At 42.1% G+C, this 72,089-nt stretch overlaps 1 long non-coding RNA gene across 1 annotated transcript; it reads right to left on the bottom strand.

Moving 5' to 3' along the window:
- Positions 1 to 26,580: 26,580 nt before the first annotated feature.
- LOC102546462 (uncharacterized) lies at positions 26,581 to 48,492 on the bottom strand. Its single transcript, XR_015638979.1, has 5 exons — positions 48,117 to 48,492; positions 46,487 to 46,579; positions 27,442 to 27,551; positions 27,223 to 27,326; positions 26,581 to 27,060 (listed from the first exon to the last, which is right to left on the bottom strand). It is a non-coding gene; the product is annotated as an uncharacterized LOC102546462 (long non-coding RNA).
- Positions 48,493 to 72,089: the final 23,597 nt, after the last annotated feature.

Here is a 72,089-nt window from a genome sequence, read left to right as displayed (position 1 = left end):
AAATTCAACACCCCTTCATGATAAAAGTCCTGGAAAGAATAGGAATTCAAGGCCCATACCTAAACATAGTAAAAGCCATATACAGCAAACCAGTTGCTAACATTAAACTAAATGGAGAGAAACTTGAAGCAATCCCACCAAATCAGGGACTAGACAAGGCTGCCCACTCTCTCCCTACTTATTCAATATAGTTCTTGAAGTTCTAGCCAGAGCAATCAGACAACAAAAGGAGATCAAGGGGATACAGATCGGAAAAGAAGAGGTCAAAATATCACTATTTGCAGATGACATGATAGTATATTTAAGTGATCCCAAAAGTTCCACCAGTGAACTACTAAAGCTGATAAACAACTTCAGCAAAGTGGCTGGGTATAAAATTAACTCAAATAAATCAGTTGCCTTCCTCTATACAAAAGAGAAACAAGCCGAGAGAGAAATTAGGGAAACGACACCCTTCATAATAGACCCAAATAATATAAAGTACCTCGGTGTGACTTTAACCAAGCAAGTAAAAGATCTGTACAATAAGAACTTCAAGACACTGAGGAAAGAAATTGAAGAAGACCTCAGAAGATGGAAAGATCTCCCATGCTCATGGATTGGCAGGATTAATATAGTAAAAATGGCCATTTTACCAAAAGCAATCTACAGATTCAATGCAATCCCCATCAAAATACCAATCCATTTCTTCAAAGAGTTAGACAGAACAATTTGCAAATTCATCTGGAATAACAAACAACCCAGGATAGCTAAAGCTATCCTCAACAATAAAAGGACTTCAGGGGGAATCACTATCCCTGAACTCAAGCAGTATTACAGAGCAATAGTGATAAAAACTGCATGGTATTGGTACAGAGACAGACAGATAGACCAATGGAATAGAATTGAAGACCCAGAAATGAACCCACACACCTATGGTCACTTGATTTTTGACAAAGGAGCCAAAACCATCCAATGGAAAAAAGATAGCATTTTCAGCAAATGGTGCTGGTTCAACTGGAGGTCAGCATGTAGAAGAATGCAGATCGATCCATCCTTATCACCCTGTACAAAGCTTAAGTCCAAGTGGATCAAGGACCTCCACATCAAACCAGACACACTCAAACTAATAGAAGAAAAACTAGGGAAGCATCTGGAACACATGGGCACTGGAAAAAATTTCCTGAACAAAACACCAATGGCTTATGCTCTAAGATCAAGAATCGACAAATGGGATCTCATAAAACTGCAAAGCTTCTGTAAGGCAAAGGACACTGTGGTTAGGACAAAACGGCAACCAACAGATTGGGAAAAGACCTTTACCAATCCTACAACAGATAGAGGCCTTATATCCAAAATATACAAAGAACTCAAGAAGTTAGACCGCAGGGAAACAAATAACCCTATTAAAAAATGGGGTTCAATCCAATGGAAAAAAGATAGCATTTTCAGCAAATGGTGCTGGTTCAACTGGAGGGCAACATGTAGAAGAATGCAGATCGATCCATGCTTATCACCCTGTACAAAGCTTAAGTCCAAGTGGATCAAGGACCTCCACATCAAACCAGACACACTCAAACTAATAGAAGAAAAACTAGGGAAGCATCTGGAACACATTGGCACTGGAAAAAATTTCCTGAACAAAACACCAATGGCTTATGCTCTAAGATCAAGAATCGACAAATGGGATCTCATAAAACTGCAAAGCTTCTGTAAGGCAAAGGACACTGTGGTCAGGACAAAACGGCAAACAACAGATTGGGAAAAGATCTTTACCAATCCTACAACAGATAGAGGCCTTATATCCAAAATATACAAAGAACTCAAGAAGTTAGACCGCAGGGAAACAAATAACCCTATTAAAAAATGGGGTTCAGAGCTAAACAAAGAATTCACAGCTGAGGAATGCCGAATGGCTGAGAAACACCTAAAGAAATGTTCAACATCTTTAGTCATAAGGGAAATGCAAATCAAAACAACCCTGAGATTTCACCTCACACCAGTGCGATTGGCTAAGATCAAAAACTCAGGTGACAGCAGATGCTGGCGAGGATGTGGAGAAAGAGGAACACTCCTCCATTGTTGGTGGGATTGCAGACTGGTAAAACCATTCTGGAAATCAGTCTGGAGGTTCCTCAGAAAATTGGACATTGAACTGCCTGAGGATCCAGCTATACCTCTCTTGGGCATATACCCAAAAGATGCCTCAACATATAAAAGAGACACGTGCTCCACTATGTTCATCGCAGCCTTATTTATAATAGCCAGAAAATGGAAAGAACCCAGATGCCCTTCAACAGAGGAATGGATACAGAAAATGTGGTACATCTACACAATGGAATATTACTCAGCTATCAAAAACAACGGCTTTATGAAATTCATAGGCAAATGGTTGGAACTGGAAAATATCATCCTGAGTGAGCTAACCCAATCACAGAAAGACATACATGGTATGCACTCATTGATAAGTGGCTATTAGCCCAAATGCTTGAATTACCCTAGATCCCTAGAACAAACGAAACTCAAGACGGATGATCAAAATGTGAATGCTTCACTCCTTCTTTAAATGAGGAAAAAGATTACCCTTGGCAGGGAAGGGAGAGGCAAAGATTAAAACAGAGACTGAAGGAACACCCATTCAGAGCCTGCCCCATAGGTGGCCCATACATATACAGCCACCCAATTGGACAAGATGGATGAAGCAAAGAAGTGCAGACCGACAGGAGCCGGATGTAGATCGCTCCTGAGAGACACAGCCAGAATACAGCAAATATAGAGGCGAATGCCAGCAGCAAACCACTGAACTGAGAATAGGTCCCCTATTGAAGGAATCAGAGAAAGAACTGGAAGAGCTTGAAGGGGCTCGAGACCCCAAAAGTACAACAATGCCAAGCAACCAGAGCTTCCAGGGACTAAGCCACTACCTAAAGACTATACATGGACTGACCCTGGACTCTGACCCCATAGGTAGCAATGAATATCCTAGTAAGAGCACCAGTGGAAGGGGAAGCCCTGGGTCCTGCTAAGACTGAACCCCCAGTGAACTAGTCTATGGGGGGAGGGCGGCAATGGGGGGAGGGTTGGGAGGGGAACACCCATAAGGAAGGGGAGGGGGGAGGGGGATGTTTGCCCGGAAACTGGGAAAGGGAATAACACTTGAAATATATATAAGAAATACTCAAGTTAATAAAAAAAAAAAAGAAGTAGTATAAGGCCTGCTAAATAATGTAGGTGGGCTCAGTGGTCTTTCTGGCCATTGTCTACTCTCCCAGTAAGAACGTTTTCCTCCCCAGTGGTCCCATTGGCCATCACCAGCTCTCACCTTTGACAGTGATCTGCTTTAGTTTATAAGAAACTTGACCTGTTGTTATGTCCTGTGTGACTGTTAGCATCTTCTGGACAGTGATACTAAGGACCAGCAGCCAAGTGGAGTCAGGAGACAGTCCAGGGACAGAAGGATAATGAAGTGTTGTATATCGTTATGTAAGGTATGATTCATTCATTCAAAGAATGAAGTACTAAGACATCCAAATAGAGTATGAACCTTGAAATCATCAGGTCAAGTGAAAGAAGCTAGTCACAACAGAACACACGGTATATGTCATGCGTAGGCAATGTCCAGAATAAGTCAAGTCATAGAGAGAAAGTAGTTATGTGTAGGCAATGTCCAGAATAAGTCAAGTCATAGAGAGAAAGTAGTTATGTGACTGCTTCCAGCTAGAAGAATAAGGAGTAAAAGACGCTGGCCCAAGGGTATGAGATTAGTTTTGAAGTAGTGGAATGCTTCAGAACTGAGTTCCTACTAGTCATGTATGTCTATAAGCATCTATACATGCATTGCACTGTACCTTTAAAGGGTGTATTGTATGGTTGGTGTCCCAACCCCCGAACCCTGCTGTAGGATTCTCACATCTCATGGAGAATCTGATGGCAGGCATCCAGAAGACCAGGAACTTAGGCAATGTGACTTGGGCTGGGTAACAGGCATGGAAGGGACTGAATTGAAGTCAGAGTGTCCCCAGAATAAAGGAGCAGTCTTGTCCAGCTCCCAAAACCCTGCACAGAAGATAATAGAGGATTAGGTAATATTTTCCATATATAAAGCAGCCCCAGGGAATTCAAAATAACTGACCAACTGACTTTTAAGAAAAGTTGGACGTCAACATATCACTTTTCCCCTAATAATTTGTATTGTTTCAATTAATTCAAAGGGTAGGAAGAAGGAAAGGAAAATAGTTTCCCTTGTGGCTACAATTCAGAAGGTACATAAAAGCCCTTTATTCCTAGGGTAGCAAAAAGAAACTGTCACACAGCACTCAAGTCATACTTTTTCCGTAGAGCTAGCAAAGAGCAATGGACTCCCTGAAGCCCTAAAGAACTTACTTCACCTCCCCGCTTCCAGATTCAATTTTAGCTGAGGAGACATGAGTGAGAGGATGGCAGCCAGACAGGAAATAGTCTGACAACCTTATTCTTACAAATCCAATCCCAGGACTCTGAGTCAATCTAAAAATAGCTGCCAGGAAACCAAATTTTCTTCCCTCAAATACTGACAAAATCAAGAAGGTAGCGGCAATGAAGTTTAGATGGTGCTCAGCACCACCTTTCAAATTAAATTAAATTCAAGTTTAAATCACACCAATGTCATTCCAGAGGCAGTAGAATGGTCAAAATTAAGAAAGAAAATGCCAGCACCAAACACAGGCAAGGATGTAAAACACCTATCACTTCTGTGCATGGTTGCTGAAGGTAAGATCCCAGGAGCATTACCCACCAGGCAACACACAGCCACCACGCCCCCCTGAGAAACAGAGAGGGCAACGGAAACCTATAGTGAGAATTTTGGTTTCTTTGAAATACACAGATATTGCATAAGAATATGTGTTCATTTTGATACCAGGTGTGGGATATGGGGCTGTTTCAGATTGTCCACAGGAGCTGACTAAGCTTTGCCTTATATTCCAACAGAGACATGATTTTTGCCAGCAGCAGATAGTTTCTGTAATTGTGTGGTGTTTGGGATTCTGAAGACTTTTCAGAAGGTGTAAAAATGCTAGGGCCCTGAGAAGCGCTGTCGTTACTGTTGGATTGTTGTTGTAGGCTGTTGGTTGGTTGCTCTTGTTTGGGGTTTCTTAAATAGTTGTATGCAAAAAAAGGAACAAGAAGAATCAGATACCCTGATAGTCAAGATCAAGCTTGACTAAAGAAATTTGACTCTTCTAGTCAGCAGGAAGAGAACTAGTGATAATTTTGCCCCTTTCCTTTCTATCCTTTTTTACTCTACCATCTACTGTTAGAGGGTTGAAAGGGTGGAAAGGGGGTGGAGAAGGGTGGAAGAAGAACTCACAAAGTAGACAAAAGTCCAGTTACAGAAACCAAAAAGAAAACACCCACCCAATAAAGACAAGACCAGATATCAGAACCTAGATTTACAATCACCCCAAATCCAGATGCTTACATGCTGGTATAAAAACACAATCACCACTGGTCAGGACATATGTTCCCACTAGAGCCCAACAATCCTACAGCAGCAGGCCCAGAGTACTGCTGAAGTATAGCTGAAGCCCAAGGCAAAGGTGGCAGGAAGCTCGTGGGAGTAACCAACCAATATCTTGATTGGCCCACTCTACGGGATGGGACCCATACCCTATACTGCTTACCAGCAATGGAGGAGTGTTCCTCTTTCTCCACATCCTCGCTAGCATCTGCTGTCACCTGAGTTTTTGATCTTAGCCATTCTGCTTGGTGTGAGGTGGAATCTCAGGGTTGTTTTGATTTGCATTCACCTGATGACTAAGGACTTTGAACATTTCTTGAAGTGTTTCTCAGCCATTTGAGATTCTTCTGTTGTGAATTCTCTGTTTAGCTCTGTACCCCACTTTTTAATTGGGTTATTTGGTTTTTCTGGAGGTTAACTTCTTGAGTTCTTTATATGTTTTGAATAGTAGCCATCTATCAGATATAGAGTTAGGGAAGACTTATTTTCCCAATCTGTAAGTTGCCAATTTGTCCCATTGATGGTGACTTTTGTCCTATAGAAACTTTTCTATAAGACATACTCTTCATCAGAGTATGAATGGGTGGCTCTCTGCATCTATGTTTCCTGTGTCTTTTCTTGGGCTCTTTTCCTTCTGTTCGATTGTTTTGTCCTATTCTAGTTTGTCTTTGCTTTATCTTACTATATTTTATTTTATTTTATTTTAATATTATCCCTTAGATGCTTCTCTGTTTTCTAATGGGAGACAGAAAAGGGGTAGATCTGGAAGGGACAGGAGGTGGGAAGGAACTGAGAGGAGCAGAGGTAGGGGAAGTGTAATGAGAATATATCGTAGGAGAAAAGCTATTTTCAGTAAGAGGGGAAATCTGGTAACTGTATTTCTATTTGCTGTTTTCCAATGCAGTGTCTGCTCCCATGTGCATGCAACACACATTCTGAGGAGAACTCTGGCCTGGCTTTCTATTCCTGTTACAAAAAATTGCTAAAATTTTAGTGGCTTAAGACTACAAAGTATGACTCTGCTTGTCAATGGTCCCACCTCCATCCAGATACTGGAAGCACAAATTAGGTTATTAAAAAAAGGGGGGGGGATGCAGTGAACGTGATTGTTGGGGGGAGGGCGGCAATGGGGGCAGGATGGGGAGGGAACACCCATAAAGAAGGGGAGGGGGAGGGATTAGGGGGATGTTTGCCCAGAAACCAGGAAAGGGAATAACATTCGAAATGTAAATAAGAAATACTCAAGTTAATAAAAAAAAAAGAATAATATTGTGTTCCACTAATGACCCTTTATTGTTTCATCAATGGTGATGGTCTATTACCTAGACAGGAGTTTCAATGTAACTATGTTTAAATGCTTCAATAAATATTTGCATAAAAAAGGGGGGATGAAGTTGGGAATGTGTTAGGAGGTGATGGGAAATGTTGAGTCAGGAGGAGGTGAATACAATACAAATACACTTTATGCACATATAAGATTCTCAAAGGGTTTTTAAAATTTTTAAAGTAAAGTAATATCTTGTTTTATTTTACCTAGAGAGTGTCTCACTATATGGCCCTGATTGTCCTAGATCTCACTATGTAAATCAGGCTGGCCTTGAACTCACAGAAATCTACCTGCCCCTGTCTCCCAAGCACTGGGATTAAAGGTGTGAGTCATTTACTCTTTTGTTGGGTCAGAAATCAGGCAGAGTCCTTACAGGGATAAAATATAACTAAGATGTCCACTGGGCTGTATCCTTTCTAAAAGCGCCCCTGGAGGATCTGCTTTCTTTCTCTGAGCTTTTACAAAAAATACTTGTGTGAGGGTTAGCAAGACACACATGTGCAGGCAGAAGACATGGCTCAGTAATCAGTTCTCACCTCCTACCTCAGTGATGCAGAGTCTCTCTTACTTTTTCTCATGCGCACTCTAGTTTGCTATCCCAACAACTTCCCAGGATTCCCTTATCTCTGCCTCCTGTAGAAGCATCCTTTGCTCTCCATAAATTGCATTGGCTGCCTGAAGGGCACATGATTCAGAGAGCAGGATGTCCTACAAACACTGGGGTACCCTGGATTGCTTAGTCCTGCCTTTCCTCCCAAACGATGCTGGCCTCAATTGAGCTACCTTTCCAGCCAGGTGCCGCCGCTGAAGCTCTGTGAGTGACAATCCGTTCCCCTGGCAATTTCTCTCCTGGCCAAGTGCTTCTGTAAACTTCAGCTCACTCCCATAGGACCTCTCCATATGCCTGCCTGGTGACACAAGTTCCCCCAGCATTTGCCTCCAGATTATAACTGGCAGTTGTGAAGTTTGGGTTTGAGTCCATTTGGATAGATGTTAGTGAAAGGCACCAGTAATCCATGAATTTAACAAACACTGGACTGATTCTAACCCTCAAAGGACCCCCTGGATGTGACAACTGCATTCTGCTAGTGACTACATTCACTTCCCCGAGGGATCTTTGCTCCTAAAGTGACAGGGCATGGAGGGGTCACATTGTGGACTTTGCTTCCAGTGGTTAACATCTGGGCAATGCAAATCATATCCCCCACCCCCAACAGTCTCTTCAGTAAGTGATAATGTCTGCCACCCAACAAGCAACAGGATCAGTTTGTTTTCTATGAACTGGAACTGGAGTAAAACTAGTTTAAAATTATCCACCAAAACGACTTCACCGAATTTGCTTTCTGCACATTATTGCATTTTAATTCCACCTTAATTCTGTTCTTCCAAACTTCATGATCTAGGAGATTGTTATAGAAATAAAACTATGAAACCAGGAGCTGGTACAGGCAGAGATTGGGGTTTACCAGTTAGCTCTCGTTTGTAGTGCTTTCTCCTACTCACTGACCTTAAACCTAGAGGAGGGAAAAGTTACTTCTTCAAATATTTCTCCCACTTTCTACGGCAATGGAATGCACTCATCTTACAGAGCCTGAGTCCAAAGGGTAGATTTCATTTCTGTGCTGGCGACCAAAGGAGGAAGGTATGCAGGCTATCAGGGCACTGTGCCATGTAAGGATGACACAAGTCTCTCTGTTTTCTGAAGACTTTTTAAATAAGAAAAACATGGGCCAGCGAGATGGTAAATGCAGTTGCCATCAATTGTGATGACCTGAATGTGGTCACTCCACCCCATCTCTGACCCCTGGAGCCACATGGTAGAAGGAAAGAACAGATTTCTTAATTTTTTTCACATGGGCACCCCCAAAACACACACACACACACACAGAGAGAGAGAGACAGAGAGACAGAGAGAGAGAGACAGAAAGAGAGAGGCAGAGAGGGAGAGAGAGAGACAGAGACAGAGAGAGAGGCAGAAAGAGAGAGACAGAGAGGGAGAGAGAGAAAGAGAGAGAGAGAGAGTAGACAATAAATAATGTGTTAAAAGTTGGCAAAGATATATAAAATAAATTGTTTTTAAGTCCGTTTCATGTACGCATGCCTATGCATGGTGTTTGTGGGTGTGGGTGTTTGGCAGATAGGTAGAGAAAAAGATAAAGACAGAGAGAGAGAGAGAGAGAGAGAGAGAGAGAGAGAGAGAGAGAGAGAGGGAGAGAGGGAGAGAGGGAGAGAGGGAGAGAGAGAGAGAGAGAGAGAGAGAGAGGGAGAGAGGGAGAGAGGGAGAGAGAGAGAGAGAGAGAGAGAGAGAGAGAGAGAGAGAACATGTTATCCTGCTAAACTGTGTTAATGAAGCAACATGTGCTCTTTTCCTTGATATTGGTCTGGCTGGTGGGCTTAGGTCTAGAGAAGCACTGCTACAGATACTGATGCCTTCCTCTGTGCTGCCTGTCAGACTGGTGGGTTGGAATGGGTTGTGAATATCTGTCAGGCCTGCTTGTGAGAAGCCTGCCACTCAGGAGCTTGCTAGGCAGAAAGCTCAGCATCACCCAGTGGAAAGGCTGCTGGTGGGGAACCAAGCAACAGAGAACTTCAAGGAGTGGACAGCTGTGGCTCGCATGGGGAGAACTTGACGGCACATTAACTGATGAACAGTCGATGCAGTTTTTTGTGGTGTCATCGTAATGACTTTCTGTGCCAATGAAAAAATAAGCAAGAAGCAACAACGAACTTGTGTGGTCCGATTTTTCTTTGTTCTAAAATCATCTCACACATAAAGCACATTAGTGTGATTTGTTGGGTTTATTCATTTCTGTATCTCCAGAGATGTACTAACATTGCCCAAAAGAAGGAGATTGGCGCTCTCTCGCTCTCTCTCTCTCTCTCTCTCTCTCTCTCTCTCTCTCTCTCTCTCTCCCTCCCTCCCTCCATCCCTCCCCTCTCCCTTTCTCTCTCTCTCTCTCTCTCTCTCTCTCTCTCTCTCTCTCTCTCCCTCTCCCCCTCTCTCTCTCCCTCCCTCCCTCTCTCCCTCCCTTCCTCCCTTCCTCCCTCTACCGCACAGCAGGTAAGTTCTACATTTACTGATGTAAGTTGTTTTACTTTGGGTGGCACCACATACCATGCAGAAATAAGCGTTCAAGTTGTGTTGGTCTGGAGCTTAGATAAAGCAGTGTGCCTTTGAAAGGAACTTTCAGAGAAGACCTATGTGGGGTTTTGTTTGTTTGGTTTTTTGTTTGTTTGTTTGTTTTTTCATTTAGCACTGTCTTTTAAAGGGAACCATTTGTTGGCTTAGTTCTGACTTACTGTCTTAGAAAATGGAAAGAGTTGTATACTCTCCCTTCCTTTTAAAAAATTACTGGAATCAGTGGAGGAGGCATCTCTGGCACAAGCTAGAAACCTTGAACAATGGAAACTCCCAGAAATCCATGAGGCTGACCCTAGCTATGACTCCTAGCAACGGGGGATATGGAGCCTGGGTTGGCCACCTCCTGTAACCAGAAAGACTTCCAATGGAGAGAGTGGGACACCAACCCAGCCACAAAGCCTGAGACCCACAATTTGCCCTGCCTACAAGATGTGCAGGGATAAAGATGGATTGGAATTTGAGGGAAGGACCAACCAATGGCTGGGCCAGCTTGAGACGCATCCCACGAGGAAAAGACAAAGCCCACTTGCTGACATTATTAATGATATTTTGCTATGCCTGCAGATATCAGACTAGTATGACTGTCATCTGCAAGGCTTCACCTATCAGCTGATGGAAACGGATACAGAGACCCACAGCCCAACATTAGGAGGCTTGGGGAATCCTGTGAAAGAGGGGGAAGAAGGATTGAAGGAGCCAGAGAGGTCAAGGAGACCACAAGAAGACCTATAAAATCAACTAACCTGGGTCCATAGAGGTTCACAGAGACCGAACTGCCAATCAAGGGACATGCATGGGATGTACCTAGGCCCTCAGCATGTAAGTAACAGTTGGGCAACTTGGTCTTTATGTGGAACTCCTAATAGCAGGAGCAGGCGTTGTATTTGACTCTGTTGCCTGCCTTTGAATCCCTTTCTTAACTGAGCTGCCTTGCCTAGCCACAATAGGAGATCGGCCTTGTCCTACTGTAACTTGATATGCCAAGGTGGGTTGACAACCATGGGTGGACTCCCCTTTTCTGAGGAGAAAGGAAGGACTGGAGGATGGAGGTTAGGAGGGGGGAAGATGCAATCAAGATGTAAAGTAAAGAAAATAATAATTTGAAATAAGGAAAATGCAAAATGTGGGTGCATTTTCTAGGTCCTCTGGTTTTATTAATACTCTGATAAATAACCAATATTCCTTCTTTAGCAATTTATCAACTGTTTGTAGCTGTTCATATCATTATATGATCATATATAATATATACACATATCTAAATTGTATGTGTGTATATGGCGTATGTATATATGTGTGGCTGTATGTATGTATGTGTATGTATACGTGTGTATATGTGTGTGTATGAGTGTATGTATGTGTGTGTTGTGTGTATGAGTGTGTTTTGTGTGTGTGTGTGTGTGTGTGTGTGTGTGTGTGTGTGTGTGTGTGTTTGCATGTATGGATACAATTAGAAGAGGAGATAATCCTAGAGAAAACTCAGCTCTTGGTGCTCAGTTTAATTGATTTCTGGATCAAGCTGTGTCTGAAGCAAGGAGGTGACAGGAGATAACCAAAAGGGACTTGAAGCTGACTTCTCAATCCCCCTCTTTGCCACTTAGTTTTTGATCGTCCTGTTCTCATGTGCTGGAATCAATGACCTCCCAGAGCATAGAGGAATTGCATAGTATCTTAGACGGCATCCTCAACTACCCACAAGTCAACACACTGCAGTAAAACTAACAATTTCCTGCAAAGGGTAAAACTGGGATTAATGAAAAATTTAATTAATTTATTGGTGTTGCTTTGCTTTTTGTCTGGGTGAAAATAACCCAGGAGAACACACATGAATTTACTGTTAGTAAATTCAAACCAGCATTGTTATGGCTTGGGATATCTGAGATGAAGCTCTCTGGCAAAGCCTCAAATGACACAGGCAGCTTGTCATGAGAGAAGGATGCTCAGTGGACCAGATCCTGGGAAAGGAGGCTTCCTGGGATGCCACTGGGGCTTTATGCTCCTTCCTCCTGTAAGAAATATAGCAACTATCGATACATTGGTCTTTAGAAATTGGTGATGTAGAAATACTATCTATTGTTATCAATCAAATCAAAGGGGCTGACTAAGAGTCTGTAATATATAACTCTGAAGGCAATGGAATCCGTTCTTACAAGGATGAATTTGCTCTTCAGCTTTCTGGAGAACCTTCGGGTAAAGCTCAAACTTCAGACTTATTATGCCTTCTTCACTCGAGCAAACAGTTGCATGCTCACGGGTCCTCTTTGTGGGCTTATGTCATTCTGAGGAGCTTTTCCTGCCCCTTGTGTAACCAGTACAGATATACATACATCACACACACATATTAATTTAGATATGTGTGTAGATTATATATAATCATATAATGATTCACATTTCCACATTGAAAACATCTCCCAATGTTTCTGGCATCCAGGAAACCTTTGCGGCTTGCTCCTCTCTAAATCTCTGTGTGTGGTGGTCAGATAGCTCGGCAAGGAAAGGCACTTGCCACCAAGCCTGATGACTTGAGTTTGAGCCCCAGAACCCACATGGTGGAAGGGGAGAACCACCACTTGCACATTGTCCTCTGACCTCCACACTCCATTCCTATGGACATGTGCACATGTGCGTACACACACACACACACACACACACACACACACACACACACACACTAGATTCACGTGGAGAAAAACTATCTAAATCTTTTTATGTTCAGCTGGTTCAGTCCGAGCTTGTTTGAAGCCACATTAGAACAATTGATACATTCAATTTGATTGTTGTTTGCACATAACTATGCTTTTTATTTAAGCTATACATTGTGCCCATTCCAGGTGGTTAGAGAGGGTAGGGAAGGTTTTAGATGTCACCATAAAGTTGAGAAGCACAACTTCTGCACACAGTGTATGACATTAATGGAAGCTGCTGGGTAAGTTGTACCCCAACTCAGATTTAAGTTGGCTGAGAAGACGGGAGACATTATTGCTGGAGGAACAGAAGGCCTTAGGCCCCCTTCCCAATCTGTATTCCATTGAAAGTGCTTGTTCAAATGCAAAAGAGAATCATTGTGGCTCAAAGCCCTGATAAAATCATGTGACAGATATTTGACCACTTCCTGCTTTGACTCTCAGTCCAGCTCCTTAAGGACATATGTCAAGCAGACCTCAAGACACACTTAAAGAGGAATTTTATCTATAAACAAAGTCTTCAAAAATACAATGCAGTAAAATTCTGTACTAAAGGATTTTACTCTTTTTGTGCTTTGTTGTTCCCACAGCACAGAGAACATTTTGTTCAATTCTTTGATCAAAGACAGACGGGAGGCATGAAACCAAGTTGGGTTTGGGAAATTAACTACAGTATCATTTTGTCAAATTCTGTAACACTTTACATGTGATATTCCATAGACCTTGCCTGCTATCATAGAACCAAGAGGCATCATAGGAGAGAGTCAAATAGTCAGCCTGCATGGGCAGAGGAGACCCTTGTGTTATAAGCATTCAGGGTTATAGAGGGAAAGGCAGGGTCTACATTCTCATGCACACAGAAGCATAACCTGACCCAGGTATAACCCAACTGTGAATAAAGAGGTGCTTATAACAGGGTTTAATTGTATTCATCTGGAATTTCACCCCTCCTTGCAGTTGTGGGATTTAATTAATCCTCACCCAGAGGCCAGTCTCTTCAAGGCAAATGCCATAGAAGGGCAAAGAATTACCTCAGTGTGGCTTACAGCTAGATTCGGCCAGTTTCTATTTTATTACTATGCTCTATTGTTTAGAGAACCTTGCTGAATGATTGGATTGTATTTGTGCCTTGGGGCCTTTGAGAGCAATTGGAGAATACATTATAGAATAAACCACAAGATTATTAACATGACTTCAAACAGTAGGAATCTAATTTTCAAAGGAACCTGTAATGTCTGTATTTACTCGCATTCCATCGCTTAATTATTCATGCTCTATATTTTGGGAATAAAATGTATAAGGATGTATCTAATTATCTCACTCCATCCTCCCTCCATCAAGCCTTTCTTTACTTTTCATTGGTCAACAACTCTGTCCTCTGACAAGAGCTTTCGAGAGGGACAAGTGACATAAATGACAACACCAGAATGCCTCTCTAGTGTGCTTCTCCTCCAACACTTAGCCATTTCACCCTTAAAAAGAAAACTCTTTCAATCAAGTAGAGCGTGTCAGACCTCACCATAGTAGGGAAAGGCTTAACCCAAGGGTTCTTTCTGTTGTTCTATGTTTCACTTGGTTCCTATCTATCTCTGCCCCTTTCATCTCTGAGGTGCTGGACATTGGGCTGTGCTACAGTTTGACTCTTAAAAAGACTCATGTGTTAACGACTTCACTGCCAGATAACAGGCTTCTGAGTTGTGACTGGATCAGAAAGGTTTCAACTTCTTCAATGGTTTGATGTACTGATGGGCTGTACGGGAATGGGCCAGTTAGGAAGTAGGTCCTGACTGAAGCTGGTCCCACAGCACTGCCTAGGACCCATATTCTGACACTATCTGCTCACTGGGCTACCTTGAGGCCAGAAGGTTTCTCAACCTAGTTTTTCTCTTACCATTTTGATTTAACGTAAGCAAATAGTGAACAGGGCCCACCTTCCTCTGAAACTCCCAACCTCAATAAAAACCAGACAAAACCAAACAACCAATAAACCAAACAAACAAGTGACCAAAAATCCAGGTTCTGACAATGGTAACTGCACTGAACAAGACCAGTGAACAAAGGGGCCTAGGTGATGCCCTAATTTGGCTTCTGTTGCTAAGCAACTCAGAGAGGGAAGAGTTTATTTGGCTTCCAGTTAATACAGTCCATCATTACATGATGTCAGGACATGAACTAAAGGAGAGAGCATGCAGGGATGCTCCTCAGTGGCTTGGTCCAGGGCTCACGACCAACTCTCTTCCCTACCTGAGTAGAACACTGCACGCAGGTGGCTCCTGCATCAATTTGCAGAAGATGACCTCTCAGACTTGCCCATAGGGTAGTCTGATGGAGGAAAGTCCTCACTTGAGAATCCCTTTTCCTGTGTATGTCAAGTTGAAAACCAAGATTAACCTTCACAGGGTGGTGAGAGCTCCGCTGGACATTTGTTTGTGTTCTTGACCACTACAGGAGGGGACAGGGCCGGGGGTGGTGGTGGTGGGGCAAACACGAAGTGATTTGTCTCAAAGGTTGCCCGTAAATCAGCATACTGGCACATTCATAATCACACTGCTCAGGAAGTGGAGGTAGTATGGTCAGAACGTCACCATCCTTCTCGCCTACATAGTTTAAGACTGCTCTAGGATGTAGGCAACTGTCTCAAAAAGAAGGGAGGGAAAAAAGGGAAGAAGGGAGGGAGGAAGTGGTTGGAGAGAAAGGAGGAAAGGAAAATTAAGCAATAAAGCCTATCTCTTTTCATTAATTAATTTATTTACTTTATATCCCAATTGAAGCTTCCCCTCCCTCCTCTTCTCCCAGGCCCTCTCTCTCACCTCATCTTCCTCTATCCCTGATCCCTTTCTCCTCAGAGAAGAGGAGGCCTCCTGGTGCTGGTGGGAGTGGAATGTTGTACAACCACTTTGGAAATCAATTTGGAAGTTTCTCAGAAAATTGGGAAGTTTCACCTCAAGACCCAGCTATACCACCCCCGCACACATACCCAAATTATGCTCTACCATACCACAGGGACACTTGCTCAACCATGTCCATAGCAGCTTTATTCATAATAGCCTGAAACTAGAAACAACCCAGATGTCTCTCAACTGAAGAATGGACTTTACCGTTTTTCTTTAAAAATGTTATTCATTTATAAAATGGGATACTACCCAGCAATTCAAAACAATGACATCATGAAATTTGCAGGCGAATGGATCATCCAGAGTGAGGTAACTCAGACCCAGAAGGACAAACTTGGCACACACTCACTGATAAGTCGATATCAGCCATAAAGCCTACCTTTTATCATGTTCACATATTAAATATATATTATCTTCTTTCTTTTCTAATTAAACTGGTTTCTTCCATTCCAATATCCTCACTTTATATAACCTGTTATAGGTACATACTGTAGTCAAAATATTTATCAAAATTGTTTCGTTTACAGTTATATGTGTTGACTATAGAAAGATGTTTTGTCATAAAAACACCAACTAACTTGCTTAAGGTGCTGAAGCATGATGAGTTCTGGATGCACAAACTAGCAGAGTTCAGGATCTAGCACAGCAATGAGCTACAGGCATTAGCCTCACACTACTCAACGTACTACAGGAGGGCAGAGGGTGTGTCCTGTACCAGGAGTGTTAACCTTGACCTTCCCTTGGTGTTGTGTTTCTTCCAGAAATTATGTCATGCAAATAATAACAGATAATATTTCTGTGACAAGGACTGAGCCAGGTGCCTGTCATTATTTATATGATTTATACAATTAGAAGATACTAATTCTATATCATTTTCCTATTATAGCTGACTTTTCTTCTCTGTATGGCAAAAGAAAAACAGTCAGAGGTAGCATAATAGTCCAAGGTCACATAACTGGTAATGACACCCATATGGGTTGAATTTTGTCCTATCAGAAAAGGAAATATCCAAATATCTGTTTTTGTGAATGTGACGGTCTTTAGGAAAAGGTCCTTTCGTATTGATGACATCATACTCATGAGAGAAATTACCCACCTAGTGAAGAGAGCCTCGTGGAAATAGTGTAATGCCTCTAAATACCTAAAGCCATCCGAGGTCACAAGGAGGTAGGAATGTAGGGAAAGGCTCTGCCAATGCCATTGTTTAGAATCTGTAACCTCTAGGATATGAGAGAACACACCTGTGTTGTTTCAAGCCACCAGGTTTTGGGTAATTTGTTATAGAAGCTGCAGAAAACAAAGTCAGGCCTCTCCACTTTAGAACCTCATAACCTTACCCACCTAGGCCAGAATTTCCTACACTGGATGCTTAGTGTCCCCTGCCCAGACTATTGAAGCCATTCTCTAATGGTCTCTAGGGTTGGACTCCTTCTCGTATCCATCATGACTAGTCAGACGCTGCCATTTTATATGTTAGATATTTTAAATGTCCCTCTGACCTGTTTCATTAAACACAGTGAAAGTTTTACACTGACACAGATGCTGTGGGACCATCAGGAATCCTGTTTGATTAGCCCCCACCCCATCCCCAAGCTCTTCCTATACTCAATTGCTTTCTCAGAATCACCACAGAAAGCCTGTATAGCTATCTTCTTCCCTTAAAGCCCTTCTCATCCTGAAACAAGCTGATGTCCAGTACCCTGAATGTTCTTTTCTACCTTCCTTATTTATGTGCACTTCCATGAGTTTGCTCCAGGCTTAAAATTCTTTGCTGTGTAGCAAAGCTGGTGATGTAATTGTGTTGCACAGATTCAACCACTGGCTCTGTTCTGAATGAGCATGAGGGCGATCTCTCACCCAGAGATGCCCCTTTCTTCCCGAACAGAGACTCTCCTCTGATGATGTGTCACACACCAGTGGCTACATTCTCAGCCTCCCCTCAGTCATGCCTGGACTCCAAACAAATCCAGAGGCCCCACTGGAGCCACTAAAAGGAGGAGTATTTTGTTGTCTGCTGAGATTTTACCACTGAGTCTAAACAGCATTGGGAGAACAAGGTGAGATAGATACTGGGGTCTTGTCACAGGCAGGCCTTAGCAATCTATGTTATCAGGCTTTGGAGGAACTGAACACTCAACTAGGTTAGGTCTTAGGGGGTCCACTACCCTTACAAGTTCCTTATAAAAAACCACTTCTGTGTTTCTCTAAAAGCCCTCCAGTATGGCTTAGGTGTGCTCAGCTTGTTTGCATCCCTTTCTTTGGGATAGAATCCTGTCTATGCTGTCCACAGTAGCCTAGATTGACTGGGCAAGTCTCTTCACTGCTCAGTGCTCTCAGACTTAGGAAGGCTGCATACATTCCCATAGTCATCCACCTGACTCTGTGTGACAGTGATTATCTTCTTTGTGCATGATGTCCCAATCCCTTGGCCTCCTTCCCTGTCCTTCTTTGGAGGGAAGAGACAATATTGATACTACCATCATCTATCCTGGTCCATTGTCCTGTCTCTCACAGCATTCGCTGATAATCATAAACAAAACAATCACTATACTAGAACTCCAGAATATAGGATAAAAGAATGCATTGGTGTGATGGAGAGGCAGCCTGCCTGCCTCACTATGTGAAGAACTAAGCTCTCACACTGTTTCCATCTTGCTGATGGAGCGATACCCGCAGACCTTTGGATTTATTTGAATGTCACAAGTCTAGGCTTGGCAGAGATGGGGCTGAGGAAGAATGAAGCCACTGGAGCAAGACAGAGCATCAGAGGAAAGTTTGTTCTGGAAGAAACGGGCTTCTCTGGGTGAGTGCCTTCTTACTGGGTTCAAAAGTGGGTCACGGGTTGGCTCTGTGGGGCACAATTACCTCATCATCTTTGCTGATTACTCATGGAGGAATTTAAAGTCTGGAACAAAGTCATGGAACCTTGTTCTGTTCCTTCCTGGGGTTGAAGCTTAAGTCCCAGCTCTGACATTTGGCTTTTAGTCTTTTGTGACCTTTATGTGTTATCTCTGAGCATACTGAATCTGAGCGAGTGTTTTTACAACCATCATCCTATATTTTTTCTATCTTGGCAGGTAATGTTCCCAACTGGTCTGCACCAAAACTAAACCTTATTGAGACACAGAAGGATCCTTTCTTTGTTTACTCTGGTGGGGTTCCACTTTTCACATCCATTCGTGTCCCTGTCCATTTCACTTTCCCCCAGGCCCAGTAGAATTGCCCCCTGATAGCATATTTGCTTGTAGCCTCAAGCCCACTCCAATCCCTTTTCCTCAGGCCCCGAGTGTAACCATCCCTCTTGGTTCCAAGCTTTAGCTCCCACCATCTTGTCTGGCCTGAAAGCAAACCCCCACCTAGAACTTTCTACCTCAGAGTTGCCTCAACTCTTTCTTGAAAAGTGATAAAAAATAAAATGCAAAAAGTTGTTTTTAAATAACCCACACACATGATCCAATAATTGAGTTCACACATTTCATTTCCAGAACACTGGTTGTTGGGTGGCAGGGAAATGGTTCGTTCCTGGTATCTTGCAGGACTAGATTGAACACAGGTTATTCCTCATGTAGTCTAGAAGCTGCTGCCATGGGAGGACAGGGGGAGCATCTTCTGTCTTCCATCTCCACAGTCCGTGTGTAGAGGCCCCGCTATGTATAGGTCAGTGCTTCACCATCCTCCTGGGCTTGCCTTGATTACCCTGAAACCAGTGTGACTCAGATGGTTCAGTCTGTGACTTTCTCTGAACCATGCCCTTTGGGCTGCTACAGTCTGTCTTTACTAGAAACTACCATTGTTCCACCTACTGTGCTGATATTTACTTCAGGATTTAGATTGGACATAGGTTTTTGCTCTGTGATTGATATATTTTTGGGTGACTGTGGCTTCCTCTCCAAGATTGAGATTAATAGCCAAAACACATGGATATATATGTCTCTATTCACAGCTGGGTAGAGAAAGGTGGCAGAAATCGGGCAATTAGCTTTTCCTTCTCAGGACCTCTAGCCTTCCCACCCAATTCCAATAGCCATGCCCAAGTTTGAACTTATTCATCCAGTGGAGTCGTATTGATTTGTCTGCTTGACATAGAACAGAGGGCTTGCTTAGCAACTTTACCCAAATTGGTAGGTTTTGGTTTGGTCTTGTGTGATCAAGATCAGGAAGATGGCACCTAGACCCTAAGCACTCAGGAAAGAAGAGAAACAAATGGGTAGAACTGCAGTTGAAAAAACATAAGAACATGTTGCTATGGCAACTGCAGACACTGCCAGTGCCAAAGCATAACATAGAAGTCTCATGTGATTAGACTCAGCTTGCTGATACTCAGCTGGGAGATACAGTGATGATGGCCAGCTGGATCACGGGTCATTCAAAGTAGATTCTCAGATTCTTCTTACAGATTTTTCATTCAGTGGGACTGTGGGTCCCACTATATATAAATTTCAGTGATCTACACATTCAATCCTTTTCCAGGATTGAACCATAATTGTGACTATTAAGGCCTGGACAACAAGGGTCTAAAGAAAAATACAGAATCACTCCATGACATGGAGAATAAGGGAAGCAACAAAACCTATGCAGGGATTTAGTATAGACACTAGATGAGGGGACATAAATTCCTCAGACAGTATCAATTAGTGGGTGGGAGCTCCCTGCAGACTAATTTCAGCCCAATGTGGCTTCATACTTAGTTTTGTTTAAATTAAATCACCGCCTTGGGATAAGCACTTGGAATTTTAAATTGCTCTTGAAACTCTTACACTTCAGTAATGGACATATGGAGATGAGACCTTTAGCTTCATTCCAGACCTTCACTGAGCTCAAGCTGTTGCCTGCTGGAGGTGGCTGGGCTCGCTTTCTGTTGGTTCCAGAAGCTGATGACCTCACGATTTTTCTTCCTCTATTTGTCCTGGCCCCAGGGCCTCTACTCCAGTTCCTGTGCTCTTGGGTGTCCCTGGCATTTAAGTTGCTCTGGGTTTTCACATCTGCCCGTGTCCCTGCCTCAGTCCTTCCTCAAGGATTCTGTGTGCTGATCCATCTTTTCAGGACCTATACGCCTCAACTCACGGACTCGAAGAGATGGCATGGAATCCCTTTTCCTGCCTGGCCCTGCTCCTCACTCCTCTAACTATGCCAGGCCTCCGTTGCCAAGGAGCACTGTTCCCAACAACATCCTCAGCCTGTCCAGGGAGCCACTCAGTTCTGCACTAATTCCAAGGGACCTCAGGTTCTGACTTTCCATCATCTCCCTCCCACTCGGCTTACCCTCCCCTCACTACCAGGATATCACGTGGATGGCCTTTGACTTCTGTCCCCCTCACCAGGCATTTTACCATATAAACCGTAATCCCCTCCTCCTGGCTAGCTTCTGGTTAAAAGGGCAAAGCTAATGTAGCAGAGCACGTCCTTTTTTTTTTTTTTTTTTGACAACTGTAGCTTCATGAACTTACTTTACTAACAAATTCCTAACTGACTGGAAGAGGGAACTCACAAGCTTCCCTCTAATTCCTCTGACAGTCCCTGTCTCCCTTGCAGGCCACCTCCCTTCAAGAGGAAAGGAGTTCCTATGCTGAGAAAAGCAAAAATATAATAGTTTTTAAAATACTGCCTGGTTACCTTAATGAGATGCAAGGGAGGGTTTTTGTCAACCTGCCATCTTCCTCTATCCTGAGCTGACACAGATTCACAGAAGAGCTCAATACCAGAGCTTCGCTATGGCCTATTTTATCCTTCCTTCCTTCCTTCCTTCCTTCCTTCCTTCCTTCCTTCCTTCCTTCTTCCTTCCCTCCCTCCATCCATGCCTTCCTCCCTCCATTCTTCTATTAAGATAGAGTCTCATTTTGAAGCTTTAGATACCCGGAACTGGATCTGTAGACCTGGCTTGTCTTGAACTCACAGAGGTGTACCTGCCTCTGCCTCTGAGGTGCTTGAATTAAAGGGAAGTCCCCAACGTAGGCTCCTGTTTCACACAAAACTCTCCCATATATCCTGTCTCAGGCCAACAGAGGATAATCTGGTAGATTAACTGCTTGAGGAATCTTTTTCACAAATGATAAAAACACCATTCAAATGAACTTTGGTATGAGAGGCATTTTCGACCTTAACTGTTGTGGCCTGCCCTCTCCCACAATCCCCCAGGACTCTCTGTGTGTCTCTGCTCTACTTTACTTTGTGCTAGAGTCACTCAGGGTCAGTCAGGCATTCCAATCATGGTTGCCCCAGAAGCTCCAGCTTTGCCATACTCTCACAGTTGCTGGTGAGAGATGTTTTTACTCACGGAAGTTACCCAGAATGACCACACTTTCCCAACAACTCTCCTCCCTAACTCTAAACCTGTTGCCATACCTGGGAAAGACACAGAGGAAGGTGCTGCCCCAGGATGCCTGGGCATCAGCAAAAATGCCCATGCAGGAGCACCTCCCGTGAGGAGAACCTGAGTTCTATAGTCAGTCAGAAGGGATGAAGTCCAAGCAAGCAGTCTCAAAATAAAAAGGCCATCACAGCAGTCAACAACGTCCTGGTATATTGTTTTTATCAGGGAGCTTAGCCCCCTCAGCTTAGCCCCCAAAGTGCATGATCATTTATAGGCAGCTTCTGCCCAGGGAGACAGACAGTGGCAATGGTTTATGGTTCATGAACCTTGTTTCCCTGAGTGTACAGGTAGAAATGCTTTGTGGATTAAAATAGAAGGTATTTGAGCCCACTTTATTAAAGAGGTTTCATGCTGCCTTTGTATACCTTGTCCTTCTGCAGTGAAGGGCAGTGTTCCCCTTCTGTGATGACTGCAGATCTCCTCAGTTTAACTTGCTGGTATTGCAACCTCTAGGGTATACCAGCCTTTAGAACACAGTTCAGTCCTTTATAAATTACCCAGCCACAGGTATCCTGTTACAGCTGCACCAAATACGCCAAGATGCTCAGTAGCATTTGTTGGCATCCACTGGGTTTCTTGTTTAATGTTAATTTGGCCACTCACAGATGCTTGGTGTGATGCTGAAGCCATCACTTGTTTGCGGACCAGGCAAATCGGTGAATCTAGCTTTGAAAAGCACCGCAGGGTGTCACTTACTCGCCCAGATGGCTTTGTGTTTGTGCATTCCACCCAGGCTGAACATCTGATTGATTATATTGTCATAATTCTCTCATGTAGTCTAATGTTTTAGAGACATTATACCTCAAAACCAGCCCACAGTGAGAGAGATGCATTTGAAGGCAGACATCAAAGGTAACATCCACAAGTCTTTGTTAGTGAGAACATTACCATTGGAGTTGGCCACCAGTGTCTCAGTCAGGGTGTCTATTCCTGCACAAACATCATGACCAAGAAGCAAGCTGGGGAGGAAAGGGTTTATTCAGCTTACACTTCTACACTGCTGTTCCTCACCAAAGGAAGTCAGGACTGGAACTCAAGCAGGTCAGGAAGCAGGAGCTGATGCAGAGGCCATGGAGGGATGTTACTTACTGGCTTGTATCCCCTGGCTTGCTTAGCTTGCTTTCTTATAGAATCCAAGACCACCAGCCCAAGGACGGCACCACCTACAATGGGCTGGGTCCTCCCCATTGATCACTAATTGAGAAAATGTCTTACAGCTGGATCTCAAGGAGGCATTTCCTCAAGGGAGGCTCCTTTCTCTGTGATAACTCCAGCTTGTGTCAAGTTGACACAGAAAAACCAGCCTAATATAGCCAGTTTCAGTTTTTATTAATAATCATATTAAGATTTAAGATTATAGGGATATTTGTTTCAATCTTCTGCAAAATGCCAAACTCCAATGTGCATTTGCTGCCTCTTTTAAACTCAGCCCATCTCCTTAGATTTCAAAGCTGGTACTGAATTGAGGAATAATCATGTTTAATCATTGGGTGCCTGAAGATGTCTCATGGCAAACTGCACTGGCTATATAATGCATAACAACCACTCTACAATTAGACAACTAAAACTTAACAAATTATTTTACTTATTAATCTGCAATTTCGTCAGGTTCACCAAGATCAGCTCATCCACTCAACCCAAGCATCCATGGCAATAATTTGAGCTTCTGGATCCGCGCTAATGATAGCATCTTTACTTGCCTGGCAAATTGGCAGAGTAAGTGGGGAATTGAGGAGGTGTGATCTCAGGGATTGGTATCCTTTCCATGTGCTTCCTTATAGCATGGGCTCTGCATCCCAACAGGGGAAACCAAAGTCTAATATCTTAAAGATGCTCACCATGGTATTTCTCTGATTTGATTAGTCAAGGAGCCATAAAGTCTAGACCTAGGAGAGAACACAGACCTGCCATGCCTTAAGAATCTCAAACAATTCTGTGGCCATGTTTTAAAATGCCAGGGTTTTCTTTTGTTAAGCAAATAGAACATACAGCATAATTTCTCTCATAAGTGGAATCTAGATTTAAATATGTAAGGATGTGAGTGCATGTGAGAGAGTGTGTGTGTTTGTATCTCTCTTTCTCTCTCTCTCTCCCCACCCCGTCTGGGGTGGGGTCACTGAACTAGAAAGGAGACCATAAATGCAGATCTTAAAGGGGACAGGGATGGAGTGGGGAAAGTAATGGAATACTTGTGACTTGAAAACAGAAGGGAGACTGTTGGGTAGAAAGAAAGGCAGTTAGCAAGGGGGTGCAGGAGGATGGGGAAGGCAGGGAGGAAAGAAAAAAGAATAAAATATGCAGGAAAACTCCATAATGAAACCCATTACTTTGTATGCTAATTGAACTTAATTTAAAAATTCCAGTGATTCAATCTTAAATCCTGCCCCTATAAATGGAAATTTACTAGGACATTGAATTAAAATAACATCAATGTTGTAAGACCATAAAAGTAGTTTTTTTATCACCACCACCACCACCACCACCATCATCATCATCATCATCATCATCATCATCATCATCAGATATCTCCTTCAAATTCAAGGACTCTGGATGAAATTATTCTTAAGATATGTCAATTCTTCTGGGGACTACATCAGCATACCTTCATAGACCCGGTGACTATGACCCCTGGTCAGCTGGTCTACAGTCTGGGTCATAGCCTCACTACCTATCACCACAGCCAAAGGAGTATGGACTGAATTTGTTGAAGACTTCTCAGCCAAATGCTGCCAACTTCCCCCCTCTTCAGTGTGTGCGAATTGTTCCATAACTGGAAATACTTCTATCCTTGCCAAACAATTTCTCCAATGTAATTCTCATGTGAAGTCTTTATGGTGTACCTCTTTGCTTGAGTTATTTGGGGGTGTGTCTGGCTAAGCACAATAGGAATACCTAAGTGTCCTCCAGAGAATACAGTAGAGCTATTCACTGCCTTCCCAGGAAACAGTATCCTTTATGTAAGTTTGGATCGCACTCCGAGGCAAAGTTTTAGAAATCATGTAATTTGTGTCTCTTCTGCTAGGGAAGTATGCCAATGTTGGGAGTCCTACACAGATCTAAGAACAAAGCAGTGGTCTGGGAGAACAGGGCTGTGCTTTGTAACAACCGGAAAAGTTTAACTTCCCAGCCATGTGATGCTGTACAGCGGATTTTGGAAAGCCTTCTTGCTGTCCAGTATGATCTAGGATAGAACGGAAGAGAAAGTGCCATTTGGGTTAAATCTCTTTGCTGTTCCTCTGCTCTAGGATTACATCTGTGGGAGCCTTGTGAATTGACAGGAAGAAGTGATACCCAGCATGACTGATTAGCATTTGACATCCTCCCTGTAATTCTGCAATCCTGGTTGGGGTGTGGAGGGGGATAAAGAATGCACGGATATTGTCACTGGCCTTGGCGTACCCTCAAGATTTCAAGATGTCTATGACCAAGGAGGGGTAAAATCCCATGACCTACATTTTCCCCAGCGTGCTGTCCATTTTTCAAAGATTGGTGTTTGCACTAGACTTTAAGTAAGGAAATCATTCTGATCACAAGGAGGCACACTAAATAGGTACGACATGACACCCCCAAAGTTTGATTTTTAAACTCTTTTTGGGGGGTTGCCAATCCCCCAAGACATTCTATTCTCTGAGCATAAATCATGCCAATATCAATAGAGAAAATATTTTGCTTCCTTGTACAATGGTGGCAGAGTGTCAGAACCCATGACAAGGTAGAACCAGCCAGCCCTGTTAAAGTTCTCTTTCAGAAAATACCCACAAGCAGCCTTTCAGGGGGACTGGGAATAAGTCCAAGTTGAAGCTATTATTAATTAGTTGTCAATTAACAGTTCTGGAAGATTCCTAATTATGAGTTGTTGGCACTTAGAGTCATATAAAATTTATTTATAAAAGAACAAAAATTACTACTTCTGAAATGTATTGTTCTAAATCTTCACACCTGAATTTGCACTGGGATAAATCTCACATGAGTTTAAATGGTTTCTTTGAACTTTATACAATTTTGTCCTGATGCATTTCCATTTTAATTATTCTCTTAAATATCAATCTCAAAAATGTAGCACATAGGAAGAACTAGCAGTTCTTTATCTTTCTCCCTCCCTCCGTCCCTCCCTCCTTCTCTTATAAGAAACCATGAAAGGGATTTGCTTACCACCACTGCTGTTCTGATAAACAGGTTTTCTTCCTCCCTGGGTTTCAGCCATTGCCTCTGAGGTTCAGAAGTGCCATCCTCAGCTCAAATGACCTTTCTTCTCAAAAAGCTTAATATTTCTTTTGCCACCATAACTCAAACTTTTAAATTGTCTTTATTTTAACTATTGTTCCAAGTATCTGTCATTTGCTTCAAAACATTAGATTTATTTCCTGATTTCTTTTAGAAGCTAATTTCTAACTTTGTTTTCTTATTTCATTTTGCTTTGATTATTTTGCTTCTTCCAGTTAGTCCCTTTCCATCCCCTTTCATTGATTCATCCTGATGATGTTTAGTTTACGTTCATTGACCTCCTAAGTCGGGTCATATAAACCTTCCCCTTGACTTCTCTGCCTCTCTGTTGCTCTGTCTCTGTTTTTCTGTCTCGTTCTTGCTCCTTTCCTCCCTTCCTCCTTCTCCCTTGCAAGCAAAGCAAGGACATATAGTTACCTATAGACATACATTAAAATTTTATGCATTTTTTTAATATTTTATATTTGAGTTAATCAACAGAATCAGACAATGGGTGCAAGCAGATGTGCCAGAGACCTGTGAACAATTTCCTGACTTGTGATGTCTATGGAGGGTAGAGGGGCCCTCAAAGTCAAGAGCACTATGAAGATGCCAGATGAACCCCTGCAAGGGATGAAAGAAAGGTTCTGTCTCTATTAGAGAAATCAAGAGTCAATAAAATCAGCTGTTGAGGAAATAAAGACACTGAATGAGAGTGGAGGTCAAGGGTGATGTGTGATCACATGGTTCTGGTCATAGAACTCAAAGGTTGCCAATTTGTTAACAGTGCTTTGGAAATGGAAAACTGAATCAGCTAAAGAAGGCATACCTGAGTGCCTCAGAAAACAGTCTCCATGAATTGAGCAAGAGAGAGTTTGAAATGGGAAAGGCCACACATGGCTGCATCCTCTTCAGGGTCACCTCGTTGCACCTATGTTGGTGCAGAATTGGTCATCTGAAACCAGACCTGCAGGATGACGTAAGGAGTTAAGGATGAGGTTCAAAGCCCCTGAATCAGATCCTCAAGGCTCGTTAGTCTCTACAGATGAAGGAACTGGAGAGCCCACTGTTTCAAAGGCTCATGCTTAATAGGACTGATTTTGCTGGGCCCCCTGCTCTGGGCAACTACCATAAGAATTCTTCCTCTTGTCCTTCGTTTTCTTCCTCTTGTCCTTCGTTTTCTTCCTCTTGTCCTTCGTTTTCCAGTAGTTTAGAGTGATGGAGACCATAACCCTTAAATAAAACACTGTATGTATTAACACACTGTGGGCAGAGATGAATAAGGTGTACACTGTCTCTATGAACTGCAACTGGTTTTCTAGGATGCCCCAGTGTCTTTAATTCTCACCCTCTGGCTTCTTCAAAATCACGCCATGGCAGTGTAAGGAGTTGGGGATGATAATCTTGTCCAAGTAAACAGATATTTATTCAGGGTGCACGTAGCCTCCATGTTAAGCCCTGTCGGGGAGAGATGGAGGTTAACAGGGGAGTAAGGGAAAAAGGGGACCCATGTTTCTCAAGCCCGACATTCAAGCACCTCGTGACACTCAAAGACCAACATTGCAAGAGTACAAATTTCAATTTAAAGATGAGAGAGGAGTTTTGTCATGAAATAATTACAATGGATTTCAAATTTTAAAACCTGACAACGAACTTTCAAGAATCCCAAATTTCAAGACAGGACAGAAATAACAGACATACTCTCTTTTGATCATTACATTTTAACTGTGCATAACTGACTGTGTGTCTCTGAGAGTCTTTTCATATAACAATGACTTACATGCACATGCGCACTGTATCTTGATAATATTTCCACCCTCCCCCATAATTCTCTCTTATCTCCCAACTCTTGCCCAACTCTTCCCCAATAAGTTTCTCTCCTATTTTTAAATGTGGTTTTTAAACATCTTTTGGTTGATTTTCCTTGTATGTCCCACCAAACAAAAGTAAGGTGCCTGTGTAACTGTGGGCGGGGAGTTATTTACTTGAGCAAGGGCAATGTACTAGAGGCTACACCACTGAGAAATATGACACTCTTTCCATGAGGGTTGTGGGAGCAGAGGAGTGGGGGTTCACAAGCCATATGAGTTCGTCCAGTGAATGGCCACACCAGGACTGCTTGTCAGTCAGTAGGCAGATCAACTTTACTTAGGGTGATTGAAGGCTTATTAAGTTTTGGGGAACTGAGAGCAGGGACACACGGGTGGGCAAATGTCATTGGCTGGAGGCTTAGGATACCTAACATACTTCATTAGCATTTCAGGAATCTCAGGTGCTGGGCTGAACAAGTTTTGTCAGGAGAAAGAAACCTGATACTAAAAAATAATTAAGGGTATGTGACATTTCTCAGGTGGAGGCAAGTGTAGTTGTTTAGAATACCCCAGACAATGTCAGAAAAGGGAGTCTACCATTTTGCACCGAGCTCAGAGGCTATCCATTGGACTTCAACCTTAATTAGCAGTTTTCCCACAGGTGTACATGACACCAACATCAAAAATCCTGCCGTTCTCAAATTCTCTTCCATTTTCCAAAGGTACCCATGCTCCAGTCCTTGTCCCTTCTTCATTGTCCTCTCTTTCCTTTTGGTGCTATGGAGTAGTGACTGTGTAGTTAACTGTGCCTCAAAGCCCCAATTTTAAAATGAATGTATAGTTTTCTGTGACATGGCTCAAACATGACATCCTACTGTCTTCGTACTAGATGTTTGATCTATTTAAAAAGTGACTGTTTAATCATCTAAACATTTGTGAATAGTATTTTAAGACAAATTTTGACAATGTCAGAAATGGAATCATTTGTACCAACATGAGCATGTTCGGACAGTGATCCCTGTTGTCACCCCAGTTTTTCCTGGTAACTCCATTTTATACAGCAATGGTGAACTGAGAAGAGCATAAGCCTCAGCCTTTGGTTGAAACACAGAAGAACATGGAAAATGTGAAGCAATCACCCGATATATTGCTGAGAAGCAGATTTAGTTATTTTTGTCTCTAGTTTGAATTTCCTGAGCAATGCAGAGCTGGCCTCCGTATTTTCCACTGGTTGTGAAAATGTACAAAGATAAACTGAGTTGCTTCAGACTTAGGTTAGTTTTCTCAGCCTGTGGTTACGGCCCTGAGTGGTCAGCCTGGGGCAAGTACCATTGCCTGGCAGTCAGCAGGTGTGTTGTGCTGGGATCTACAAACACTGAGTGCTAACAAGAAAATGTCTCAACGCACCACGTAAACATAATACAACCACAGTGGATGCATAAAGTACAGAAAGCCTGGCATATTAAACCTAACCTCAGGCACAGGGGCTGTCAGAGCTAACCCAAGCCCAGCATCCTAAGGGGGTTTCTGAACCTAGCTCCTTTCTGGTCATTCCTTGGTCCCCAAGTTCCAAGATCTTGCCATATAGCCCTGGGGGATGGAGTGGTATAAACCACAGAAACAGGTGTTCAGGAACATGACCAAAACCTGGGCCTCAGAAAGCAAGTTAAGATCCAAAAAACTAAGCACATCACTGAGGGAAGCCTAGCTTTATACTTGAACAAAAGCTCCTTTAAAAAGTGTCTTGGTTTTCAAAACGCTACCTTTTCCCAAATTACAGTCACACAGGGGCACCAGACAAGAAAGCTCTTTTATACAATTATGCTGTCTCCAGAAGAGCCAAGATGGGAGAGCTGTGGGTGGGAGCCGTGCCTGGTCACAGTCCTCAGCGACTGCACTTTGGCTGTTAGTCAGAGAAGGGCACCAACACTGCCAGTAATCCGTAGACTCTGACACAACCTTGTTAATCAGTCGTGTCTCACCTGCTCTATTAATGATCAGCAAATGACTGGAAGCCTGGCTAGGGGGCCTGGGCACCAGGGCAAGTCCAAATAACAGCTGATACTGTTCACTGAAAAGAGAGCTTTGGAGCCAGACTTGGTTTCTGATGTTTGTCTGGCATAATAGTGTGAGTAAGAGCTTCGCTTAATGTTTTTCGATTGTGTAAAAAGAGGACTTCATTGCATAGAGTCTGGTATGTAGGAGTTTAACACACTCACTCTTCCATCTCCAAGGCCCAGCACACACGTGACAATATGTGTGTCCAATGTACGTAATGAGTTTTTGAAAGTGAGCTTAATAGATTGGATAACTTTTTAGATAAGGTCTACAATGTAGAATAACTATGTTGCTCATGTAAATCAGTGTTGGTTGTTGTTTTCTATTTAATTTACAGGTCAGTGTTTTCTAATCAATGGGTTGATGTGGGTTTCCTTATCTCAATCAGTACTGCCCATGTGTCAAGGCAGTAGAGGATGCCTAGATGCAGTCCCAAGGGATGGTCCCAACTAAAAGTTTACCCCTTGGATCAGGATGAACTGTTGGGAGATGTTTTCTCTTGCCCTGCTGTTTTGTAAAAAAATATTGGAGACCAGTCAACTTGCCCAGACAAAGCTTTATTTTGGCTCATAGATTTCAAGGTTTCAGTGTATGTGGTTAGGTAGAATCATTGCTTTGGGGTGATGACAAGGGAACACACTGTGTGTGCAGCACGCAGTGGGAGAGGACATGAACTTCATGACCAGTACGAAACAGTACAGGAAGGGCCAGCTCCTCCAATCTCCTCTTTGTTCATTCACTTCAAGTGACCCAGGTCTCCCACAAGGTCTACTTCTTAAAGGCTTCACTGCTCCCCAGTATCCCAAAGCTGGGAACTAAGCCATCAACACAACACTTCCTATAACCCTGCAGATGCAAACCAAGCAAGCTTTTCTTCTTGGGCATCCCTGCTACCATATAGCCAATTGCAGATCCATTACACTCAGACAACATGTTCTTTATCCTGTTGGTGTGGTGGGTCCCTTCCTACTCACAAAAGTAGAAATGAAACCTGAAATTATATCCATCAGATGTAGGGATAGCAAGTCTGCTCACGAGTCAGTCACCAATCCTGTGTGGACCACACAGAAAGGTGTCAAACTGGGAAGCCAGTTAAAAAGGAGCTGAGTAGCTCATATATGAAAATCAGGGTGTTAGATTGTGGGGCTTTGAGGTAATTCCCTGAGCTGGGAGTTCACACCTTCTCTACAACATCTTAGACCTCAGATGAAGATGTGGGAGGAACACTTGGAGCCAGCACAGGGCAGACACTGCAGGTTGGTGGCACCAGAATTCAGCATCAGAGCCCCTAACCAAATTTTGTGAAGAATTATCAACCTGTAGATCCAAAAGCAATATACATGCTACACACATATATATGCAGGCCTTTTCGATGAGCCCAAGTACTGTAAGCATGCTTCAGCCACATTAATGGCAACATCACTACTTCTCCTTGTCGATACCCAAAAAGCTAGACAAGCCCACGAGCAGTAAAAATCCTCATGAGGATCTTCGTGTGATCCAGCAGCCTCAGAGAAGGAAGCCCTCAAGTCTTCTTTCCATTCGAATCTCCTCTTTTCTCCTTCCTTCCTACTTTTCTCCTCTCTATATTAGAACCTTGGGACTATCATAATCCTTTACCTAAAATCCGATGTTATGAAGACCTGTGGTCTCCTTTGATGTTTGCCCACTGATTGATCCACAAAGGTGAGCCTGTCTGTTCATATGATAGATAGGGCTGGAGATACTCTTACCGCATCTGCCCTCATCAGCTCTCATATGAGAGCTTTGGTTGTAAAGCAGACCCCAAGGGGATTGGTGTGATCTATGGTGTGTGGGGGTGAGGAGGCAGAGCAGGATAAGAAAGCAGTGCCTGAAAAGAACTCAGAAGAGACTGGAAGGACTAAGCCTGCTGGAGAGGAAACAAAGGAAGGAAGTGAGGACATACAGCTCACTGACAGAAACCACAGGACAGTGTGGGAAACAGGCATTTATGAGGCCATAGATAACCTGGGGCCAAAGCTTTCTGATCCCTCTGACCCTCCACCCAACACTCCAAGGTGCTGGTCTCCTATGCTGTGAACAGACAGGCTACCCTTTGTATCTTAGAAGCAGCTGTCCCTTTATCTAGTGCACCCTAGTAATGTCGTGTGCTATGGCCTCCTCTCTGACCCCCTTCAAGCTTCCGCTTTGTTACTTTCTCGCTGAAGTCTACCTGAGCTTCCTTCCAAGACCAAGGCGCCTCTCTACTTCACACCTCCATGACCCTCCCTTTCCTACTCTTTTCCATTTTTATCTCGTACCTTTATTGATAGCACCCATATCAACACTAGGCGATTTATTAATTTGTATCCAGTTAGTTAACAACTGCTGCTATTGCCTTGCCTGCTACAGTATTCCGTATGCTGGCTGACGTCTGCCTCCGTGTTTCAATAGTGTATGCCCTTTATGAGGCCAAATGTATTTGTCTTATGAACCAACCTGCACTGCCTAAAACAGCCATTAGTGAAGAGAAAACGATGGCTTTGCCAAAGGAAAGAAGAAGCAATGCTGGTCAGTCCTGAGAAGGCAAGGAAAGTAGGAAAGTCAGACCTAAGGAAGATGGCCAGCCTGCTGCTTCCAGGAGACTCTGAAGGCAGTTACAGAGGGGAGAAAGGGCAGTGGTGGGGAAAGATCTTAGAGGAAGCAAAGCAAAGAATAGCATAGACTGTCTTGCCTACATCAGAGAACAAACCCCGGTCTTCACATCATCTTTAAAAGTCCAGACCTGGAAGTAAGGGCCCCATGTGTTTACCAGGGTGCTATAAGAAGACAATGTTTGGGCAACCCTGAGGGGCTACATAGAGCTGCAACTTAGAGAGCAGGATGTGACCTGCAGTGAATTCGCATTCATCCAACGACAGACACGCTGCTCCAAAAGAAGAGACACAGTGTTTGGTACACTTTGTTTTAAGGGGATTTTTTTCCCAAAATCCAAATCTGTAAGTTGTAAGAGTCAAGGGTGACAGGTGCAAGATGGAGATAAGGGGAAGAGCGGAAGTGGGAAACTGAGTTAAAGCAAAGGCACAGGAAGAAGACAGCAGGAGGAAGATAGGTCCTGGCTGTGGAGAGGCCACAGGCTCGGCCTGACCCAGAGAAAACACCACAGTCCCAGGGCTTGGGGGGTTGGGGTGGGGGAGGAAAGGGCAAAGGGAGGAGACTATGTGGAAGCTTAGAAACCAACAACAAGCCCAATTATAGAAGGATCTGCAGGAAGGACGCTTGCGGGAGGAGGGAACAGCTGGAACCTGAGACAAGCCAGAAAGCAAGAAGTCAGAGAGGAGAGGGAAGAGGTCACCCCAAGGTCAGTTGAAAGGGGGATTAAATTCATTTCTAAAACACAGTCCAAGAAAAGAAAAACATGCCAGCCACAGGAGTTCATGGAGGAACCCGAGAAACAACAGAAAATGAAAGTCAATAATTGTAAATCATTTGGGAGAGCAACACTGAAGCAGTCGAGTGTGTGTGGAATTCTTTTGATGATGGGTCATTAATTCATTGTGTTGTGCTGTGCCCTGCCATACGTAATGAGATGACTCGTGGTGGCAAAGTGTGGGGAAGTGGAACCAGTCGCAGCGAGAGGCCTTTGTATTAGAGCCACAGATACTCATGCAAAGATTAAGTTTGTGTGTGTGTGTGTGTGTGTGTGTGTGTGTGTGTGTAGGGGAGAGACAAGGACAAAGACAGAGACCATTGCAAACTCTTTATGACAGGAGAGTAGAAACCGGAGACTACAGCATTAAAAAGCATATGAAAGAGTCTAGTTTTCAGGCTAAAAGCCCTTCCTCACATGGGCCTCATCTGATGAACTGAGCTTACACAGTGTGATAGGGAAGTTCCTGATAAACAAAAGACCAGGAGATGGTGCTGTAAAAAAAATATCTTATAAAGGCTCCCACACGTGTGGCCAAGTGATGTTGGGACTTGGCCTCTGCTCTTGGTTTTCTAGTACCCTCTTATCCTTGGGGATGCTTCTGCTTAGTAAATGGCTTCTCCACTTTACTCTAGACATGGCTACCCTTCCTCTGAGGCCACCCCTTCCTTTTCCACCATGTAGCACTCTAAATTAGACTGGTTACTAAGTTCTGACAAAAAATAATTAAGTATAATTTTTCTTTTTCCTTCTTTCTATCTTCCTGTTTGTTTGTTTGTTTGTTTTTGGATGGGGGGTGTTACTGTCTGAAAGCATATGAATTCTGGGTCTTCCTTCTACCCTTTCTCTGAAACTCCCCTCTACCTCTACATGTAACTGCTTGCTGAAAGCCATAGCAGAGTCATCTGCTTCCTTGGATTCTTCTTTAGAAGCCATGACTTTTTCCCTTCTTCTTTCCAGCAGTTGCTGAGATTTAGAACTTGCTAGCTCTGTTGTTTCTCTCTCAAACTCTAATAAAATCTCCTAGGTGTTTCCCTCAGAGTCCCACCTCCCACTGCTCCCACTCCCACCCCTCAATCCCCCTCCCCCTGCCAAGACAGGGTCTCATTGTGTGGTCCTGGCAGAGCTGGAACTCACTGTATAGAACTCATAAAGGTCTACCCATCTCTGCCTGCCAAATGCTGAGAGGAAAGGCACGCACCACCTAGCTGCCCCAAAGCCTTCTGTTAATGAGACAAGTAATCAAAGAAGCTGGATGCCCTTGGAACTGTCCACCCTCACATTTCCAGGCTCAAACTTGGTCTACTTCTTAAAAGTTTATTTTTAATTACTCCAGATCAGTGCTCTGTGGCACAGTGGTTGTCCTTAATGGCTAAAAACAGACCACAGGAAAAGTTGAGTCCCATAGTACACATGGGAGGACCCAGATAGGGCAGACCATGACATATACTGCTGTCTTGTTTCAGATCTCAGGAACAAGGGTCCTTTGGGGGCAGTCTGTTTAGACATAGGCTTCCATTGTCTCCCTTTTATAGGTGGTTTCACTATGTTTACCTTGAGTTACACTGCTGCATGCCTGCCTAGTGTAAGAAGGCTATGAGCTGCCTTACAGAGAACCCTGCCAGAGAAAAGCTTCCTTCAGCATGTACGGAGCTCTTAGCCACGAGTTTGTATTAGTGAATCAGGAATATATTAAGATAGTCTACCTAGCAACACACCATATTAATAACTGGCAAAATTTTGACCTCAGGGTCACAGGAGCTAATCCTATATTTCCCAAGGAGGGATGGCTCAGGACTGGATAATTTAGCATTTCTGTTGGCAATATGGAGCATTACTACTCCCCAAACCAAGGGCCATTAGTTCATTGAATGGTCACAGTTTAATAAACTAACTCAAAATCACTTCACACATATGTCGCCCTAGAGGGGTTTTATGACTAGAAAGACTAAACATTGTGGTCAAGGTACTGGCATGAGATGGGAGTGCCACAGCCATTCTGGATCTCTATTGATGTTTATGCTGCTGTCCTGGGATGGTAGGCAAGGAAAACACTTGCTAACCCCGGGCTAGCTAACCCAGGGAGATGCCTAGGAACTCTCCTATGGGAATCTCAAGTAAAAACGGCAGTTTCTAAAATCACAGGTAGAGAATCGCCGGGAAACAGTCGGCTGTTATTGCTGTTTGGACTTCAGTTTACATTCCCGGATGATGTGGCCTGGGGCAACCTGAGGCTCCACGAGGCTGTAATCATGCCGTGAAGAGAAAGAAATCCTCCACAAACACGTGGCACATTAGAAAACCACTAGTCTGGGAACAGGAAACTCTGGTCCAGTTCCTAATTCTGCCAGTAAGTTGCTGTGGGCCTTCCAGAAAGTTCTTTCGCAGCCCTGCACCTTTGTTGTCTGTGACCTGTGGAATGCTGTTGTTGGTAAATGATTCTCTTGACTCCATGTTTCTGACATGAAAACTTTGTGGCTCTCTGGCTCCTGACTGGGTGGCTTCAGACCCATGATGCCATGGAATGGGTTTACATTGTTTTCTTGGCATAATTTTGTAACATATCTTCTTTTACTTTCCAAAATGTGGATAATAATCATAGATATTTAATGCTTCACTGATATCTGCTCTAATCCCAACAGTTGGAGACCAGTGAGGCACTTGACATTATGGCTGTCTGTCCCTGTCGAGTTGCTTGGGGTCTTAGTAACCTCCAAGTTTCTGGTTCATCCAACCTGATTCTGACCTTGGGCCTTGAATATGGAGTGTCTTTGCGATTAAGGATCAGGAATAATTCTGCCTTGCTTTTTTTGGATCTCAAGAGATAGATAGATAGATAGATAGATAGATAGATAGATAGATAGATAGATATCAACTAGACTGGGAGAAGAAAAGTTTATCTAATACAGAGGAAATGCCATTTAATTAAGTTCTGGTGATTCAAGGACAGAAAATGCCATAATCAAGTCATTCCTAGTCCCTTTAGATTGGCTGTTTTGTCTTCATTGAATTACCTACGCCCATAATATAATTACAGCAGTACTGATTGAATAGAACAAAGGTTGATTTAAAACTATATAACTAAGAAAACAAATCACAAAGCGAGAGGCTGCAAAGGACTTTAGTCAGTCAGTGGGAACCTCACTATACAGATTCATGCTCTTGCTGTCATGAAAGAAAGGCGAGCCACTCACGGTGTGTACATGAAAGAAAGAATAAATTGTCTCCACTGTTAAGTGAAATTATATATCCTTGACCACCTCTTCAGGATCTACAGAACAAGAGAAAATAGCTATACCTTAGCCTTCTTGGTAGTTTAAATTGTGTTATGCCAATCACGTCACTCTTACTTGCTTAGCAGAGCATTGGAGCCCAGATTGTCGAAGACAGATTTCAATCGAGGCCAAATCAAACAACCCTAAACTTTATGAATGATATTGGAAGATCAAAACATCAATTAGGCTAGCTCTCTAATCTGGGTTTAGGTTCAAATTCTCCTTCCTTGGACTTCTGAGTAACCTTCAGCTGCTCAACCTGGAAAATGTAATAAGGGTACACTTATTACACAAGCGATTGCACAAGGCAAACTAGTATGTTTATCCACCTACTGTCCTTCCGTGGTGCTCGCCAGAGCAACATAAACAACTCCCAGCACTAATTTCTGTCTATGGGGAAGAGCCATGGTTCAGGAAAGGGGCCAGGGAAGATCTCAGACACCTTGACAGTCCAGTTCGAGGATTCATTTCTTAGAATCTTATTTGAATGACATTGGGATGGGTTATTGGCTAAAATATCATATTCCTTGAAACTTGCCAAATAGAACCTCAAGTGGAGCTCTGTGTCCTTGATGCTCTGGAGAACAAAGATGTCTAAGTAGCCTGTGTCCCTCCACAGTGCCTGCTGTGTGGTTAGGAAGTGACCTTGGGAGACCCAGAGGCCTGGCAGGGGTTTGGCTGGTCTACGCCCTAAAGAGGAAACAACCACCAGCTACGTCTATCTAGTTCAGCCCAGAGTTTAAAACAGCATAGCCTGTCAGAATGGCTCTTGGGGCAAAAAGCAAAAGGCATTTTACTTTGGAGTACTAAATGTGCACAGGCTCGCATAAACACATACTTGCACAAATCTGCTCTTTTCTCTAGCTTCTACAGATGTCTTAATTTGAAATGCAGAATGTGGCTAGGAAAGGCTTACTTTGTTTCTAACACTCATATTAAGTAGGACTCTTTTTAATGATGCTGGACATTTATGCTCCATCTGTTTTCTCTTAGTAATTCTTATTTGATTATTAAAAAAGAAAAAGTAAACAAATTCGTTTTGCCTGTTGTTTTTAGTTCAAGTCTAAAACTTGAACTACTTCTAAGTGTTGACCGAAGAGAAGGTGATTGTTATTTGTGAGCCTGGAACCATGAGAATTCTCTGTTTAACTCCTTGATGCATCGGCCTTCCCTGCCGGCAACTGTCTGGCTAAATCCCCTTTTCGTTCTTAGAACTTTCAGCAACATGAACCTCCCTCATGAATGTTATGACCACTACATGGTTTTACCTTTCTGTTGTACAACATTTGAGGTGAAACGAAAGTCATTCAGTTACTAGTTCAGATCTTGAAGTTTTGGGAATCCAGTCCAGAGACACAAACCATGTATCAGTCTAAGGTACTGCCTACTAAAGTCACCGATGAGTCTCTTAGAACTCAGCAGGTCACAGGCTACTGGGATGGCACGAATCATTTGTAATACCCTGGGGACATTGCTCCTGGACAAAGGGTACTTTGTTTTTCTTGGAATTTCTTCTTTTCTCTCATTCTCCCTCTCTCCCTCCCTCCCTCCTTCCCTCCCTCTGTCCCTCCTCTACCGCCCCCCCCCCCCCAACACACGCGTATGCTCCTGGAAGCCGGAAGACAATCTACACTGTTTCTTAGAAGACATCAACCTGGGTTTTGTTTTGTTTTGTTTTGTTTTGAGACAAAGGTTTTCATTGCCACAGGGCTTGCTAAACTGGTGACCACACCTAGCCAGCAAGGCCCAAGGACCTTCCTGTCTACCTATCCAGTGTTAGAATTACAAGTGTGCCTTTGTGTCTATTTTGTATTTGATTGCTTTTTTTTTTTCTGCTTTGTTTCGTTGTTTGTTTTTAGTCCGGATTCTCTGCTTCCAATTCAGATCCCCATGTTTGCATAAAAGCAATTTACAGACTGAGTTATCTTCCCCTGCCCTCTTTTGGGATCTTCTATATATACAGATGTGTCTGGTTCACTTCAGGTGAGCAATCGTGGTGTATGAAGGAGAGCTCCATTGCTGATGGGAGAAGGTATGGGTGCTAGGACCCATCAAGACATGTTGTCTTTGTAAACTTCTTAATGGTTGGAAACAAAACTAAGTGAGATTTGAGCATCCTCCCTTGGGCCCTTCTTATACTTAGTTTCTTTGGGTTTTGGATTGTAGTGTGGTTACTTCATGACTAACTCCCCTCATAAGTATGTCCATATACCACGTGTCTCTTTCTGGGTCTGGGTTACCTTATTCAGGGTGATATTTTCTAATTCTATCTATTAGCCTGCAAATTTCATGGTCTCGTTGTTTTTCATAGCTGAGTAGTACTCCATTGTGAGTATGTATCACATTTTCTTGATCCATTCTTCAATTGAAAGGCATCGAATTGTTTCCAGTTTCTGGCTAGTACAAGTAAAGTTGCCACAAGCACGTATGAGCAAGTATCTTTGTGGGATGGCAAAGCATCTTTTGGGAATATTCCCAGGAGTGGTTTAGCTGGGTCTTGAGGTAGAAATATTTCCAACTTTCTGAGAAACCACCAAATTGATTCCCAAAGTAGTTGTGACAGTTTGCACTCCCACCAGCAATGGAAGAGTGTTCCCCTTGCTCCAAATCCATTGGAGGTGATGGAGGGAGGGAACTGCTTGAAAGAGGAAGCGAGGAGGAAACAGGGATGGGGATCAGGTGTGGGGAGAGGGGTTGTGGGAGAAGGCTGGGAGTGAGAAGTAGCTGGAGTCCTGGGATGGAGGAGATTCTGGAAAATCTTTGGGGGTAACTATAGCTGAGATTCTACCTGTGGGCAATATGGAGACTGAAGTGGCCACCTCCTATACCCAAGTGGGACTTCCAGTGGAGGGAGGGGGACATCAATCCTCTCACAAAACCTTTACATTTGTCCTGCCTACAAGATGCACAGTGAAAAAGATGGAGCAGAGATTGAGTGAATGACCAACTAGTGACTGACCAACTTAAGACACATCCCATGTAAGAGAGCCAACTGCTTACATTTGAAATGTTGTCCCCTTTCCCCGTTTCCCCTTCTCCCACTCTCCTTCCCCCTGCTTCTCAGAGGATGCTGTCCTTCCCAACCACCCACTCCCACCTCAACACCCAGGCATTCACCTACACTGGGGAAACAAGCCTTCACAGGATCAAGGGCTTCTCCTCCTATTGATGCCAGACAATGCCATCCTCTGCTACATATACAGCTGGAGCCATGGGTCCCCCTGTGTGTACTCTTTGGTTGGTGGTTTAGTCCCTGGGAGCTCTGGGGAGTCTGGTTGGTTGATGTTGTTGTTCTTCCTATGGCATCAGCTCCCTCAGTCCTTTCTCTAACTCCTCCATTGGGGTCCCTGTGCTCAATCTGATGGTTAGCTGCAAGCATCCTCATCTGCATTAGAAAGACTCTGGTAGAGACTCTCAGGAGACAGCTATATCAGGCTCCTATCAGCAAGCACTTCTTGACATCAGCAATAGTGACTGGGTTTGGTGGCTGCATATGGGATGGATCCCGAGGTGGGGCAGTCTCTGGATGGCCTTTCCTTCAGTCTCTGCTCTACTCTTTGTCCCTGTATTTTCTCACATGAGTATTTTGTTCCCCCTTCTAAGAAGGACTGATACATCCACATTTTTGGTCTTCCTTTTTCTTGAGCTTCATACTGTCTATAAATTGTATCTTGGGTATTCCGAGCTTTTGGGCTAATATCCACTTATCAGTGAATCCATACCATGTGTGTTCTTTTGTGATTGGGTTACTTCACTCAGGATGATATCTTCTAGTTCCATCCAGTTGCCTAAGAATTTTATGAAGTCATTATTTTTAAAAGCTAAGTAGTACTCCAATGTGTAAATGTACAACATTTTCTGTATCCATTCCTCTGTTGAAGGACATCTGGGTTCTTTCCAGCTTCTGGCTATTATAAATAAGGCTGCGATGAACATAGTGGAGCACGTGTCTTTTTTATATGTTGGGGCATCTTGTGGGTATATGCCCAGGAGAGGTACAGCTGGGTCCTCAAGTAGCACCATTTTCAATTTTCTGAGGAACCTCCAGACTCATTTCCAGAGTGGTTGTAACAGCATTCAATCCCATCAACAATTGAGGAGGCTTCCTTTCTCCACATTCTCACCAGCATCTGTTGTCACCTGAGATTTTTATCTTAGCCATTCTGACTTGTGTGAGATGAAATTTCAGGGTTGTTTTGACTTGCATTTCCCCGATGACTAAGGGTATTCTTAGACTTAGAACTAAGAATTCTTGGACTAAGAACATTTCTTTAGGTGCTTCTCCACCATGAGCTATTCCTCAGTTGAAAATTCTTTGTTTAGCTCTGTACCCCATTTTTAATAGGATTATTTTGTTCTGTGGAGTCTAACTTCTTGAGTTCTTTGCATATATTAGATATTAGCCCTCTATCAGATGTAGGATTGGTAAAGATCTTTTTACCATTTTGTCCTAATGACAGTGTCCTTTGCCTTACAGAAGCTTTGTAGTTTTATGAGGTCCCATTTGTCAATTCTTGATCTTAGAGCATAAGCTATTGGAGTTCTGTTCAGGAAATTTCCCCCTGTGCCTTTGTGTTCTAGGTGCTTCCACACTTTCTCTTCTATTAGTATCAGTGTATCTGGCTTTATGTGGAGATCCTTGAACCACTTGGACTTAAGCTTTGTACAGGGCGATAAGAATGGGACGATTTGAATCCTTCTATATGCTGACCTCCAACTGAACCAGCACCATTTGTTGAAAATGTTGCCTGTGTCCCACTGGATGGTTTTAGCTCCTTTGTCAAAGATCAAGTGACCATAGGTGATCTGGTTCATTTCTGGGTCTTCAGTTCTATTCCATTGATCTACCTGCTTGTCTCTGCTCCATGCAGGTTTTTGTTTGTTTGTTTTTATCATGATTGCTCACTAATACAGCTTGAGGTCAGGGATGGTGATTCCCCTGTAATTTCTTTTATTGTTGAGAATAGATTTCGATATCCTGGACTTTTTGTTATTCCAAATGAATTTGCAAGTTGCTCTTTCTAAGTCTATGAAGAATTGAGTTGGAATTTTGATGGGGATTGCATTGAATCTGTAGAATGCTTTTGTCAAGATGGCCATTTTTACTATATTAATCCTGCTATTCATGAGCATGGGAGATCTTTCCATCTTCTGAGATCTTCTTCAATTTCTTTCTTCAGAGACTTGAAGTTCTTATCATACAGATCTTTCACTTGCTTGGTTAGAGTCACACTGAGGTATTTTATATTATTTGTGATTATTGTGAAGGGAGTCATTTCCCTAATTCCTTTCTCAGCCTATTTATCCTTTGAGTACAGGAAGGCTACAGATTTGTTTGAGTTAGTTTTATATCCAGCCACTTTGCTGAAGTTGTTTATCAGGTTTAGGAGTTCTCTGGTTGAATTTTTGTGGTCACTTAAGTATACTCTCATATCATCTGCAAATAGTGATATTTTGACTTCTTTTCCAATTTGTATCCCCATGACCTCTTTTTGTTGTGTAATTGCTATTGTTAGAACTTCAAGTACTGCATTGAATAGGTAGGTAGAGAGTGGACAGCCTTGTCTAGTCCCTGATTTTACAGGGATTGGTTCAAGTTTCTCTCCATTTAGTTTGATGTTGGCTACTGGTTTGCTAAATTGCTTTTCTTATGTTTAGGTATGGGCTTTGAATTCCTGATCTTCCCAAGACTTTTAACATGAAGAAGTGTTAAATTTTGTCAAATGCTTTCTCAGCATCTAATGAAATGATCATGTGGTTTTTTTCTTTGAGTTTGTTTATATAGTGGATCACACTGAATCATTTCTGTATATTGAACTATCCCTCCTTCCTGGAATGAAGCATCCTTGAGCATGGTGAAGGATCCTTTGATGTGTTCCTGGATTTGGTTTTTAGGAATTATATTGAATATTTTTGCATCGATATTCATAAGGGAAATTGGTCTGAAGTTCTCTTTTTTTTTTTTAGCGTCTTTGTATGGTTTAGTCATAAGCATAATTGTGGCTTCAAAGAACAAATTGAGTAGTGTACCTTCTGTTTCTATTTTGGGGGATAGTTTGAAGAATATTGGTAGTAGGTCTTCTTTGATGGTCTGATAGAAATCTGCACTAAACCCATCTGGCCCTGGGCATTTTTTGGTTGGGAAGTCTGCTTCTATTTCCTTAGGGTTTATTGGCCTGTTTAGATGATTTATCTGATCCAGATTTAACTTTGGTTCCTGGTATCTGTCTAGAAAATTGTCCATTTCATTTAGATTTTCCAGTTTGTTGAGTATAGGCTTTCATAGTAGGATTTGATAATTTTTTTAATTTCCCTGGTTTCTATTGTTAAGTCTCCTTTTCATTTCTGGTTTTGTTAATTTACACACTGTCTCTGTGCCCTCTGGTTAGTCTGGCTAAGGATTTATCTATCTTGTTGATTTTTCTCAAAGAAGCAGCTCTTGATTTTCTTCATTCTATGCATGGTTCTTTGTGTTTCTCCTTGGTTGATTTCAGCTCTGAGTTTGATTATTTCCTGCCGTCTACTCCTCTTGGGTGTAGTTGCTTACTTTTGTTCTAGATCTTTCAGTTGTTCTGTCAAGCTGTTAGTTTATACTCTCTCCAGTTTCTTTTTGGAGGTACTCATAGCTATGAGTTTTCCTCTTAGCACTGCTTTCATTGTATCCCATAAGTTTTGGCTACGTTGTGCCTTCATTTTCATTAAATTCTAAAAGGGCTTTAATTTCTTTCTTTATTTCTTTCTCGACCAAGTTATTTCATGTGTATGTGGGCTTTTTGTTTTTTGTTGTTGTTGTAGTTATTGAAGATTAGCCTTAGTTCATGGTGATCTGATAAGATGCATGTGATTATTTCAATATTCTTGTATCTGTTGAAGCCTGTTTTGTGAACAAATATCTGTTCAATTTTGGAGAAGGTTCCATGAGATGCTGAGAAGAAGGTATATTCTTTTGTTTTAGAATGAAATGTTCTGTAGATATCTGTTAAATCCATTTGGTTCATAACTTCTGTTAGTTTCATTGTGTCTCTGTTTAGTTTCTGTTTCCATGACCTGTCCATTGATGAGAGTGGGGTGTTGAAATCTTCCACTATTATTGGCACAATGCATGCTTTGAGCTTTAGTAAAGTTTCTTTTATGAATGTGAGTGCCTTGCATTTGGAGCATAGATGTTCAGGATTGAGAGTTCATCTTGGTAGATTTTTCCTGTGATGAGTATGAAGTGTCCTTCCTTATCTTTTTTGATAACTTTTGATTGAAAATAATTTTTATTCAATATTAGGATGGCTACTCCATTCTAATCCCAGGATCTTCAACTTTCATAGTCTCTGGTGAGAAGTCTAGTGTAATTCTGATATGTCTGCCTTTATATGTTACTTGACTTTTTTCCCTTTACTGCTTTTACTATTCTTTCACTTTGTGAATTTAGTGTTTGACTATTATGTAATGGGAGGAATTTATTTTCTGGTCCAATCTATTTGGAGTTCTGTAGGCTTCTTGTGTGTTCATGGGCATCTCTTTCTTTAGGTTAGGAAAGTTTTCTTCTATAATTTTGTTGAAGATATTTACTGGCCCTTTAAGTTGGGAATCTTCACTCTCTTTTATACCTATTATCCTTAGGTTTGGTCTTCTCATTGTGTCCTGGATTTGTTGGATGTTTTGGGCTAGGAGCTTTTTGCATTTTACATTATCTTTGACAGTTGGGTTGATGTTTTTATGGTATCTTCTGCCCCTGAGATTCTCTCTTCTACCTCTTGTATTCTGTTGGTGAAGCTGCGTCTATGACTCCTATTCTCTTTCGGTTTTCTATCTCTAGGGTTGTCTTTGTGATTTATTTATTGTTTCTATTTCTATTTTAGATCCTGAATGGTTTTGTTCAATTCCTTCACCTCTTTGGTTGTGTCCTCCTGTAATTCTTTAATGGTTTTTTTGTGTTTCCTCTTTAAGGGTTTCTACTTGTTTACCTGTGTTCTCCTGTATTTCTTAAAGGGAATTGTGTATGTCCCTCTTAAAGTCCTCTATCATCATCAAGAGTTGTGATTTTAAATCCAAATCTTGCTTTTCCAGTGTATTGGAGTATCCAGTACTTGCTGTGGTAGGGGAATTCGGCTCTGATGATGCCAAGTATTCTTGGTTTCTGTTGTTTAGGTTCTTGGGATTGCCTCTTGCCATCTGGTTATCTCTGGTGTTAGTTGGTTGGTCTTGCTGTCTCTGACAGGAGCTTGTCCCTCCTGTGTGTCTGTAAGCCTGTGATCTTAGGAGTGATAACACTCCTGGGAGACCAGCTCTCTCCAGTTGGGATTTGAGTACAGAAGGCTGTGAGACAGCCTTAGCTGCAGGACGCAGATGGAGACTGGAAGGATCCTATCCCAGGCTGCTCTGTGGTTCCTTTGCCCTGTACACTCCTGTGGGCCCCTCTTTTGGATGTTTTTTGAGTGAAAGTGGGGTCTCACCTGTGGTCTTAGGAGTGAGAGCACTCCTGGGAGACCAGCTCTCTCTGGGCAGGATTTGGGTATGGAGGGCTGTAGGACAGCCTTAGCTCCAGGGCGCAGACAGAGACTGGAAGGATCCTGTTTCAGCTTGCTCCGTGGTTCCTGTGCCCTGTGTGTTTCTGGTGGGTCCCTCTTTGGACTACTGCTGACATTATTAATGATACCTTCTATGCTTGTAGACCTAGCATAGTATGCCTAGCATGTCTTGTGAGAAGTTCATCCAGCAGCAGATGGAAACTGATGTAGAGACCCATAGCTAAACATCAGGCATATCTCAGGGAATCTTGAGGAAGAGTAGGGGGTAGAATTGAGTGAGCTGGAGAGGTCAAGGATACCACAAGATCTAGAGTCAACTAACCTGAACCCATGGCGGGCTCACAGAGACTGAACCAGCAACCAGAGCGCCTGCAGGGGCTGAACCTAGGCCCCCTACCCATGTGTAGCAGATGTGCACTGGTCTTCATGTGGGTTCATAACAATTAGAGCAGAGGCTGTAGCTGACTCTGTTGCCTGCCTTTAGACCCTCTTCCCCTAAATGGAGTGCCTGGTTGGGCTTCAGTGGGAGAGGATGTGCTTAGTCCTGCTGTGACTTCATGTCCCAGAGTGGGGTGATACCCAAGTGAGGCTTCCCATTCTCTGAGGAGAAGGGTAACAGAGAAAGATAACAGAAGGTGGGATTTGTAAGGGTAAAACTGGGAAGAGAAGAAGGACTGGGGCAGGGTGGGTAGGTGGTGGCAATTGGTAAAATGAATAAATAAATGCATGGTTTTTTTTAAAAAAGAAACAGGCAAACAAAAATAAACAAAACTAAACCATTTCGGTAATTGTGCCAAAGAGAAATCAGAAGGCTAAAGGTGACTGTTGAGATTTTAAAGACTGTGACCTTTACCTGAATGTGGGGATAGTAAGAACTTAAAACAACCTGCAGGAAAGACTGGAGCAAGCCTCCCCAACTGTTTCTGCTGCTTCCAAATATATTTAAAGCCACGAAAATATAAGAACAGTGTCCTTCGAGTCATAAAGTGACATTAAGAAAATGTACCAAGGCACAGTTCTAAGCTTGCCATGAACCACTGTTTACATGAGTGGGGAGGAAGCCACTTGATAAGTCTGGTGATTTGGAAGGGTAATTTACCCGAGTAGGAAGAACGTATCAATGGTCAGAGGCCTAAGAGGAAAGAGACAAGTTTTGGCTAAGGCTCTTTTCTTCTCTCTGTGGTCTGGTCTTTATAGGAAAAATCACAAGCCAGGGAAATACAGTATGAAGCTTCCCAAGGGATGAGTAAATAGGCATCCTTCAGAAAGGGATGCACACCGTCCCCCATGCTCACTCAACAGGTGACACAAGGCTTCAGTAGGAAGAAGCTTTTACCTTTAGCAGCTCACCAGTAGGAAGGAGCAATAGAGGCAACATTACTCCCAGGAAGCAGTTGAGCCGTCTAAAAGATCAGGACCCAGGATTTGCCTGTAATTAGAAAGAACAGATGATACATCAGAATAGCTGCAGGAGGAGAAGGAAGGCAGACTCTTCTTGCAGTGAGTAATGATTGATAATCATTGAAATATCGTAAAGAGATCACATTATCGCCCAATGAATTCCTCCAAGCTTTATTCCATATCAAATTCTTATTCACATGGAACGATCTATTATAAATGTGGAATTGCTTTTGATTTCGCTTTATTTTTAAGAACATAACTAAGTCTTTTCCTGGTTCTTAAAACTTACCCTAATAACTTAAAGTAGTGTTTACATGTTGATTACTCATTACGATTTTGCAATTAGTGACTTTAAATAGTCATCCTTTATAAACAAGCCTTGACTATATTTACTCAGGCCCCCAGGGTAGCAAACACCCACTTGGAGCTTCTGGTAAGAATACAGATTTGGTGTAAGAATGATGTGGGCTCAGGTGCTAATGGAAGAGTATTTACTGTGTCACCCATAAGCTTTGTGGATTTACCTTTCCTGGAAGTACTAACTATAATTCTTAATAAAATGGTTGAGGTAGGGGATATACAAAGTGTCAACAGCGCCTGCTACACAGGGTTTCAGGATATCAGACAATACTTAGCCCTGCTAACACAGGACACCACAAGTTCATTCACGATTAAAAGCCTACTGGCTTAAAATCCCATTGATAATCTAAACATAAAGTCATAATACAGCTTGAAAATATTTTTCAGAAATATTAGGGTGGTCAAATTTCTGCTTAGAGTAGAAGTATTTTAGTCTCACATAGAGTGATCAAATATTCAGATTTTGCCCATAGTAGGAGAGTTCTTAAAATATGGGATTTTTTTTTCTTTCCTAGAACTGGGAAAGTCCCAGGCAAACCAGACTGTGTTAGTAACTGTGGCCCCACCTTACAGATATCTGGACCTTAACATCAGCTGGGATTCCCAGGGTGGGGTCCCCAGGGCAGCAGCAGCAGCATCTAGAAACTTGTTAGAGATGCAATTTCTTGGAACACAACCCAACTGAGTCACATACTCTAGGGACTGAGCCAAGAAGTGTATTCTTTTTTTTTTTTTTTTTTTTGGTTCTTTTTTTCGGAGCTGGGGACCGAACCCAGGGCCTTGCGCTTCCTAGGTAAGCGCTCTACCACTGAGCTAAATCCCCAGCCCCCAAGAAGTGTATTCTAATGAATTCTTCAAATGACTTTGATGCACTGGACGTGATAAAGTTTGAGGTACAATGGCTAACAATACGATACTTGTTTTTAATTATTACAAAGTATTAGGAACTGGGGTGTGGGGTGGACACAATGTATTAACTAAGCAGCCTTATTTAAGACATACGAGTTAGTATTTTTATAGCCAGGCTGTCCCTGTCATTAAAATTTCCCCACGTTCTGCATCACAGAGTTCCGAGTGCAAGGAATGAGGAATGAGAAAAAAGATATTATGGCTTACTGAATAGTTTGGCTTGAGAAGGAAGTTGCCTCATCCTTAAGTTTTAAGGGAAGGGTGGAATCATGCAAAGCGATGCTGATGAAACTTACCAGCTCCTCCGCTTTGAGCAGATGTTAGTCAGTCAGGCAGTATACGTCCCAGAACGGAGCAAGGGCAGGAAGTGTGAGTGTAGGCTGGCAATCCCTCTGACAGGAAGCTCCCAGGAACCTCCTAAGCTAGTGCCCTTTCAGTTCATCAAATAACCTCCAAATCTCTTCCTCACAGACACTCTGACTACCAAACAAAGCAAGCCAGGAGACTTAGACCACTCTGTAAGATTTCGAATAGTTAAATTTCCAAGACATTGGATTGTTTGTATCTGTATTTATTTTATCCCACAATGGTAAATACCTTGTTCCTACAAACTTCTCAGCGCTTCCTAAGATTTTTCTCAGTGAAGGGCAGCACGTATGTCAGACATGGAGAGAGTCAAAAGAAGTATCTAGACAATACCTCACTGATTAATGTAAATGATTGACAGCAAGCAAGAAATTATTAAACTCTAGCTGTTGCCCCTGTTCTAGGGAATTGTGGGTATATTAACAAGTGATCAAGATGTTATGACTTGATTGTTTTCCAATCACTTTGATTTTTTATATAAAAATATAACATGAATATATATCATCAGATTTGCCAAAAATCCCAATGTGAGTCCTCCTTGAGACATTTTCTTGATCACAGTCAAAGGTCTCTCTTCTTTTGGTCTCAGCACAAAGTGCTAGAGATCAAATTGTTTTCTCGTTAAATCTAAGCAAGAGACTCCAATGCACTTGACAGCATAGCTGACTTCTGCTGAGGCCGAAAGCATGTATGTTTTCCATCGTATGATTAATATATTAGAGGTTCTATTGAAATGCTTTTGCACTATTGAAATCTTGGATAGACTTAGCTTTACAAGAAAAAATAGTATTTTTCAATATTATGTTAATTTACATTTTATATGAATTTGTATCTGGTTCTGGCAAGCCAATGCAGATAACATTAAGTAGTATTAAAATGGTGTATATTGACTTGCTAGAGCTGGTTGGTTCAATCAGCCATCTTAAAGGCATTTGTTAGCTATGTGTAAGATAACTTTCCTATAGCATCATGTTATTTTCCGTGATGAATGTTGAACTTCCTTTGGCTGAATAAGGTAAATCACACATCACACACTAGAGTGAGAATTCCCGGAGCTTATTACTCTCTTAAAAAAAATGAAAAATAGAAATGGCATCTTTATTTCAAATCCCTAATTCTGGTGGTGATCTAAAAATTATGTGGTGTATCAATAACCCCTTGTGGCATCATATGGAGGTTAACTACTCGTCTTTTTGTTACTATAACAGATACTTGAGCTAAATAGAATTAAAAAAGAGTAAGGTTTATATTGACTCATAGTTTCAAAGATTTCAGTTCATGAGGAACTGTCCTCATTGCTTTGGGTCTTGGCAAGACAACACAGGCCAGTAGAAAACCCATAGAAAAAGCAACCATTCACCTCAGGGGAGCCAGAGGGTGAGAACAACTTGGACTATCATAATCCTCTTTGACGACACCCCCTACACACACCCAAACACATACACATGCCAATGATCCGTCATCACTGCCCCAGGTTGTTGCCTTGCAAGAGTGTATCAGGCTCAAAACCAAGTCTTTAATACACAGATCTTTGGAAGGCAATCAAATCAGAGCATAGGTTGATACTCAGTTAAGCGACTTTCAAAGCTAAGAGTATAACTAGTATAACTACAGTGAAATTCTGGACTTCATGTCTGTTCCCTGTTTCTGTTCTATGCTACCTTTTCTGAGCTCTTAGCTAACACAGAGAGGGACAGGCCTTATGTTTGTATCTCTTTCTAAAGGACAGAGTTGAGTTTAGGACACAAACATAGACTTCTGAGTGGATGGTTGTGAGCAAACCAAAAGCACAGAAGTCACCTGCTAGTGTGACCTTCCTACTAGCCAACTCTTCTTTATTGGCTCAGGGAGTGGGAAGCCCAAAGATTCATGGGAATGCCTTTATTTCCCCTTTCTTTAAATTGAGGCCAATGCAAGAAGAAAACTCAAGTTTTTTTGAAGAGAACACAGGAAACTAAACGTTGAGTAAGCCCATTCTACTAAGGGAATGCATCGCTGCTTTTCTGTGGAAGAGAAGAGATGTCAGCTGGAATCATCATGGTCCCCTACTGTTGTGGACATTGCTGTGTGAGATTTGAGCTGGATATCAATGGAAACCTCCATGGATCCATCTTATGGCATCTCTGGCTTCAAGAAGCTCAGCTTGACACCTTGTCATAATCCAAGACAGTACCTTTGTGACCTCTATGTTTATGGTCCCCTGTCAGGAGGGCCTTCTGTCTTGCTCTGGAAAACCATTTAAACACAGAGCCCAAAGTCAGAGTGCTTGTTTGCTGGGTTTCCTATAAAGCAACTGCAAGGTCAAACACTTATTTGTCATTTTGAGTTCTAAAATGTGCCACTCTGCACAACAGTAAGTACTGTTATGTTCTCCTTTGCCAGCCGTTTGATTTTGCCTTCTTTCTCTTGAAAAGGCATTACTCATGGACCTCAGTCAGACAGCATCATGTGGCCTCTGAAGACTGGGCTTTCAGTTTTCTCATCAGAACAAATGGATAATGAACTCCACAAGATGCATGCAGAGTTGCCTGAAGTCTCAAGATACGTTATCCTTTTTTTCACTTCCTTAATATCCTGTACTGAACAGAACCCAGAACAATAATGCTGAATGCCTCAAAATTTAACTTATGCTACACATTCACGCTTCTCTTTGGTGGCTCATTTTAAGATTCCTCATCCCTATAAGTAAAATAATACTACTAAAAAGACTGTATGCTTCTGGAAAGTCCCATCAAGTGCAATCATTGTTCCTCTGAGACAAATCCGTGTGTGAAGAATTTGGCTATGGAGACCAGACATCTAGAAGGCACCAACCCTATGAGACTTCTTATTTATATAGATATAGTTTTTTTTCATTTGCAATACTTATGAGATATTTTTTTAAAACCTAAAATGTTTTAACAAGGGCTTACAATAAAATAATTCATACATTTGGGTTGTGAGAGACAAGAGAAGAAAAAGTTTTTAAGTGCTTAGTGGGTGCAAGAAGATTTATATATTTTATCACTTTTAACTCAGGGAAATTGTGTTAAGTGGTTATTATTATTCTCACTTTGAAGTTGAGAAAACCAGAGCTCAGAGAATCTGAGACAGAGAATCAGAGATGTATAGCTCATAATCAAAGAAACCAGGACTTAAACCCAGATTTATATGTTTCCAAAAATCATTCTTATTCTTTCTAGGTATGAGGGAGGCTATTTATAAACACCCCCTGCATCCCTTCATGAGTTTGAACTCAACGAGAAATAAGACAAAGAGACACAGAGATAAAAGCCAAGACAGTAGTTTTCATATACATGTATGAAATGTAGCTTAAGGTATGTGGCCAAACCTATCATTCACAGGGAACTAGAAACCCATGACTTTGGAGGTCCTCAGGACACTGCAGGGCATAGGCAGTGCCAGGGCACAGGACAGACACAACATGGGAAGGCTGACCAAGAGAGGCAAGATAAATTAAACAGGTAGGACACAAACTTGGGCTGTAGGCCAAAGGAATGTGCCTGGAACACTCCCAATGCCATAGGGTGCTCATTTTTCCTCTTTCCTTTTGCATTTTCTCTTCTCTTTTCCTTCTCCTTTCTCCCTTCTCCCTTCTTTCTTCTTCTTTCCTCCTCCTCCTCCTCTTCCTCTTCTTCCTCCTCCTCCTCCTCCTCCTCCTCCTCCTCCTTTGCTTCGTTTTTCTCCCAATTTGCACCCTTCTACGTAATTCTTTGCCTCCCCCGGGAGCATCAGACCAGAAGTGACAGACAACTGACAACCCAACTTAGCTAGTTCAGAAAAGCAAAAGTCCCTGATTTTTTTTTCTTTTATGATTTCTCTAAGATTTTTTTCTGCCTATCTGCCTGCCTGCCTGGCCCACCAGGTCTGTCTATTCTAGAGTCTTTCAGTTTGATCCCTACCACTGAGAAACAAAAAAATCACACACACACACACACACACACACACACACACCCCTCTTGTTTGATTTTTTTAGTTCATTTAAAATAAATAATATCACAAAATTAAATAAACTACACAGCAACCAAAAAGTCAATGTTGGTAAGGGCGTAGAGAAAGAACACTGATACACTTGACACACTACTGATGGGTATTGTGACTCTTACAACCATCATGATTTTGTAGAGGATGGAGAGACTTCAAAATATCTAAAACTAGAGCCCTCACATGACTTGGGGTGAATACTACGACTAAAAGCATTTGTAGAGGCTCTCTGTTCCTTACTGGGTCATCTTGATTCCTTTGTCAAAAATCATGATGTATATATGTCACATACTCATATTCATGTCTGTATGAATGTGTGCTGTTTTACGGGTTCTTTCTTGTGCCCATTTGAGTGTATGCCAGTTTTTATTTCAGACGCATACTGTTTTAGTTACATATTTTAGCAATACAGAAGAAGCATACTGTTTTAGTTACAATATACTTGGGATGTGTTGAAAAGTCAGCTTCTGCATTGTCTCCAGGCTTATGGTGTTGGATCCACTTGGTTCTTGATTAGGGCACTGTAGTGGGTAGTTTTAATTGTCAACCTGACACAATCTACCATCACTTGAGAAGGGAGTTTCAATGCTGAACTCCCTAGGGTAAGCTGCCCTGAAGGCAGGCTCGTGAGGTGGTTTCATAAATGGGGTGGAAGACCTGCTTTGAATATTGGCAGCGTTTGTTCATGGACAGGGCTCTGGACTGGCTGCAAAGGAGAAATGGAGCTGAGAACCAGAAGGCATCCGCTCTCTCTGTTTTGACATGGATATGAGTTGATGCTTCAAGTTCCTGCCACCTTGATTTCCCACAACAGCGCACCGTAACTAGGAGTGTGAGCCACAGAAGCCCTTCCTCGCATAGGCTGCTTTTATCAGAGTGTTTATTACAGCGACAGAAAAAGACCGTCATTTTAGCTACTCTCGGTTTGGGGTTTGTTTGTGAATCCATGTGGGTTTTAGGATTGATTTTCCTAGTTCCATTAATATTTTGATAATCATTGTGTTGAATCTGTAGATCACTTCAGTAGTATAGTCATTTTAACAACAGTGATTCTTCTAATGCATACACAGGAGAAAGAGAGGGAATGAGAGTGGGTAAGGGGAGGGAGGGAAAGAATGTGTCTGTGTCATCTATAATGTCTTTCAATGTGTTTTATACTTTTGTCACTATATAAAACTTCCAGTTTCCTAGTTAACTTTGTCTTGAAATATTTTGGATTTGGGTCTGGAGAGATGGCTCTGTGTTTCATAGTTTCACTCTTCCAGAGGACTAGAGTATCGTTGCTAATGCCCATGTCAGGCCGCCCACAACATAGCTCTCTGGGATCTGACGCCTCTGGTCTCCAAGGTCACCTGCACTCACATTCATACTTCCCAACACACATATGTAACACACATACACGTGTGCACGAGCTTGCGTGTGCGTGCGCACACACACGCGCGCGCGCACACACACACACACACACACACACACACACACACACACATACACCTGGATAATTTAAAATAATTTTTTAAAATATTTTGTGCTTTTTGGTAGCTGTTGATAATGAAATTGTTTTCTTAATTTCTATATTATTAATTCACTATTATATAAAATGTTCTCATTATGCACGGGTTTATTTTGTATCCTATAACTTCACTGAATTCATTAGTTTTTACCATCCTTTTTATGGAGTCTCTGGTTTTTTCTATGCGGAGGTTGTTTGATCTGCAACGTGGATGATTTAAACACTTCCTTTCAGACTTGGTGCTTCCCTTTGTCCTGGTGGTGGATTGTTGAGCATAGAGTTACATGCTCTTTCTAGACCAAATCTGTTGGGGGCTTTTAACATGGTGGAGTTCTTGAAGGATCAGAAAAGGATTATTTCTCCCTGGAGAACCAAATAATATTTTGCTAGGGAAAAACAAATAAAGAAATTCTGAAACAAGTCTTGGCTCCATTTTTATCAGTTTTAAGAATGGAGGGGAAGGAGAGGAAAAAGAGCCTTCACTGTACATTGGTGGCACAGGGGACACCTTGATGAGAAGACACTGTCACCTTTAGATCTCAGTTTGAGTCCTGTCCACAAGTCATTAGTTTCTGATAGCCTTGAGGGATTTAGTCTGGAAAATTCTATGTGAAGAGATATTAACTTGGAAATAATTTTTTGCCTTTTCAGAACTAGAGAAACAATTTTAATAGCTACTGTGTCATCGTTCTGATTATGTCTTGGGCCAGCTAAACTATGTGTAAGAGAAGACATTTATAATTTCTCACTGGCCAACATTAGAACTCTTTAGAAATAGAGCTGAAAACAGCCTCAGTGGCCATATTTGTGCTTGTCACGTGGTAATGTGATTAGTCACAGTAGCAGAATGTGGGGTCCCTTGTCTTAGTGAATCATTTGTGTTTGCAAAATCACTTATAGATATCAAAATTGGCCATTTAAAAATATAAACAACTTAAGAGCAAAAAGATCTATTTTATCTCAAGGTTCCAGAAGTTTCTGTCTATAGTTCTTAGCTCACTGATTCTGTTCTCATTGGTGAGGTAGATGACTGTGGTGGTGAAAGCGCATGGCAGAGGCTGCCTATCTACAGTGACGTATTTCCTCCAGGCAGGCCCTATATCCTGAGTTTCCCTCATTCCCCCAAACAGCATCACTAGCTAGGGCCTGTGAATCCAGGATGGACATTTCATAATCAAAATTCAAATCATAACAATGGGCCAAGACAGTCTTCCAGGCTTTTAGAAAAATCATACTTTTAGGGCTATAAATGAGGCAAAGGGGCAGGAAGCCATTTCTATTTAACTCGCTGGGAAGAATGGGAGAAAAAGATAGAACCGACATGCTATGAGTACTTCCTAACACTTAGTACACACTAAGTACTTTGTATAATTAATGTATCTAGGTTGCTCTATTAAAAAAGATTTAATTTTTAAAATTTATGTGTATGTGTGTATCTCTGTGTTAGTATGTGCATGCCCATGAGAAGAGAAGAAGAAATGCCTGGTCCCTCAGAGCTAAAGTTACAGGAAGTTGTGAGCTTCCTGATGTGGGTGGGTGCTAGAACTAGATAGACCTCGGGTATTCAAAAAGAGAAGCACGTGCTCATAATGCCTGGGCCTTCTCTGCAACCTTCTAAACTGATACTTAAAGTTACTTTATAAGATGGATATTTTCATCTGTATTTTAAAATGAGACCATAGCATTTATGAAAACATAACAGTCAAAGGCCAGAAGGTAATTGAGCCAGAATAAGACTAAAGCTTAGGCACATGTATTTCCCAGAATAATATGGTGTTCCTTAAGGCAGAGTAGAGTCTTGGCTCATCTTTTGAGCTTAAGTTTCCCAATTGGACATTTTTCTATAATTCATACCAAATGTCTCTCTTTACTCACAAATATTTCTATTACCGTGGTTGAAGAATTTTCAAAATTATTGGCTAGGTATAGGAGTCTTGTGTTTCCTCGCTCTGGAATAGTTGAGAATATTAATGGTGTGCTGGGACATTTCCCTTTTGGCTTTCATCTGAATATTATTCTTTAATGTGAAGCTCCACTGTACACTGCAAAGCTTATGTCAAGTACAACAAGCTTGCAATTCTTCAAAGCAATAGTAGTTCACATGAAGCAAGTTGCTCCATCTCTGGTGGCTGTGCTGGCTCCTTCAACCCACTGCTTGCTTACCACTACCCACAGTTCAGCAGTGAAAACTCCTTTGATCAGAAGTCCTGAGTGTTTGGGCAGTCTTGAGTGGGATCACTTTCCTTTAGTCACACTCAAGCATGTATTAGCTCCCCAGGACTGCTATAACAAGCTGCCCCCAAACGAGTGACTTAAAACAGTATAAATCTGTCCTCTCAAAGCTCTGTGAACAAGAAGTCTAAAGTCATTTGCTCCTCCTGAAGATTCTAGATGCAAATTTCCCCTTTCTTCCTGGTTTTGTGGCTCTGGCTTTCTTTGGGTCTCTATTGCTATAGTCTCTTCCTCTTCCCATACACCTTCCTCTCCACATCCTGGACTTTCTTCTTGTAGGAGACCAGTCATCTGAGGTAGGTATCTACTAGCCAGGTATGCCCCCCTAACTACATCTACAAAGACCATGTTTCCCAAATAGGGCCACACTGTGAGTATTTGAGAAGATTAGAGTTGAAGGCAAGAAGATCATCGTGTTCGTTTTCTTTCTTCCAAAACACACTGTTTAGCCCTGGTAGCAGGACTGAAAGCAGCAACCTCCGGTTTGTCTTGATTCCAAACTGCCTCCAACCCTGAAAGTCACAGATATGAAATGTGTGCCTTGCTGTGAGAATGACAAAGGAGCATTTTCTAAGGTTCCCGCATGCTGTGAAACAGGTAATTGACTTAACTTGCTTGGAAGGGCAGAACACAGCTTATAAAATCTGATGTATGGTTCATTATATGTTAGAGCAATAGAAAAAAATAACCCAAAGATGTTGAAAATAAAGCAGAAAATTGGTATGGCAGTCAGAGAATAAAACCTCAGCTTGAGAGATGATAGAAACAGCTTTCTAAAAACTGCCTTCACAAAAATAATCATGAATTATAAATTGTGCTGACCAAAACGTGGCTCTTGTAATCTGTCATAAAACTGATTTTTTCAAACTGAAATGAATCAAAGAATTGAGATAACTTAAAAGAAAGATTTTGAAAATGCAACTAAACTGTAACGGAGACACCCACCCTTGTACAAAAATGCCAACAGAAATTCTGGCAAGTCAGACAATACATTTCTCAACTCAGAATCAAGATTTTTTTTTAAAAAAACTGGGATATATATAATGGCTGAGCTGAATTGGAGAAAAAGCAAGTATCCCTTCCTTGGCCAAACCAGATTTTTCAGCTCAAAATAGCAGTCACGATAGCTGGGAAACAGCCTAGGAGGAGTGATGCCAGTACTTCTGTTTCTGTGACCCCTGAGATGCTTGCTGGATCCAGTCGTTAGGATAGCCTTCCGGAGAGCACTTCATGAGTCCTTTGTAGCCCAAAACGAAGGCTAGACTAGGAACATCTGGAAAAGTCTGGGAAGCCTGACTCTCTCTCTTTCTCTCTCTCTCTCTCTCTCTCTCTCTCTCTCTCTCTCTCTGTCTCTCTCTCTCTCTCCCCCTCCCCCCTCTTTCCCTCTCCTCCCTTCCCCCTCCCCTTCTCCCTTCTCCCTCCCCTCCCCCTCCCCTTCTCCTTCCCCCCTCTCCCTCCCCTCTTTTCCTCTCCTCTTCTATAGGTGTGAAGACTCAAGGTACAGAGGGAGTTCTGGCAGAGCTTTGCCCTCTTGAAAATCTCTAGATTTAAAAGGAGGTGAAGTGTTGCTAAATTAGGTGGTAACCAAAAGTATGAAGACTGTTTTAAAATCTTACAAGTTTCTGGGCCATTTGAGTTTGTGCATTGTCTGAAGAAACACCACAGAAGATTAGTCACCATACAGACCTAAGGATGAGACAGACTTCAGCATTTCCATGAGTAAAGAATTTAGTCTCTCTATGTCATTGCTTCCGTAGAGCAGCAACCGTGGCAGCCATCCCACAAGTGTCCATGACTTCAGCTTCAGGGGACCCAACACCCACTTCTGTCCTCCATGGGAACAAACTCACACAGAGATATACACATACTCATAAATAAAGAAAATAGGTAATTTTTAAATGTCATGTAAAAATCAAGTCTGCCTTCTCAGTAGAATTTATATTGCATGATGTTTAGATAAAATGCTCAGAGTTTGTGGCCCTGGTGTCCAGAGCATCACAGCTCCTGTGTAATGGGAAGAGCAATGAATTCAGAGGTAGTAGAGCTGAACTGGAGCCAGGATCCTCTCACTAACAAACCAGCCCGATCTCTCTGCAGGGTCCTAGTTCTCTGGCTGCATCTAACATGACAAGTGAGCCTCCAACGGAAAGAGTGAGAAGACTTAGAGAGTGGACAGACAGTCATTTGACACAAACAGATGAAGACGATGCTGGATTAAAAGAGACAAAAAAAAGGAGAGTGGAAGAAAACAGAGGGTAGATTAAGGACTCTTCTTCTGGTGACTGGGTCCTTGTAGCCATGTAGAACACTCAGGGCCTGGCTGTCTGTCACCTAACTTTGTAAGAACAAGGTTCTCCTAAGTGGCCAGTATGGGAATCAGAATGAAAACAGAAGAACTGTTGACATGGTTTTAGAAAATGGAATAGAAAGCAAGAAACAACCATAGGAATAATACAAGAAAGGTTTCTCAGGATGAAAGAAATAAGAATTCAAATGAAGGGCCCTTCTAATGCATAGCAGTGTTTAAGAAGACCAAAAAAAAAAAAACTCATAACATCCAGAAATCTCATGGTATTATATATATAATATATAATATATATATTCATATTCCAGAAAACATGTTTGTCTCCCCAGAACCTCATTGGTGGCTCATAATCATCCGTATCTCCAGTTTCAGAGAATCTGGTACCCTCTTCTGACCTCCATTGACACCAGGCACACATGTGGTGTACATACATATATATAGGGAAAACATTCGTGCACAAAAATTAACAAATCTAAAAAAGTCTTTAAAAAACAGCTCTGGATCGGCAAGTATACCCCTAGTATATCTTAAGAGACAAATGGGTCATGAGACCTCTGACTCCATGAAAAGACCAACAAACCCCTTGATAAATCCATAACTGTATGGCATTATTGACAAGTGGTGAAAGGCGATAGTGCCTATTTGGAGGAAGGTATCACTGGGGGCATCTTACTCTGGTTCCTTCCTGTATTTCCCCCACTTTGCTCCTTGCCTGGTCAGAAGTGAAGAATGGTCTCTGCCACTCCCTTCAGTGTCTGGGATACTAATCTCAAACACACGGCCAAGCACTGTAGACGAAACACTCTGCAGGTAACAAGTCAGCAAAGCTTTACTTTTCCTGAGTTGGGTGTTTAGCCACAGAAATTAAAACAAAAAAGTAATTAAAGTGTCAGGCAAAAATCATATTATACAGGCATATTATGAATAGGAAGATAAAAGACAAAATAGACCACCACCAACAACAACAACAAAGAAAATGGTTGCCTATGAGGAAGAGAAATGGGTAAGGAAATGATTAAGTGTTTTAGCTGTCATTGGAGACTTCATAGTAATATTTGAGCTTTTAACTTATCTACATAATACCACACAAAATATAAAAATTGAATCTAAGTACCTTGTATATTTGTAAAGCTGAAAACACACTCTCTGTGGTAGCTCACAAGAGAACTCAGACAATATCTAAGAGATAAATATTTCATTCTTTTTATCCTGGGATGAAGGTGATGCCCAGAGACTCTGTCAATGGTACAGTTTTAAGAGGTAGAGCCACAGGTTAGACCCAGGTTGATTTCCTATCTCAGGCCTCCTCACAATACGCTCCTACTTCTCACTAGCTTTCAGCTTAGCATTTTCAATAATGCCATCTGCACGTGCTACTTAAAAGTTCCCCACTAGAAGAGTAATAATATCTGTAATTTATATGAGACAGAGCTAAGTAAATGAAGCCACAGATGATCTCAGGTCTCCATTGTACCTTCAGCTGGGTGATATGCTGAGAAACCTTCAGGTGAAGAGCTTTGAAATCACAATGCTTTCTGTAATGCTTTTTGTAATGGATAAACATTCCTCATTAGATCATCCCAAGACACAAAGAATTTAATAAATGTTCTCAATTTGATTTGGTACACCTGGGAAATAAGAGCCCTATTTGCTGCCAAAATATGATTGCATTAAAGCTTACTGATGTACCTGTCATGGGGTTGGACAAGAATATTATAGTTGAGTGTCATCTATAGTACTGGCGTGCTCCTTAGATTTACCCTTCTCTGAGTATGAGGAATGTCAATGACCTCAGCTTCCCTCTGCCACTCTGTGCCTCTATCCCACAGCGTGAGGCAACACTACTTCTTCCCCGTGACCATTTATGTTTGTGTCCTTTGGCTTGTCCTTTGGTTCCTGGAAGGTCATTACTATTTTTGTCTGCAATATGCAGAACTCATTGGCAGCTCTTATTCACTAAATAAAAACCTAGTTACATCAAAATTGAAACTTGACTAAGGTAGGATGATTAGCGGTTACCTAATATGGAAGTTCAAAAGAGGAAAAGTTCAAAAATTTTTGTTAGACAAATCAGGGACAAAGTAGATGGAATCTGGATGTGCCCTACCGATTTGATCTCTTACTAGTCATTGGTCTTTGGTTGGATAAGCTCCCTGACTTCTGTTCAAAACACCACAGTTTGAAGTGGACTAATCCATGACTTTAATGACTTTTTAGAGGTGTTTATATCCCCCAAGCATAAAGAAGTTATACAGGGAGGGATCCACGCAGAATGTTTCAATTAGCTTCATTTCAGTGGAAATAGAGATTTGTTTTATAATAGGCACTAGTCAATTTCCAAGAGAAAGAAAATATTAAAAGTGCCCTCCCCTTCCCTTACAATTGAAATTCTTTCCTATTTCTGACAAACTGTATCTCATCTCCCATCCCACTGGAAGCCCCTCTTCTAGCTTTCAAAGATTCATATAATATTATCAGTAGATAATACTCTGATCACAGCTCCTGACTGAACGCCATACTTCTTTCTCCTGTCTAGGGAGCAAACTGAACATATCTAATAGGAAAATAAAAGTATCCATTAGATTTCTTATCCAATGATTCCAATGGAGTGACTCCACTCAGCTTTCTCCTTGTTTGGGTCTATCTCTGTGCCATTCCTTGTAGAACTCTCATAAGTGGGGGGATGAAGAGATGTCTGAGCAGTTGAGAGCACTGACTGTTATGGAGGACTTGAGTTTTGTTTCCAGTACCCATAGGGAAACTCACAGCCTCCTGGAACTCCAGCTTCAAGTGATCCAATGTCCTCTTCTGGCCTCTACTCATGTGCTATGCCCCCAACATAGTTATGCCTGCAAACACATACATAAAAAATAAAACAATTCCTTTTCTTTAAAAAACTGTTTCCATCAAGCAACTATAAAGACATCGCACTGGCAGGAGTGTGAACTGGCTCCATAAACCCTTTCTTTTTTCAAAAGTCATTATCTTTATTTATATCCAAAACATTTTACGAGTGCTAATTTGTTCTCTATTAAATTGGCACGTCTCATAGAATTTCCAGGAAGGAATTTTAATTGATTATTATTTCTAATTAGTATGTTTCTTACTTTGAAGATCATACTGTACTTTCTATAAAGAAATGCAACACATCCTCTTGGAATCTCGGTGATCTGTTAGGAACAGGTCGTGTAGCCTACCTGATTTTCAGGGTTATTTTAGAGAAGGAGCCACCACATGTACAACTACCGTGTCACCATTTCATCTCCAAAATTGTAAAAATTTGACAATTTACCTATGTTTATTGTTTGCTCAGAGATTGACCCATGCCAACCAAATTAATAAAATACTAATGTTCAAGCCAGATGCACACATTTCTGGGAATCAGAACATATACAATACTGTTAATCTTCCCAGAATTCTAGACACCCAGGAAGCAAAGGTGTTTACCAGCTGAGAGCTGGATAGAAGGGTGGTGGAGAAAATGGGCTATGAGACACTCCCAGTGAGACACCCAGAGATCAGCGCCTTCCCCAGAGGTGGGAGATTTCATAACTTGGTCCAGTGTTTCTGCATTTATAAGATAGCTCTGTTGCTTTCCAGCACTGAGCTCTTAGGTGACACATGTCACCTTTCTGGGCCTCAAGAAAATAGCATCATCTACCTTCCACGTGGTTATGTTTGAAGAAAGATAATGAATAAACTCGGTATTATGTCAGACATAATCAATACATAATACTCACAGAAAAAAACATTTTAGGTTTACTTATATTGATTGGTTGATTGAGGTTTAAGCTCAGGGCACTAGACATGCAAAACAAGTCCTCTCCAATGCAACTATTAATAAACCTCCAGCACTACAGACAGCTCTATGTTTCCCTTTACCCCCTCCCCCTTTCTCTTCCTTCCATTTTTAATCAACCACATACATCTTGCACATGCTAAAAACGAGAGCTGAAAATGCATCTTGAGAGATATTCAGCATTGTCGTATGTTTGTGATTTGAAAGTTTTGCCAAAATGGCACTATACTCTAGATCCTAATTTGTTTCACACACTTCTGTGCTACTATATGATAATTTCACTCATATCAACCAGAGCATAGTACCCTGCTAGGCGCATAAGCCATCATTTATGTGTCTGTCCTGCCACTTCATTACTCTCCACACAATCCAGTGATGATCTAACGTAAGCTTTGTCTCACAGGCTTTTCTTGAGCACACATAAGGACCAAATTGATTCATCATAACATGTCCACATGGTAGGCTCAGAGCGATAAGGCAAACTTTATATTCACACTAGAGAAGGGAAAAGAGTTCATTGGAGATGAACGCTAAGGAAAAAAATAGAGCAGTAACCCTCAGACGCATGCTGCTGCTGTGCCTTTAACCAATGAGTATGACCAGCTTAAGGCTGCTTTCCAAGATTGAGTTATGGAACTCTTGCCTGGAATATGTTAGGCTTTGCATCTGAGGTACAGTGCTGCAAGAAAAGAAATGAAGGAAAATGACGAGGAGGAGGGGGAGGGAGAGAGAGATGAAAAGACGGGAAAGGAGAGGGAAAGAGAATAGTGGTCTTGCCGTATTAATACCACGTCCAGTACACTGACATCCAGTAGAACATCCTTTGGGCTCTGCAGACAGTGTGTTGGCTTCATAGTACCCGGCCAAAGATGCAGGAGAAAATCCTTAGATTAAGTCTGGGGACTTTTCAAATCCCCAAGACTCAGGCTGTCTGAGAACAATGCACGTTGCTCCCCTACCTTGATGGCTATGGGATTTTAACTACAGATCTTTCTGTCTATCTTCTCTGGAGAAGGTTGTGCTTAACATCTCGGCAGGCCTGACTACAGCAATTCTTAATTATCCCGTGAAGATTTCTCATAGAGAGGATTCTTCTGACGCTTCTCACCATTAATCTAGGCTAATAATAAAAGGTCTTTCCACTCAGGAAGCATAATGTCTCTGGGCACACTATTTGGTCACATATATTAACCAGAGATACAGTAGCAGAAGTTCCAAGGTAAGGCAGTGTGGAAAGACATGTCAAACAAGACTTCTGTGTGGTCATCTAAGTTTACTCTTACAAGTGGATGCAGCTTCTTTTACTACTATTATTTATTCTGTGCACTGTGTATTGATTGTATGTGTATAAGATGTACGTGTGTGTGTGTGTGTGTGTGTGTGTGTGTGTGAGAGAGAGAGAGAGAGAGAGAGAGAGAGAGAGAGAGAGAGAGAGAGAGTAGGCTTACACAAGTAACACAGCATGCATGTGGAGATGGGTGGACACTCTCAAGCTTTGGTCCTCACTTTCCACCTCCTTTGAGAAGGGCTCTCTGATGCTCCTGGCTACATGTGTCAGGCTTGCTGGCCCATGAGATTCCACGAATTCTCCATCTCTGCCTCCAGCTCCCTACAAGAACGATGGGATCACAGAGGATGCTGCACCAAGCTTTTCACTTGGGCTCTGTGGACTCAGACTCGGGGACTGGACACTCTCATGGCAAGCCCTTTGCCCGCTCAGCCTCCCCTTTCTTTGAAAGAGAGAAGCAACAACAAGAGTCTGTTCCAAAAAATATTCAAATAACTGAACTTTGCATTTTCAGATATTATTTTTTGTAGTCTCAGCACTAAAAGAGAGCTTCATTCTTCACACTTGTGGACGAGTCAGGCAGAACTGGGGAAGCTGAATGACTTTCCTCATAGTCAACAAAGAGAAGTAAGGTAAAAGAGAACAATTTTCTTCAAGACTGTCCACATCTCTAGTTCTTTTAGAATATAATAGAGAAGAATATTAAATTGGTTCATTTTGCAAAAGCCACTGTAAAATTAATTCATAGTTACTCTTGGTACTGCATGCCCCTGTAATAATTTCACCATTTACAAGGGCAGGCATGTTTAATTTTTTTACAATGGTCAGGCATGTTTAGTTTTTTTTTTACAAGGGCAGGCATGTTTAGTCTTACTTCCATTTCATCCACTTGTTTCTCCTGCTGTTTTTTGTTTGTTTTTTCTTTCTTCCCTATTATCTGAACCATGTCCAATATAGAATCATTTTTTTGGCTGATTGGTGTGTGTTCTGCTTATAATATACTTAACATGCACATTTGATCTCAGACTTTCTGCTGAAATACCAACGATCTCAGCATACTCTAGACAACAAACTGTAGAATGTAGGTTACAAAGGATTAATTTCATCTCTAACCATCATTTGTACTCAGCTGTTTCTAACCAGAAGAAACAGCTCTTTATGTGTGAAACCTTCTGAGAGTTAAATATCCACACAAGAAAGCTGGAGGGAAAAATTTAGGATCATCATTTGTGATTAAGTTCTAGCTTTTAATCCTGCTGTTGGGAATTGCCCCAAAGCCCCAGTCCTTAGAGCTTTGCCTCCTCAACTAATTAGAAATACATACATTCAATTAGACATCTCGAAGTTTTGCCTCCTAAACTAGAGGACTTCCCAGCTAGAAAAATACACTTTAAAGGGGGCATTTGATACATAGACCAGAGCTACACCTCTTCTAGCTAGAGGCAACCGAGTCACAAACCCACCAGTTAAAAGCACACTCGCTTCTGTTGTGTGTGTTTCTACATATTCAGTCGTTTGCAATTCAGACAGAGCCTTATTTTCTGAGTCAAATCCACCATCATCTCCTTTGTGAGACCAGACACACAATTTGTAAACTTACCTGTCATGACCTGTCATGTATCCCTGTGACTACAAAGGTTGCATGATCCTAATCGTAGCTAACAAGGTCTAAACTGTACTTAGCTTTCTGTCCCTCTGACACAACATGAAACCAAGAACATTGTCAAGAGTGCCTTAATTCACCTGTCTCCTAAGAGGGTTTGCCTCTGGCCCAACCTTAAAATAAGGTCATACTTTGTACTCGAGATGCCATAATGGTATATTGAAAGACTAGGATCTGACCCAAAAAAATCTACATTGAATTCCAGCAATTCTGGTGGCAAGCAGGCCAAGATGGATTTTCATTTGCTTGACCAAGAGTCCAAACCTGCAATTCTGTAGTGTTTTCGTTCTAAGCACAGAACTGACAATCACCACTGGGTAACCAGTGCTCTGCTTTGGGTCATCCATCCAAATAAATAGGTACCAATGCTATGACACTGTGGACGGATTCAGTGATATGGCCATTGTTCCATTGTGTCAGGCAATGGGTTTTCTGCACATGCAAGCATTTCCCATTTTCCTAACAATACTAAATTAACGCCAGAAGTTTAAGGATTAGGCTATGGCTTCATTATCTCTAGTTCTTAGCTGTCACCCCGGGAAACAGAACACCTAGGAAACGTGTCAATCATGATTGGCTTATGAATGTCCATAAAGGATGAAAATAACTCCTGTTAGGTCACATGGGTTTGGAGGTTTGGGCAAATTATCCGGCCTTTGTGGTACTGTTCTTGCGGAATGTATTGTATACCCTCTATTATGGGCAGTGAATGGAGCCAGGAGTAACTGGATGGCCTTCTTGGTCCCTTTCTTAAATAACCTTAGCAGTTAACATTTATTTATCCATTCTGTGTGGGATGGGATGCTGGCCAGAAGTCCATGTTATCAGTGAGACACTAGCTGGGGTTGATTCATCCCCAAGGATGACTTTACAAGAGAAGCGCTCACAGCCTCTCAGAGCTTTAGTGCCTAAATGTTCACAGAACCTATCATGTCTTGCATTTGGCTGCTCTGGGTAAAGATACCTGAGACAGCCGTGGAGGAGGCTAGCAGGAAGGCCTGACCCGTCACACTTGTTCAGCAGATTAAAGAGTCTGAGAGGTCTTATCAGTATCAGTCAAAAGGCATGACTCAGCCAAGGGGGACGAACAGTGGGGAGAAAAAAACCAGCTTCACTTTATAAAGCAAGAATTCTCTGCCTTCAGAGAACGCTGAGCACTTTCTTAGCCCATCCCCCTGTGGCGAAATACTTCTCTCGTCTACAGAACACTGTGTGGCTCCATTTACCTAAAGCCTGTTACAGGGCTGCTTCCTCACAGAATGCACTTCTCTGGTTTTCTTTTCTTTTCTTTTCCTTTCTTTCCTTTTTTTTTTTTTTTCATGTAGGGGGGACCGAGTGTAACACCTGAAATAATAGGATTTTTACAGGAAGTAATGTAAATGAAGCCTTTTCGCCCTTAATGACCCGTGATAAAATGCTCCTGTTACCAAGCTCCAACAGCAGCCCCAGCAGGTTGCCATGGTAACGTCCAGCTGCTCCTTGGCTCTTTGCTTAATGATCAGTGTGATGTCAGGCTCTTGAGATAACCCGAGGCTCAGACAAATCTTAACAGCGGTCTCAACAGTCCACTGGGGACTTCAGTTGTGTCTGACTGAGGGCTCCCGTGTCCGGGTCTAATTAAAACATACTTAGACCCAGACTGTAGGTGCCCGAGGCAGAGAATCAGGTCACCTTTCCCAGTTCCCTATCCACTTGCCTTGCTCCACATGACTGCCCAGTTGGAAAGAAGCCAGAGTCTGACAGCCACAGCACATCGCTATGCCCAGAGCTTCCCACACACCTCCCACCCAGCTCTCCCTGGCATGGGGGACCTTTTGGCCCCCTCTTCCTGTGTTCCTTGCTTGACCCTTGGAACTGTGATGGAGCCTGGAATTCTCACCTTGAATGACAACTTGATTTAGGGAGCAAACTGGGGAAGGAAGGACTAGAACATTCACTTAGAATGTACCTTTCAAAATGTATTCGCTATGTGGGACAGACCCTGAGGAATATCGGTTTTTCTTACGCATTTCTTCGTTTTAGCCTCTCTTGTGATAGTTTAATAAGAACTCCCTATCTTTAGGTCATCACTAGAAACACAGAGAGTGAGGTTGAATAAGGTTTGATCCCTCTCCTCTAGGAACCACTGGGCTTTCAGAGGAGATCAGGTAGACATGTACAGGCAGGGTCTGGATACATCTTTCTTAAAGGATACCATTTTGTTTTGTGGGCCAATGAGAGATACCTAAGGATCTTAAGTGGGGAAATGGTGATTGATATTTAAGAAAATTATCTTTACTGTTAAGAACATGAACTGAGACAAGAGGAGATACAGGGCCACTAGAGTCACTGAAGGAATCTGATCATAGAGAATGCCTACCAGTTTATGTCCAGTGTATGCATGTACATGTGTGTGTGCATGTACATACATGTGTGTCTGTGTCTATGTGTGTATGAGTGTGTAGGTGTGTATATGTGTGTGTCTGTGTGTATGTCCCTGTGTGTATATGTGTGTATATGTGGGTGTGTCTGTCTTTGTGTGTATATGTGTGGGTCTGTGTGTGTCTCTTTGTGAGTATGTGTGTATGTGTGTGGGTCTGTATGTGTTTATCTCTCTGTGTATTTGTGTGTATGTTTGTGTGTATGTGTGTGTGTTCCTTCAAAAATAATAAGTCTTATAGTGCCTGGTCCATCCATTCATACAAGAGTAAACATATGACCTCAACCCACACCATATAGTCCTCTACTCCTGGCTCACATGTGATTGGTCCAGATGAGCATGTCTGCAAGCAGCACCGTGTTTCTCAAATGAAATTCAGATACAGTCAGATAAATCCAGATTCTTCTCCCCCTCCCCCAAAATGAAAGGTATAGTTTTTAGTTTTCAAAGGCTACCTTCCTTCCTAAGTAGAGAGGGGTCTCTGCTTACTAAGCCAATACATAGAGGAAAATGAAAGTTAGGCAGATGAAACTTATTAATGTTGATGAGCCATTGCCTTGGGAAGCACAGACCTAGCTGTTCGAAGCCATGTACCAGCACTCCTTTTGTTTGACAAGTATGAGTTAGCTTTTGACTTGTGCCTGCTTCCTGACTCAGAAACCAGAAGTTGATGTGAGCCTGAGTCAGTAGAGGATGTAGAAAGTGGTTTTAGAAATGTTCACGAAACTACTCAGGAATTGGAAAGAAAGATGTGATGGTGTGGGTGGGAAAGTTCACTGATGTCCAGGTACCTGATTTAACACGGCAATGATTCCACTTGATAAGATGTTGAATATTTTTGGAGAGTGTTTCAAAAATATTCTGGGGGGAGCTGGAGAGATGGCTCAATGGTTAAGGTACTGGCTACTCTTACAGAGGGTTCAGTTCTCAGTACCCACTGCTACATGTAGTTCCACTTCTAGAGAAGCCACCAGCATCTTCTGGCTTCTCCAGACATTGTTTGCACACGGTGCACATCAGATGAGGGCCCACACCCACTCATCCACCCGAACACACTAAAAGAAAATGTTTGGTGGGGGAGATTTGGGACAGAGTCTTACTCCATAGACAAGGCCGATCTGGAATTCATGCATGTAGAATGGACTAGCCACTCAGACTGGCTCCCAACTCTAACTCCCAAACTGTATGACTCAGCCCTTGAAGGTTGCGATCACAAGTGTGTACCGCCATGTCCTACATATTATTTAAGAATTATTGGCTGTTAGCCAGTGATGGAATATCCAGTTGGAATTTCCAAGCAGCAATTAACATTTCCTATAATTCACTTCATGGAATCCATGCAACATCCAGAGAGCGTTTTAAGGATTACCGTGCTCTGCATCTTCTCTGACGTATCCGACACTCTCATTCCTCCATTGAACATGCATTAAGTGCCTGATGGTACGGTGTGCTGTTTACAATGGAAATATGACATGTATTCAGAGTTCGAATGTTCCTGAAGGTTCACTCCAGCTCCATTGGTTGAGCAAGAAGAGCCAACAGATACTAACCCATCTGGGGCCACAGAGGTCAGACCTATCAGCTGTGTCCTAGCTTTATTTCTGCTGCTGGGATTAAAAATGCCCTGATTTAAAAAAAAAAAAAACAACAATTTAGAGGGGAAGAAGTTGATGTTAACTTGTAATTCTGGGTTACAGCCCATTTGTGTGTGGAAGTCAAAGAGGCAGGAGCCTAAAACAGCTAGTCATATCACATCCTTAGTCAAGGGCAGAGGGAAATGAGTGTGTGAAAGCCTAGTAGTACTCAGCTTTCTCTAGTCTTATATAGCCCAACGAAGTCCTTTCTAGGGAATGGTACTGCCCACAATCTGGATCTTCCTACATCATTGAAATTTTAATCAAGATAATTCCCTCACAGACAGCCCACAGGCCACCCTGATCTGGACAATCCCTCCTTGAGATTCTCGGGTGATGGATGATACATTGGGTCAAGTTGACAATTAACCATCACATAGCCCTTGACCAAGCTCTTTCTGCTTTGCTTAGTTGATTGGTAAAAATCTTTTTCCTAGAGTAGTCTCAATTTTATTTGTATCAGCTGTCCTGTGGCATGTTGAACCTCCCCGAGACCACCACACTAGCCTTACTTCTAGTTATCAGACCCTTTCAGAACATAGTTTGTCTTCCCTTTCTAAAATCTTTTCCTGTATCTAAATAAGACATTTGTATATTCTTTTCATCTCCCCACTTCCCAATCTAAAGATGATAATAAAGTCTTTTGCAATGTGACTCATGAATGTGGGTTTTTGTTCTTTTATATTTAGTGTGAAAAATGATCAACGATTTGTATGTCTTTTGTTCTCTTCTTGATCTGATAACTGCATGTGACAAGAGTTCTGTTTGCCCATCATTTATCCCCCAAATCAATGTCTGAAGCGAAGTAAGCCTTCAATAAACATTTGCTGGTGAAAGTGCCCCTCCTGTTCTCACTGGTTACTTAGGAATGTGCTACTATGTCTGTGGCTTGAATAATGTAAAGTGTTCAACAAAGGAAGCAATACTTCAATTAGTAAAGCCATCACACGATGTAAGGTTGGTCACTAATTAGTTCTGGATTCATGGGAAGGTTTACTCTTCACATTGCTGTGACAAAGTATCTTACAGAAGAACCTTAGAGAAGTTTTATTTTAGATTATGGTCTGAGGATACTCAGGGTCAAGGGGTGGTGGATTTAGGTGGCTGGTTACATTGTATCTGCAGCTAAGAAGCTTAGAATGATGCAGACTGGTACCCAACTGGCTTTCTCCTTTATAACTAGTCGGCCCAGTGCTAGTGAAATGGTGCTTCTCCATGTCAGTTGAGTCTTTCTAAATCAGTTAAACCTCTCCGGAAATGCCCTCATAAGCACACTCAGAGGTTTGTCTCATCCCTCATTCTAAAACCCTTTATGTTTGCAATCAAGATTAATTATTCCACATTCATAAGTCTGCATAATGTACCCCAACATTTCAGAGGTGTTTTTTAACTATAACACATTATAACCCCTATATCGATTACCACAAACTACTACATCTTTCAAATGAAATCACTGCTTGCCCAGGGTGTGTGTGTGTGTGTGTGTGTGTGTGTGTGTGTGTGTGTGTGTGTGTATTCATTCTTAGTTTAGCGCTGGTAAATTTGGCTCAATAAATGTGCACATTATTTTTTGCTTGTGATTATGCTTTCTAGCCTTACCCCTGTGTCTGTCATCAACATAATCTGCGAGCCTTGGAACTAAAGGTCAAACACCCTGTGTCACCAGCAGTGACCCACAGTCCCGTCTTGTGGCTAGCACTTACATCTTACCCAGTCAAACAGTTGTTGAACAGATTTCTAAGGAATGGCTCTGATGTTTTATTTATTAAAACTGGCAACAGGGACAGGAAACTTTGTTTCCTTTACAAAAGCTATTGTTTGGGTTCCCATCTCTCAGTGTGTGCCACAACAAATGGGTTTGGATTCAGCTCCTTTGTAATTCTTCATCTTTCAAGTGTTACACTGTTATTTCAGAATATTTTAGTTACCATATTATCAACTTCAATAAAAGAAAGGAGTTGATCCAATATTCAGAAATGCCTACTGGCTCCAGGTAACTTTGATCCTGGAGGATCACAGCGTACCACTTATGGGCAAAATATTGCATGAGGTCAATTGCCGGCACTCAACAACAACAACAACAAAGAAAAAAGCAAAACAAAACAAAAACAACAACAAGAAAACAACAACCACCACCACCACCAACAACAACACAGAGGTTTTTTGGAGTCAACTGTGAAAATACATTTACTTTTCACATTGCCATAGTGGCTGAGAATCTGGGGGAGGGCATGGGGGGGTGAGGGAAATGGTGTAGAGAAACCACTACAAAGTCTAGAGGCTATAATTTTAAAGTCTATTTTTGGCCAACAGAAATTTTCATGTTGTTTAGAAAAGCATCCCATATCAAGGTAGTCAAAATATCCCATTGATTATTATAATCAGCAATGTTAAACATGGAGTTCCCACCCCCTCTTTAAGCCTAGGTTATTTCTGACTGGATGTGTACTCTAGCTATGGCCAAGAGGATGCTAAGTGGAGGAGTCAGGAAGCAGGGCTAGAATTTCAAGGGCCCCATTGGAGTGTACCAGCTATATCACCATTTTTTTTACTATCCATGAGTAATGATTCTGGAATTTGACAATGTACCTTCATCAGATTTCAATGTCCTTGTAAAATCAAAGGGCATGTGGCAGTGGACCAAACCAAGAGCTCCAAGTTATTCTTAACACAGCCTGTCCTTTGTCCTGTAGTGTTTTCAGCCAAACTCACTCTGCATACAGAATGCTCGCAGAATAGATGGGATAGTTAGCAAGCATGATGTTGCCTGGATGACTCTGGCTGTCTCTGTTTTATGAGTTTGGGTGGAAGATAGGAATTCAGGTTTGGTTACCCATGGGGAAATTCATCAAGCTTATTCGAGCTCACTTGAGAAGGGCTACCACTTTCCCCAAACTGGCAACAATTTGGATATTACAAATCATGCAATAATAAATTTGATTAAAAATGTAGATGTACGCAGGGATAATTTTCTCATAAAAACATCTTTCACAGGTGTAGACTGCTCACCTTGCATGTCCAAGGTCCTAAGTCTAATATGAGAGAGAGACTGACTTTGTGAAGGTTTAA

Source organism: Rattus norvegicus, chromosome 15 (genome assembly GCF_021556685.1).
Source record: "Rattus norvegicus strain SHRSP/BbbUtx chromosome 15, alternate assembly SHRSP_T2T, whole genome shotgun sequence".
Taxonomy (NCBI): Eukaryota; Metazoa; Chordata; class Mammalia; order Rodentia; family Muridae; genus Rattus; species Rattus norvegicus.
Note: the sequence above shows the minus strand (reverse complement) of the source record. Positions and strands in the feature narration are given on the sequence as shown.